Below are 72,089 nucleotides of genomic sequence, written 5' to 3'. Positions count from 1 at the left end.
GTCCAGAGAGAGAAACTTTTTTGTTGTTGTAGACATTAGCTCAGCCCTCATCCCTGACATCTCCGGCCATTTGGCAGGAGGCACCCAAAGGTAACATGAGGCAGCCCAGGGCAGGCCAGGACACAGCTGTGATTCCACCTGAGCAGCCCCATACCCCATGCCTCTCATAATGTGTGTGTGTGTTTGTTGAGGGGGAAGGGCAGGGGGTGAGGGACATGGCCTTCTTGGGCAGAAGCAGGTTGTTATGTGTTGAAAGCCTGATGGGTCTGTCATGTTTGTACCCCAGGTCATGGCTGGCAGCATGAGAAGGTGAGCTCTTCTACTCATATGTTACCTGAGCCCTAATGGTTTCATCTCCTTCACTCCCTGACTAGAGTTCTTTGCAGATGCCCCTCTGTGCCTGAACTGAGGAGCAGACTTTCTCTTGGGAGAATTCCCGATGGCAATGTCCAGACAGGCCCCTGATGCCTTCTGGCCTGGCTCCTGGGCTCTCACTTTGCAGAACTCCACTGAGGAGATCATCAGGGAGCTGGTCAATGGGTTCAAAATTTAATTCTGTTGTTGTTTCAGTAGTGCTGCAGGGAACATCTTAAGTGTGTCCTCATGGACTGTGTTAGTTTGCTGGGTCTGCCATAACATAGGACTACAGATTGGGTGGAAATCCTCTAATGCCTCCTGGCTCTGTCTTTGTAGTGCTCCACCCAGGACATCATTGAGGAGTTGGTTGATGGGTTCAACTACTCCATCTCCCTAGACAAGGGGCAGATGCATCTGGCTACTAACAATGGCCAATATTGGTCTGGGGTAAGTGTGGGCACATAGTGGTCTCCCCACCCAGGACACTGAGATGACTGGAGTGATCCCAGAACCCAGACTTGAATCTAATGACTCCCCTGGGGTCTTTCCAGGAATGTGGTTTCCCCAGAGTCTTCCCCTTCCTGTCAGGTGCCGACGATGCCTCAGGTAGTTGAAAATGAATGTCATGCAGCCCATGGTAGGGACAGTTCTCAGTTCTGACCTGTGTGATCTTGAACAGTCACTTGAAACCCTAACCCTCTGTTTCCCATTCTCTACAGTGGAGATGTTTGTTGATGACTCACTGGAATAATGCTCTTAATACAGGGAGGTGCTATTGTTTCTCAGTTAAAGATATGCCTTGAAGGTACTGTTGTTTATCATTCCCCCCAAAATCAAATTACACTTTCAAAGCCTAGAACCTTTCTCTGTGTGGGCACACATGTCCCTTATCTTGCCCAAGTTCCTGAGGTGATGGGAGTTTCTGGTCTGAGCTCCAGACCCTGATCCTCCTGGTGGCTCATGGTGATGCCACTATTTGTTCCTCCTTGTCCACTGGGTGTGAAAAGGAGTCAGCCCTCTCCTGGGATGAGGCCAGAACAATGCCGACCCCCAAGGCAGGTACAATGGAGAAGTTGGTAGAGTCCTTGGTACCAGCTTTCCCAGGTAGAAGAATCTTCTTTATCACCAACTTTATCTCCAACGTCACCAACTTTCTGTACACCTTCCAGGCCTTCAATACCACTGAACAGGTTTGGGACCAGCTGTTCCATAGGGGAGTGCCACCCCCTCCACAGCACAGAGGTGAGTCTCTTGGCTACTAGCTGTGTGTCTAGGGAATGTCAATTCATCTCTTTGAGCTTCACTTTGCTCTCCTGAGAAGTAGGGTGGTAAGAGGATGAACATCCTAGGGCTATTGCAGGAAATCATGGGATCAGCCACAGCAAGTGCTTGTCTGGTGCCTGGCTCTGTGGAAAGGGCTGCTGGACATACTGTATGTCTTCATGTTTATTAATTCACTCTTTCCCATGAAGAAGCTCTGTCTCACCTCAAACTGGCCTGTGGCCTTTCTGAGTTTGAAAAAGCACATGGAAAGCAACCTGGTTTTCCATTTGAAAAGGAGTTTCAAGATTTTTTTCATCTAGTCCTGGTCCTTGTCCTTGGTTTAGCCAAATTAGGGATCTCTGGGGGCACAATAGGAGCCCCAGGCACATTCGGATATCTTGGAAGGATCTGGTTGGGGTTCATTCACTCAACAATATATATTAAGCACCTACTACATGCAGGCATTTTTCTAGACACTAAGATAATTCAATGAATGAAGCAGACTCAATCCTTGGGCCTCAATTCTTGTCTGAGAGCTGGACAGTCACACTAGACATCATAAGCAGTCATGTCCCAAGTACATTAGATGTGACACCCCATGGCCTCTTCTAGATATGGATGCATCTTCCCATATTCTGACTGGGATGATGAACCATAGGACCAACTAAGAACATGAATGGTCTTTGGGTCCAGAAAGAGGGCCTATTGTCTCCATAGAAGAGTCTGGGATATTCTGGGGGCTGTGGCTAGGGAGGGACTGACTGGAAAAACCCTGGATCTCACACAGGTTTTGATTCCTATGGGAGGGATGAGGTCTGGGGACTTCTCCTTCATGAGGAAATGAGTCAAAGAGAGCTGTGGATGGGGCCTCAGCTCATCCAAGCAGAGAGGAGGCTGGGCTGAGTCAAGACCTAAGGGACTCATCACCTCCACAGAACCATGACACTCTGCCTCCCCCTCTCCACATCCACCTCTCCTGACCACCACAACTGGGGCCCAGAATAGTGGGTTTGGTGAGCAGCCTGCTCACATATCTGCCTCAAACCTCAGTCCTGATGCTCATGTGCATGGAGGATGGAGTAGGCTCTGCCCAGGCCCTTTAGGAGAAGGGTGTCAGTGGGCAGATGAGACTCACAAAGACTCCCTGTCAGACCTGCTTGATGATCAGGCCTTCCACAGCAAGGACAGCTACAGAAGGATTGGGAGTTGGCTGGGGCTGTCCTCTGGGTCCTCAACTGGGAGCACGGTATGGAATGAAAGCCAAGCCTCTGACTCTGCTCCACACACCACTCTCCCCAGTGCCCTCTCCCCCATCTTGAGCACCTGGCCTGAGTAGTACTTGCCGAATTCCTGGAAGCCCCTGCACTGTCCCTGTTCCAAGCTAAAGGTGGCTTATGTGCAGGTTAACTTGTCTGGCATGGACCTGAAGTGCCATGGCCTTCTTATCCTGGTCCAGTTGGAACATCTAGAGCCTACTGAGGCATGGCAAGAGGGTAAGGGGGACTGCAGGCTGGGAAGACTATCTAGGATGGGGTTCATGGGATGGGTATTCTTTTAAAGGCAGTGAGATATTGTTTGTTTTTGGAAAGACACATGAAAAGTCAGTTATGTGGGTGAACTTTTCCCTTTATCCTGCTCCAGTGCCAGCTCCAGGGCTCCAGCCAGAGGCAGAGCCAGAAAAATGGCCAATTCTGGAGATAGAGCTGGCTCCAGCTCCATTTATACCACCATCTCTAGTGCTGGAGACAACATCACCCCCATCAACAATTCTGGAGCAAGGGTCAACATCAGCTCCATCAGGAGTGTCAAGTCCTGAGCTGGAGTTACCTGAACCATCAGCTCTCATGGGAATTCCATCTCCATCTCCAAAAAATAGAGACAGAGCCAGCTCCAGCCCCAGAGGCTTCCTGCCCCAGACCTGTGGTTAGTAAGAACCAGTGAGGGGAAACTTAACCTCATGGCCTTCCCTCCTAAGCTGGTGGCAGAGCAGTTGACTCTGATGGATGTGATGAGAAGCTGGCCTCTCAAGGTAGAGTGGGGCAGGCCTTCCTTGTGCCATCAGCTACCCTGGACCTGAGCCAGACTCCTATGACTGGGTCCAAATCCCACCTCTACCACTTACCACCTGTATGACCTCAGCAACTTTCTTAACTCCAAGTCTTTGCTGTCCACCTGCAGACCGTAGAGGTGGACACTAACAGGACCTGTTGCACAGAGTGGTTGTGCTGACTCAATGAGATAGAAGAGAAGGAAAGCTCGGCGGGGCCTGACCCATCAGCGGTAACTCAGTGTGTGCAGCCAGGACCCTGGTGGCCCAACCATCTGCCCAGGAAGCGCAACATCCTTAGCCCTTATTAGGTACATGATGTGTACGTAACTACAAGGGAAACCAACAAAGCCCGTGGTTGTAGCTGCCATGGGGGAATGTCCATCAGAATGGGGAGTGGGACCAGAGGGTTTATGAGGATGGTGGAAGATGCCCCCTTCAGATGAGCTGAGTTGAGCTGCCAGCTGGAGCTTGGAGTTAGTGAGGATGGGCTGGGTGTAAATGCCCCTCTCCCTTCCCTGCCAGTATTGAGTTCTGGGTCATCCTATGCTGGGTGCCCTCAATGGACAGAGAAAAAAGCCCAGGACTCCCACAAGGCTCAGGTCACATCCTGACCTTCCTGAGCTCCAGCTCTGAACAGTGACCCCTACCTGAGATTTTAAGGGCTGCAGACACAGAGCTGGGGTGTGGCAGGACTGAGTGACACTCCCCTTGTTCCCCAAGAGCTGTTCAAGAGGGCAGTGCCCTGTCAGTGTCTAGGTTCCACCCTAGAGCAAGAGGAGAAAGCCTGGCAATAAGCACCTGGCACCCACCATCCGTGCCACCATCACCACTTCAAATGTGTGGTCACCTGCATCATCACCATCTGCCTCGAGAACCCAAGTATGACAGCCTAGGACAGAGCGAGGGTGGTGGAGCACTGGATCCAGGTGGCCCAGGTGTGCTGCAGGAGGCCCAGTGGAGCCCCTCTCTGGAGCCTTGGGAACTGCCTCTCCACATTTATCAGCTCCCAGGATTGAAGTGTGTGGTCTAAGCCCTTGCACAGTCCCTTGGCCCTTCCTGCCATGGGCACGCTGACCTTGACTCCAGATCCCAGTGGTAGGATGCTCACTTCCTACCTGGCTCCTTCCCTGGGTTGAGCTAAAATCCTCCTCATGTGATTCTTACTCTTTGAGTCCTACATGTGCCCTTCTAGGGTGCCCTGAGCATCTGTCCCACACAGGAGGGGAGATTTAAATTGAGGGGACAGAAGCCAGAGGCAGCAGGGCTCCAGCTCCTCACCTCATAGCTCATCCTCTTCCCTTGCCCAGGAGCGCCAAATCCTCAAGAACTTCTCCTCACTGCACGCAATCCTTACTGCTCTACAGAGAACCTTGATAAACCACCTAAAGAAAACATAGGGGAACCTTCTCTGGTGGGTAAGCCTCTCTCCATAGGAGAACCAGAGTGGATGAGGGACCTCCTATATGTCTTCCATTGCCCCCTAGTCAGCTGGGAACTCCTGGAGGGAGGGTCTGGACTGAAGGGTGGGGTCTTTAAGCTTCATGGTGTCTTGAGTGCACCAGTTCTGCCTCAGGAATCACTTTCCTTAAATGTCAGATACTGGGTTGAGCCAAATTGGAGATTTCCAAGTGTTTACTATATAGCAATAGAACTCTATGCCCAGTTGAAATACAAATTGGTCAAAACAGAGCTGCTGAATAGAAATGGGAATGGAGACCCCAGGTGACCAATTTGAGAGATGCCTCCCCAGTCCCATGGAGAACTTAGCGCTCAGAGGCACCCAGTGAAAACCCTGATTCAGGGAGTTTCAGTCTTTTGGGCCCTCAAATAAAAGGAATTTGCACTCCAACCCATCATATTTTTCCTAAATTTATCTTCCTTCTTTCCCCTCCCCTCAAGGAGACCTCTGGAAAAATGAGCTGTGTAGCAAAGACAACTCACTGAGCAAGAAAGTGATGATCCAGGTAAAGTGGAGGCTGGAGTCTGGAAAGAGAGGAGGGGTGAGGGGGAAGGGGGAATGGGCAGGCTGTGGTTTTGATGGCTTCTCACTTAAAGTTTCTATGAAACATTCCCGTCTATCTTGTCCAGATTAACAAGCGGAGCGATCTGTTTGGCCCATGGGCAGGCAGGGTGCCATTTGTGGGCAGGAGGCCCTAATCATAGGACACTGTGGTCTGGGCTGGGCTGTACCAGGAGGAGTTGCCAAGCTGGCGCCATCAGCAGGTCTCTAGCTTCCATGCATGTCCATCCTGCTGGATGTAGCTTCTTCCAGGTGGTTGGGTGGTTGGGGTGGGTGGAGGTTCCTTTTTTCCCTAAAGCAGCCCCGTTTGCCCTCAGGAAGCCAGGCCCTTGCTGCTCCTTTTGTCTTCACCACATCTCCAAGGGGAGGGCACCCTGCCTGACCCAGGGATGGACACAGCAGGGGATTCCCATGGCCCAGTAGACAAACAGTGCTGCTTAGACTTGGGCCCAAGTGGTTGGACAAGAGACAGATGTGTGTGCATTCTTGGACTCTCCACTAGACCCCTAGAGCAGTCACTGCTAGTTTATCACAAGATTCTCACCTAAGTGCCTAGTTGGGAATGACATATGCCCCAGGTGGTTTATGAGAAGTATCTGGGCAGCTGATGGATTCTTAGAGGATCCTTCCTGAATGGAAGTCAGAAGCTCCATGTAAACTCTGCTGATGAGAGGTGCCACCTTAAGGTCTGCTTCGTGAGTGCATAAAGAGTATGTGCAGGGGAATGTCCTGAGGAGTTCCATAGGGAGGTGAAGGCCTTGGCATGGCCTCTGTTTCAGCCTGGGGCCTGACACTCCAAGGGGGCAGAGGCAGGCAGGAGATACTCAACAAGACTCCCAAGACACCCCATCCTCTCCATCCACGGCTCAGCCCAGGACCACACTTTGAGACCTCAGGGAACAGGCCTCTTGTCAGTGGTGGGGCTGGGGTTTAGGTGAGGACATTGGAACAGGTCCTTTGGTTAGGAGGGGCAAGTAGCCTCTCTGTGGTCCCCTGAGCAACTCTCTGCCACTGTTTAGGCCTCTGTCTCCTCATCAGGGAAATGGAGGGATGGTGATTGTGTGGTGATTGTGTGGTGCAGGCCTCACAGGGTGGTGAGGAGGTAAGAGGGAGGAGAGGAATGCGGGAGCTTTCTGCCTGCTCCACATGGAGGGGTGATGGCGAAAACAACCATGACAGTCATGTGACACTGAGTCCTCAGGGGAACCTGTGAGGTAGCTGGAGTTCTCACACCTTTCAGATGAGGAAACAGGCTCAGGGAGGCCAGACCACAAGCCCAAGCTCACATCCAGAGTGAGAGTTGGAGCTGGGCTTGTTCTGGAATCACAACACTTTGGAGGATGGAGTGGCATTGGTACCAGTTGACTCGAGTCAGATGTCCAGGGTCAGAGGCCAGTAGTGCTGGAGAGAAATGGGGTGAAGGGAGTATGGCCCACTGACACTGTCCTCGACCCTGGCAGGAGGGTCCCCCCACATTTGGTCTGTGGTCTTGGACATTCCTCCAGTTTACACACTCAGTGTTGGTGTTGCCAACTCGTCCAAAAGGGGAAGTTCGGCCTGAGCCCTTAAAGTGTGTCGCCCCTGGGTGGATGTGTTTTTTCCCCCAGTCTTGTGCTGTGATTACATCACAACCACCTGCTGGGGTGTGAACGCTGTTGGGACCTTTGGAAGATGAGGCATGAGAGGGGTGTGGGGGAGGTCCATCAGGGAAAGCCACGGAACTGATTATCCATGAATGTGCATGAACATAGCCTTACCAATTAAAATATTGCAATGCTTCCCAAATTGAAATACTACAATGCTTCCCATCTGGTGGTGAACAGACACTGCTCTGAGCTCACCCTGAGAACCCACCCCATGACTAGCAGCTTTCAAAGGGTTACCACATGGCATTTTGAACCTCATCCCTTGGGAACACCCTGTAATACAAGGGTCAGATGAATCACTTGGCACTTGTGAGTTATCCCCTCCTTTCTGATGGTTGCAAGTGTCACCCAGACACACAGCAGGCTGGACTCTGCCAGGGAAACCTTCTCAGGACAGCCAGAAGCTGAGGATGAATCCTGGTTCCCGGCATCCCAGGCCCTTCCTGACATGGCACAGCCATCCGGGAAAGTGATTTGGTAATGGAAAGACTGGGAAGGCCGTACTTTGCCTCCAAAGAGAAAGAGAAGTGCCAACAGCGAAAGCTTGATCCCTCAAATAGACAATTAAATCCCAACAAGCAGTGAGTTCTTGTCAGATTACTGATGCTGAAAAGGCCTCTTTTGATAATAGCACGATCCCCCAGCTGCCATGTCCATCTTCATGAATCAAATTTCCAACATATATGGATCCAAAAAACTGAGGGAAATCTGGTATTTCCTTAGATGCAGCTCTGAATTAGCATGCAACAAAGAACAGAAAAATAGAGACATAGAAGTAGATACCTAATTTGAGAACATAGACATAAAAGCGCTTTTGAAATAATATTTTGGAATCTATTGGAACATTACACAAAAAGAATAATCCACTTTAAGTAGGTTTGACTGTGACTGTGAGGGGAAAAACTGAATCATCCTGTGACATTGATAACTCGCTGCTGACTTTAAAGTACAATAAATAATGTACATAGTAAAGGAAAATGAGAGAACAGCATGAAAAAGGAAGAGCTCCCTGCTCCCCTCACCTGAAACCCAATCTCTCACCTCAGAAAGAAACCGCTGTCTATATCTTCTATGTCACACAGTGGAGTTTAATAAAAGAAAAGTATTGGTATGTTTTAAAGTTTCAAGAGCTCAAAGCAAGGAAACATTAGGGACGCTGCCAAGACACCTCACTGAGGTGCCTGCTCCGTTTCTTTTGCTGTCAGGACGTCCTCCTTGGCCTCTCACTTTCCCTGCCTCACTAGCAAGTCTGTCCACATCAGTGCTATCACCAGTCTCTCTCCTGTGCTCTTCATTGCCATTTCCTCCTTCCTGTTACCTTCCTCAGTCACCAGAAATTGTTGGCAGTGGAGCTGTGGAATGCCCAGATCAGCTCCTGGAGTCATCTCTGCCAAATCTGAAGACCGGCAAGAGTGGGCATGGGACCTGGAGTGCAGACCACCTGTGAGCACACCTGGCAGGGATTCACCTGTGTGACTAGGTGCAAGTTTTTGCAACACTTTGGCAAGACTGAAAGGACTTACCAGTTGTGCTTCACTGCTGCAGGCCTGGAGTCCTTGCGGTCTCTCGGGCCTGCAGACCTGGTGGGGCTGGTCCAAGGTGTCCTCCCAGAGACCCGCCATTGCCAGGATGGGATGGGATTCTAGTAACCGGCCTCTTGAATATGTCACTGGACATCCTCAAGGGGATGGAGACACTTAAACCAGGCTTTGGTTTGGACTGGTTCCCACAGTCACACTGCTTCCTCTGTGAAGACGTTACTATCATCCTTCTTTTCCTCTTACCCTATAAATATAAATCATGAAGTTGGGTCAAATGATAAAGGAAGCCTGCCTTTTCAGGACAATTATCCTGGCTGTTTTGTACTTCCACCCTCCCTCTATCCTCTGGGGATAGATCTGACTTGTGTCCTGGGATGTCATCAGGCAGATTTGCATCAAGAACAGAAATCTCAATGTCAAAACTCAAGGCTACTCCAGATCATTTCTCCTCCCCCATCCGCTAACACCCCTTCCTTGTTTGAGTGTGTTTCTATTCTCTTCTTGTCCTTGTCACTCTCAACTGCACAAGTCTTGGCACTCCCTCTCGGGACAGTCAGTCCCCAGTCTTTTACTAAATCCCAAATCTTACCATTTCTGTGTTTTCTCACTACTCATTTGCTTAATCCATTGACCACTTGGTGTTCATGGCTCCTTTAGAAGTTAAATCAATAGTGACATTATCAACCACTGCTGTTAGCAACTTATTCCGATATCCCAGATGTTCATATAATCCAAATGGTTATGTTCAAAAGTAAATAATTCAGAAAACATATTTACCCACCACAAATTCCTAATCTCTAATATTTTTATTCAAACACTCATACAGTAGATACCTGTCCCTCAAGATCAGTAGTAATGCCAGATCACTGTTCCTCAAGTTAATTTCCTCCTACACCTATCAATCCTGGATTCCATGGACTATGATCTCAATAATTTCCTTGGAATAATAAAAAATTCCTTACCACTCATTTATGTTGTAAACCTCCAAACCAAGAAGATCCCGATTATCTGCCATGCCATAGCTACTGCTGGCCTTATAATAAGCTGAAGAAAAAGCACGAAACATGATCTTGTGGTACCACTGTAAATACAAAACCATCTGCATCAACTGGGAAGCACCTATAATGCCTGGAAATTTTGTTCTCTTTTTTTGTGTTGGCCCAATAGCAAAAAGACAAATCAATTAAAAAACTGGGAAAAGAATAGACTTTTTCCAGTGAAGACATACAAGTGGCCAACAGGTGTATGAAAAGGTGTTCGCCATCATTAGTCATCAGGGAATACAAATCAATACCACAATGAGCTGTCACTTCACACCTGTTAAGATGGCGATTATCAAATAACTAAACATGACACATGTTGGTGAGGATGTGGAGAAAAAGAAAGGAATGTAAACTAGTACAGCCATTATGGAAAACAGTATGGAGGTACCTCCAAAAATTAAAACTAGCATATGACCAAGCAATCCCACCTCTGGTATATACCTACAGGAATTGAAATCAGGGTCTCGAAGAGATACCTGCACTCTAATGTTCATTGCAGCTAATTCACAATAGCCAAGATACGGAAATAACCTAAATGTCACCGATGGCTGAATGGATGAAGAAATGGAATATTAGTCAACCTTGAAAAAAGAAGGAATTCCTGCCATTTTTGACAACATGGATGGACCTAGAAGACATTATGCTAAGTGAAATAAGGCAGACAGGGAAAGGCAAATACTCGCTTATATGTGGAATCCAAAATAGTCAAACTCATACAAGCAGAGGTTAGAATGGTGGTTGCCAGGGGCTGGGGGGATGGAGAAATGGGGAGCTGATGGTCAAAAGATACAAAGTTTAAGTTATCAAGATAAATAAGTTCTGGAGGTCAGGGATATGGCATAGTGTCTACAGCTAACAAGACTGTATTGCATACATCACATTTGCTAATAGTGTAGATATTAAGAGTCCTTACCACAGAATAATAGTAATAAAGGAAGTGAGAGAAAACTTTGGGAGGTGATGGATACGTTTGTGGCCTTGATGGTGGTGACAGTCTCAAGAGTGTATACTTATGTCCAAATTCATCAAGCTGTATATGGAAAAGTATGGCATCATCGTTGATTCTTTTGCACCTTGAGACATGCCATGTCCTCATCACAAGAGAAAAAATTCGTAACAATGTATGGGGACTGATGTTAACTGGACTTATTGTGGTGACCATTTCAACGTACATACAAACATTGAATCATGTTGTACCCCTGAAACCAATATAATGTTATATGTCAACTTTACCTCAATTAAAAAAACACAACAGATGAAACCATTTGAATATTGTAAATGAGTTCAGTGAATCCCTGAAACTGCCCCATGCCCATATGAGAGGTAGGGGAAGCAGAAAGGATGAAGTAAGATGGAAGAAAGTTGTACAAAGCAGTAATCAAATTAAAATCATTTAAGTTGCTATCAGCTCCTTGTGGCAAAGTTCTGTGAGCCCTGATCTTCTTTCACATTTTTCCTGGAAAAGCATACTTTCAGATCCAACCCATAATAGTTTCATCATTTGCTCTAATAAGACAATTTCAACTTAATAAATAAAACCAAAAGCATCCCTTATGTATGAATAAAATTAGTGAACATTACAGAGAAAAGATCATATTTGCACAATCTCAATAAAGGAAAGAGAAGAACTGAATGATGATCGATTCTCATTCAAGCTTATCTTTGAAAGCCAGTAAAACCAGGTTATCTTTGGCCAGCATCTATAAGACCATGGTAGGCTGACTTATTGGTTTGCAGGTAAGGTAAAATATCAGGTCTTTTACAGTTCCTGACAAGCTCTTAAAGTAACTAGTAGTCTTAGGAACAGAGAACTATCCAGAACATTATGCATGGATGGTCTTCATAGAAGACGTCATAAGTCTCCGAAACTTCAAAAAGTCTCTCTGACCTCTTTTATTTCTACCCCAAGTAGAAGGAAAGGCACCAAGCTATTATAGACCTAGGGTTTGTGCAAGCCACCTGGAGACCTAGGGACCAGAAACTTCCCATGGGGAGCAAAGACAAATAGGCATATTTCCAAAATGGACCCATTTGCCTCCCGATCACCCAAAAGACAGTACATTATCTTAAATTATGAAGATATGATTCATTAAAATCCTGTGATGGGCCAAAGATACACTTCTAAGAGGAGTGAGGCACATGGCAGTTGTAAGCAGATTAAGATTAACACATTTGGTGAATATCAAAGTCTGAACTAAATTTAATGTTCTAATCAATTGTAAGGTACAACAAATTTAATTAGGTAGATTAAATGATATTTAATGATATGCCTGATTATTACTCTGCAATATTGAACAACCAGCTCATGTAAATAACTATAATTAGTCTTATTTTAAAATATGATAGTCAAGACTGTTTGAGATAAGCTGGAGAGAAGGAAGGGGAGAAATAGATAAAAGTTAGCTGCTCTGAAGCCACTCTCAGGACCCCTGGATCTACATGTAACCCAGGAGATCGAGGCAGATGGCTGTGTGCCTAGATCCTCCTGCACTGTGGTTCTCAGGGATGTCACGGGGCTGAAGCAGCTTCCTGAATCGTGTTTACACGTCCATGTGTACAATACCCCTGACCATGGGGATGAACCACCATTCAATCATCCCTTACACCCCTCTAATTAAGAACTCCATTTCAAATTCGTTGTATCATTATATGATAATTTATTCCTCAAACCTGGAGGTTGCCGAGCTAGAAGAAAATCAAATTTCAGTGGCTTCTTCTCTTTGAAGGACCAAGATATTCTTTCACACTTGGAATCCGGATTAGAGGATAAATCCATCAAATCAACGGAAACAACTTAAGAAATGGACAGAGGATTATTTCATTCATATATACACAGTTTGCACTGTGGCAAAAATAGTTATATTTTAAAAAATTAGAATTTTTTGAAGTTTCATAGATATTAAAGACTTTGTTCTGCTTATACTCCCTTTGGTTTACCGAATCAAACTCACTCTTTAATTGGCATTTCTGGCATTGAGTGCTAATAACAGCAGCTTTTTAAAATTCTTATTATTCCCAGGTCAAAGACCAAGGGCAGAGGTCATCGAGATGTCAAGTCTAATCTACCTACGGATGTGGCAGCATTAACTATGGATGTTCAAGCCAGACATTGCCAGCAGAACCACATCTCTTCACTCATAGGTGAGTTTTTACTAGTAATCACAGAGACTTGATATCAAAGAAAATTCTTTATTAAGAACCAAAGTTATAGATTCCTATCTTGGATTCATTACTTAGAATTTTTGACCCAAATCAAATATGTCAATTGGACCATGTTCAATTCTATGATCTTTAGAAGATGCAGCCTACAGCTGAAGAGAAACAGATACAACACCAATATTTTATCCTCTCTGAAGCCCAACTTAGAGCCCCTGGAGTCAGAAGTTTTCAAGACAAGAAAAAGTCATCCTTCTTCGGAACTGAGAGAGTAGAGGCTATTCAAACATTCAATTTTAAATTGTTAACATGACTTGTTAGAATGTGATGGAGCAAGTATAATACCTTCTAAGTTTCATTTTTCTCCAGAATACTGAGATGGATGACCTTGAAGTCCAGTTTCCCCATAAGTGTCTTTATTCAGTGATAAAATTAATTTCCCTACAAAATAATTCCCTTAAAAATGTTAAAAATATATCATAGTCTCTGACTAAAAGGAAACAAAACAAATTGAGAAGTTGAATAGCAGTGTAATAAATTCCATACAAGGATCTTACTGCAGCATTATGTATAATAGTAAAACTGGATATAATCCCATCTCTATCAAAGAAGAAATAAACAGATCATGGTATTCCTGTTCTTTGGAATACCTCTAAACTTCTAAAAAGCTAAGTTAGAGTGACTTGTTCTGATAAGGAGAGATCTATGATATATGGTTTGGGAAACAGCAAGTTGCAAAGCGATGTAGTTATGTAATTTATGTTAAAAAAAACTTTATGTGTATTTATACATTCATAGGAAATTTCCAGAAGACTAAACCCCACCCTGTTAACAATAGTTCCTTCTGAGTAGGGGAGTAAGTTTGCAGGGAAGGGGATGAAAGGGGAAGGTTTCACTTTACTCTACATAGATCTGTGTAATTTGACTTTTTTTACAGTATGTATTTCTTTCATAATTAGAAAAATGAGTGATGTGACCGTCTGGTGCAGGGCAACAATATTATATTCACCAGTCTCTGTACTGTATGTTACTGCACAGCACGGACTGTAGGAGAACGCCCAGAGGAGTAATGAGGACAAAGAAGACATGACACCTGCAAAAAGTCAGTGGAGTATTTCTACATAACAATCCTTCCAGGTGAGTTATGGTCAGAATCTTCCACTGCTCCAGCTCTCGCAATAAACCTAGAACCTGCCCAGGGTAAGCCAGAAGATGACGCCCCCCTAGTCCACTCCCCTCCTGGGTCCTGTTTATGCAGGGTGACTGCCATCAAGCAGACAATGGACTCAGGATGGGGCGTGTGCCTTTAGGGAGGCTGGCAGAGAGGTGCAAAGTGGAACACCAGTTAAGTGCACACACCTAAGAGGCAGAGTTCCAGGTGCAGACTCAAAATGTATCAAGAAAGTGTGTGAAGAAAAGGAAGCTACTCAACCTCTCTGAGCCTCAGTGTCTTCCCCCTGTAAAATGGGGATCACAGGCCTACTTCACAGAGCCATTGGGGAAGATACATAAAAGTGCCTGTGACAGCCAGTGTCCACATTATTAACAAAGTCGTATCTGACTTCAGAATAATCGATGAAAAGAATAATGTCGATGAGACCAAAGACAAGATGCCCAGCTTCGTAACAGCCCCAGCAGCATGAGAATGAGAGGAGCTCCGAGTAAGCAGGGTTCTTCACAGCTCCACTGGAGAGGACGAACAGGGGCTACAACAGGATAAGTGGCTGTTGTACAGTGACTCGTGTAGTGAGGGTGGGTCCCTAAAGACACTGCGAAATACAGTTACACACAGTGGCTCCTAGGAAACAAGCACAAAGCAATCAACACAGCAGATAGGAATGGAAAAGGGGCGAGCAGAGGAGAGTCAGAGCCACAAAATCTGACAGAAGACACTGAACAATGAGGAGCGCCCAGCTCTGTCAACAGCTGTTGTGGTTGCGCCAGGAGATCAAACATCTGAGGCAGCCATTGTGGGGACTGCTGGGAGCACAGTGGTCACTGCAGCCACACCCCAACAGCAGTGCATCACAGCACACGACCCCGAGACTTTCCTCTCCATTAATCATTGTTTCAAGATGATGAATATCCTCATGTTACAATGTCTCTTTCCAACCCTTGTGGACAAGTGTCATCAGAACCCCCTGAAGAGGGCACAGGCCAGAGTAGGAGGGAACACTGGAGGCTGGGGGAGTGGCACTGCACCTGACCACACGGACTATCACCTGGGCCTATTGAACACTAGAGAAGAACTCAAGGATGTCATCCAACGAGAATTCCCCATCTTGCCACATTCAGAGACACTACAGAGTTTCTCGTCCGTTCTTTACAAAAATGTTAACGAATTCATGTGTCATTAATTCATAAAGAGGAAAATTCTTGATAAAGTGACAGGGTCCAGTTTCCATGACCAGGTTTTTCAGTTGTTTTGATAATATCCCACATTCAGAAATCGGAAATGTAACCTATTGGGATGTGTAATATAAACAAGGTCTTTTTTTCATGTAGATCAACGCCCAGATTTTTAGGGACGACATAAATCATGAAAGCTGCTAACCATTCCTCCACCGGTTTCAATCAGACTTTTAAGTTAATTTACCAATCTCAGGAAAAGAGAATTTGGCAATTCAAGTTTTTTGTTTCTGCATTCATGGATACAGTACAGCCAAGAGAATGAGCAGAACAAAATTAACAAGAAGGTCTTGCTTGCATTTTATCTTTTGCAAATAAGCAGGATATTTTATGCTCTATTCCTTTCACCACTCTAATCAATTTTTAAAGAAATACAGTACAACTATCTCTAAGTGTGTTTATCCTGGAACCTTGCCAGAATCCAAAGCAGAGATGTTAAAGCTGACGGGTTTCAAATGATCCCCAAGTGCTGTCTACCTTGAACATCCCTCTCCCAAAGCTGGACCACCGGTCTCTTCCTGAGGGATCAGAGTCATCACCTGTGTCCCTGAGAAACTGGTCACTCAGGCCTGAACTGAGATTAGGTGATCAATCTAAAGAGAAAAATGCTTAGGCTATTCTCATCTTAAGGATGCTGTTACAGAGGCCTCTGCACTGCAATGTGTTGGTGAAAATGTCCTACTAGATACTTGCCTGGGAATTGGCTTGTTCTCCTCTGTTCTTACCGGATCCTGGGGAAACCAATGATTAACTTCAAGGATGCCTCAACTTCCATATCTGCAAAAAAGGCAAGGAACAGCCAATGTTACCACCCTGCACAGTTCTTAAATTGTGCTTGCAAGAGGGGCCACAAGGGCGAATCTCTCCCAAAAGCTGATGAAATGATGGCACTTTGGCTGGAGAAGGCAGAGGGCAGCAGGCAAAATGGAAAGTTTCTGAGATGTCAAACCAGTCTCCATAAGCAGTTTAGAGAAGCACCTGGCCCTGGACTAGGTAGGAGGCTGTGGAAAGATGCACAGGCACACAGGTGGGAGGAGGAATCAAGCAACGGAGGGAGGCGGTGTGGCAGAGGCGCGAGTCCAGCTTCAATTTTGGACAAAAGCACTTGCACGATGCAGGCCCGCGGCTGCCCATGCAGCCGCCTTACTCTCCTAACTCCCGGGTGGCCCTCGTCCCATCACATCCCTCCGGGAATCAGTCCACGTGGAGCTAGTGCAGGACCAGAGTTCTGAGTCAGGGCGGTTTGGCCCTCGGCCAAGCGCACACCGCCCTGCTCCTCCCAACAAGGCTAGGCACCGCCCCCATGCCCAGAGCATCCTGGGAGTTGTAGTCCTGCAGCCCTACAGGCTGCTGGCTGGGAGTGGTTAAGAGACCAAAGCTTCCAGCATGCACAGCTAAGGGCCCCAACTCCCGCCTTGTCCCTTCGCCCCAGGGCCCCGCCCCTCTGCTTGTCCACCCCACCCTCTACACCCCACCTCATCTCTATACCACACCCACCTTCCATGCCCTTCACACCCCCCAACCCCAGTGTGGTTGGGCTGCATCCCTTGTGGCCGGTACTCAGGTACGGGTGGGGCTCACCAGCCTAGCTATTGCTGAGGATGCTTGCGGCCCTCGTGGACGCTCCCTGGCCAGTATTTGAAACATAAATTCAATATCTAAAATGGAAATACCGGGTGCCTGGGATCCTGGAATTTGCCTTTTCAAGGCCACCTGTCCTACCATCCCCTCCATCTCTCCAGGCTGCCATGATCCTCCCTCTGGACCCCGTGGTCAGGGTCGCTGCAGAGATCTTCCCTTTTGACCCCGCCCCCCTGAAGGGCCCATACCTTGGTCAGGCGTCTTAGAAGGACTGCCATGAGCCATGTCATAAAAAGGAGAAAACATCAGAGTGGACAGCCCCAATTCCTGCATATACAGACGGGAAACTCACGTGCACAGGTAAGTGACCCCTAAGCCACTTCAGGGGACCACACGCATGCCCCTTCTCTGACGCTGCACACAGGCTTGTTCACTGGACTTCCTTATCCCAGTGTGGACCTCTTGGCCTCGTTAACAGAGGCAACAGCACTGCAACTTCCTGTTCGTCCTTCCCACAATGTTAGGCAAGTTTGTGTAGGAAAATAATATGCAATTTCTGCTCTACTATAGGGCTGGCTCCTTGGGAACCAGTTTTAATATCCCTTTTTAAATATACCCTCAGAATCACAAAATAATTAAGCAAAATAATTTGTTGCTGTGGGGAGTTATGGTGATAACTCTCTGAAGTCATTTTTGCATTTAGCTTCTCTGATTGACTCCAAATACTACAGCACCACACGCTTCTCAGACTGGTGGATGCACAGCTCCACTTCTTTGCATGGAGGACGCACAACAGCAGAATATCCATGGCCCGACTTTCTGGAGCATCAGTATTACTACAAGATTTGGAAGAAGCAAAGTTAGGTCATTTCCAAGGTAAGGAATTAAAAACTTAAAACTAAGATGAGGTGGGAAAGTCATATACCATTAATAATTGTCAGTAATCTGTGCCTGAAATGTCAGACTTTCTCTGAGAAAGAACTCTGAGACCCTATTTCCCATTGTTTTAAATAGGAAAAATTAGAAGACATAGAAAATCTATCAAAAAACCCTACCAATTTCCTAAGTCCCGGTATGGCACCTAGACATAAGTTATGAACATCATGTTAGGATGTAAAATGCTTAAAACACAGCTGCTTAGTCACTTCCCATTTAATATGGTTGTTAACACAGTTGCTTTGTGCAGCAGCAGTGGCCTCTCTTAGACCAGCTACTGTACATCTTGTCCACACTCCAAAGCTTTGAAAAGAGGAGACTAGCATGATTGATGGTTAACTAATTGTATTTGGAAGCCACATGAGGCTTTTCCAGCAAATCATTTAGTTTAAAATGTAGTTTTTGAATAAGCAATGTAAACTTTATGTAAATATCAGCTGAAAACTGTGTTGAGAAATAAATAGCTGCTATGCAGTTTGGGTATTAAAAACTAACATTCTTCCAAGAATACATTAATTAGGGATATGTTCTGTGGTGTCATCTGCATTATGAAATAGATGGCAAAAGCCCATTTATTTTAAAGATTTAAGCTGTAATTTCAAGTCAACTTGGAGCAGAGAAGTCCTTTCAGACTAAGTCCCAGATTTCTGGGGCCCTGTGTCCAGGATGACCGCTTGTGAACATCCACATAGAAACCTGCCCTAAGGTTGTGCATTAAACAAACAGACCCCGTTTACCCCCAGACCCCTCTCCTTTTGCCATTGTGCTTCTCTGCTCCATTCAAGCTGCCTCTCCTCACCTTCTATTTTGAACCCAATCCATTCCAGCTTTCTCCGTACTGCTTCACTGAAATGGCTTTTATCCAGGTCACTAATGATTTCCATTTTGCTAAGTTCAAGGTTAAGTTTTAGTCCTTATCTGACTCTTTCAGCGGCATTGGACACAGATGATACAATTGAGCACTTTCTCCTTGAAACACTTTCCCCTGGATTTCCTAGACTCCCATCTCCTGGATTCCCTCCCTCTTCACTCTATCTTCCTCCTGCTCCCCCTCCTCCACCAGATCTCTAGTAATCCTCAGCCTCCTTCTCTTTGCTGTGTGCCCTCTCTTCTCAGAGATCCCACCCAGTCTCCCAGCTCTGAATACCATCTGCTGGTCACCCCCAGGCCTGGGTCCTCTTCCCTAAGGGGAGCACGCAGGAGTGGTCCTGGACTCTTTCCTTCTCCACCACATTCAATCTCACAGCACGTTGCGGTGGCTCTGCTTGCAACACGCATCCTGATGGCAGCTTCTTCTCACTGTTTCCATTTCTACAGCCAGGTTCAGCCGCCTTCTTCTCTTACTGCTCTACTGCCAAAGACAGCCTCCTAACCTGGCCCCTGCTTCCTCTCTTGCCCTCCTACAGTCCATTCTTCACTCAGCATCCAGAAGGGTCTATTAAAAATGTGAAAAATATGTTCTATGCCACCTCCCCAAGCCCCCCACATGAAATCGTCCCACTGTCTTCTCATTGCAGTAGAATAAGAGCTTAAATAACCAGATAACCTGGCCCCTGCCTACCTCTTTGGCTTCATCCCCTATCCTTGCTTGTTCAGACTCTTGTGTGTCAGATTTTCTGGTATCTAGAGCTGAAAGCAATCTTAACTCATGTAGTTTAGATCATAGAATCTAGAGATAGGGCATAGAAGGAAAAGTTCAAGAGAGAATGAATGGCCACAAGTGGTTCAAAAAGAAAAGAAAGAAAAATCACATGAAACCATGAAAACATAAATGATCTTGATGTGTATATGGTAGTCCCCCCTTAGCCACGGTTTCACATCCAGCAGTTTCAGTTACCCGTAGTCATGTATCTGAAATCATGGATAAGGGGGGACTACTGTGCCCAAAAGAAGGTAGTAATAAAATGAATTTAATAAAAATGAAGCCAACAGACTTGCAAAAAAATAGAAATACCTTCAATCATATTCTGAAATCAAAAAACTTTACTTAGTAAATATTAAAGGACAAAAATTTCACACATTTTTGTGCCATAATGCAATAAAATTAGAAATCGAGAATTTAGATGCTCAACTCCTTGAAAATGTTAAAATATTCTTTTAAATAAATTTTAAAGCCTTGGTCAGGGTGAAAATCCAAAACACAATTACAGTGCCAATAAATATACTATCTATCGGATCCAGTGGTCGTGAAAGGAGAGTGCTCTCTGACCCAGAAGCTCCTAGAATGAGTCTTATGTTCCTCAGAACTCTAGCACCACTTGGACTCGTGTAACCTCATCTCATGACAAGTGGGAGCAGCAGTGTAGGTTGTGCTGGGAACTGTAACTGTTGCAGAGGCCAGTAATAAATCGGAGGACTCCCTCCTGCTGAGCCAGAACTTGCCCTGATCTGATCTTGACTTGATCTGTGTTGCATATAAGCTCAAAACTGCCCTCTGACAGCAGGCAGCCTGGATACTTACACCAGCAGCTGCCATGGAAAAGGTTGATGACTCCAAAAGAATGTATGATCCACCTCATGTCAGGAGTCAGGCCCCAGAAGTTCTCTGGATCAGGGCTCAGAGCCAGACTGCTGCATTCCCTCTGCTCTCCCCGTGACTGGTCTGGAATCAGGGAAGCACACAAACGTTTGTGAAGCACAAAATGGCCACTCTGTGGGCTCAGTCAACATGTAGAAGTGTACAAATGAAGGAATATTTTAAAAGCCTAACAAAACAATTTGCACAGTTTGATTCAAGCTCTGTCACGTGTTCATAAACAAGTCTGGAAGAGAATTTGGAAATGTTTGACATTTTAAAATTCTTTTAGTTTGTTTAAATTTTAAAACATATGATTACAAATAAATTGGTACATAAAAAATTTAAACCTTAGCTATCTAGAAATTTCAAATATCTACCATGAGGCATTTCTCAAAGGTCAATGTAACTCTAATTTTACTACAATAATGCCATCGATGAAATAATACATATTCATATTCACAGAGAAATGAGCAATTGCTATAATATAATGTTACAGTATTATATATTGTTATAGGCAATATACTATAATGTTATTTATAATACTATAAAGTAGCAATTGCTATGATATAATATTAATAAATATATATATCAAACACTTATAATCAGTCAGACATTGCTCTAAACACTTCATATTCATCATCTCACAAGAATTCTCTCTGAGCGAGAGTCTAATACTTTTTATTAGTAAACAGTACATATAATTGAATAAGAAACTATTTAAAACATGGATGGCTCTTGAAAATATAATGTTGAATAAAAACACAAGTTACAAAAGTATATGTAAAATGTACATTTATAGAAAGTTTAAAACTTACAAAGTTAAACTATATTATTTACAGATACATATATATGGTAAAACTATAGTGAAAATCAAAGGAAAAGTGATTTTTTTAAACTTCAGATGAATGATTCTCCTAGTGGGTAGGCAAAGGGTAATATTTGGGAAGGGCCAAGCAGACAGCTTCAAAGGTAGTGGTAAAATTTTATTTATTATGAAGTGATAGGTACAGGGTGTTTATTTTTCTATATATGTTATATATTATTTTGTATGTATAAAATAGTTCATAATTTTTTATTTTTAAACAGCTTTATTGAGCTGTAATTCACATGTTACCAGCCACTCATTTAAAGTGTACAATTTAGTATTTTTAGTATTCTCACATGTATGTGCAACCAACACCACAGTCAATTTTAGAACATTTTTGTCACCTCAGAAAACCCCAAGTCCCCTTTAGCTACACCCTCCCATCGTCCCTTCCTTCCCCCAGCCCTAAGCAACTGCTAATGGACTTTCTTTCTCTGTATTGACATTTTATATAAAGAGAATCATATAATACGTGGGCTTTTGTGACTGGCTTCTTTCACTCAGCATAAAGTCTTCAAGATCCATCCAAGTTATAACATGTCAGTACTCCATTCTTTTTTATGGCCACCATAATAATTTTTAAAAAAATTTATCTTGAATGCTGGTACTTGAGGAAAAATAGTTTGATTAGAAGAAAACAGGAAAGATTTCTCTGGAGATCCTAAAGGACCTTCTACTTCTGAGATCTCTGGGGGTGGATGGCATGGTTCTCACCCTGGAATGGGATGTGCTTTTTCCAATACTAGGAGTACTAAGCTCTGGGGGGAAATTGTGGTTCCCAAGTGAATGAGAAAGAGAGATGAAGAAGAGTTATTTTTATTGGGGGAAGGAGACAAAAACTGATGAAAGAGAGAGACACAGCAGGAGAGAGAGATGGGTAGAGAGGGAGCAGGGAGAGCTGCCCCCTTAACAGAGCTCTGCCCAGAGAAGGAGGCCGGAGAGCTGGATGCAGACTCTGAGGGGAAGAGAGAAGGGTATGAAGTAAGAACATCAGGTCATAAACCCTGATTTCTCCAACAGTGGGAGTCATTGGCCCTGAGGGCCTGGCTATCACCCTCCAGGTGGGCCCTTGGGGCCCAGGAGGGGGGAAGACTAATGCTCAGGACGGAAGTACATGCACAGGTGGCATCATGGTGTGCATGGGAGTCCCCATTGCGAGGTATGGGACTTTAGGGAAAACCTGCATTTGGTCTCCATGCCCTTGGATGGATTCATGTATTCAATCAACAACCTCTTTAAGTGCCTGCTATGTGACAGACACTGTGTGAAGCACCAGAGATACAATAGCACCCTGTCCCTGCCTTTGAATGACTTACCATCTCATAGGAACAGTCTTTGTTTGTTCCATCTCCCCAAGTTCTTGGAAGTGTATTCTACGTAGAATGGGCAAATTGAAATTATAGTTGATTAATAATTGAAGAAATGAAGATTTTTACATTTAATTCTTTTACAAAAATACAATATCTGAAATGTAGAATTGTATAACTTTGTTTTCCTTTAAGTTAACGATACAGGCAAAATAGAAAATGAAAAAACTCTAACTTTCCAGTATTAAATGTTCACATTGATGTCAACGGGAACTTTTTTCTCTCATAAAGCATACGTACATAGAAACTTTACATGTTTAAAAAAGGAGGAGAGGAGAAAAAGAAATACATAAGTGACACATCCTTTACCGTTTCATTGCATTTCAAACTACTGTGATGATTCATGTCCATGGATTTAAGGGTCTGACATTTTTTCAGTGACCCATTGGTTCACAGAAGGATTCACCTCCTTTATTGCTCTTGGACTCAGTCACACTTCTGAGCGGCCAGTGAAGCATTCTTACGCTGACGCTGGGCTTCTCTCCCTGCAAATGGTGTTTACTGGCAAAGAAGAAAGTTGCCTTGAGTCAACTAACGTGGGCCATCACCCTTGCTTTCACTGAAGAGTGGGAGTTTTCTCCCTTCACAGTGTCTCAGCCCCATCTGCCTTGGACTTGGCACACACAGCCCATTGTAACACTGGTTGTGGCACAGAGCACTGTCATAGTCTGTCCCTTGGTGTGGACGAAGTCTTGGTCACTTGTTGGAAGTTGTGTCCCCTCTTAGTAATGCACATGCCTGTGAAAATCAGGTGCATTGTGACTCCAGACTCAATTTTTATTCCCTTTCCCAGTTGGGGTCTGCAATTGGTATTTCTGATATTAGAAACTGAAAACGCTGGTAAGCCACTGAAAGAAAAATCCTATGGTTTCTGGGAGCTTCAAACTTAATCTTGTCCTTGTTTCTTAGTCACACTGGAGGAAGAGAATCTATGAAAAATGACAATATAGAGACCTGTGGAGAAGCTTTCCAAACAGGAAAGGTCTCGAGCACAAGGATAGAATCTTCACGTGGCTTCTGCAGCCCCCATGCAAAACGACGTTAAATCTCAACATGATGCTGAAGTGAATGTATTTTATCTTGCTATTAAACTTTCAACTTAAGGTTATGTTAGGGTGAAATGCTTTATTAAATCCTTTATTCACAAACAGAAATAATAAAATAACTATTTTAAAATTTCAGATTTCATAACCTTCCTGGCCTCTGGTCTTTGGAGGAGGCAGCCTGAGCTTTGCAAAAGGAGGCTGTCCTCTAAGGCAGCAAGGTCCAGTAGAAATAGAATGTGAGCCATGTGTGTAATTTTAGATGTCCCAGTAGCCACGTTAAGGAAAACAAAAAAACAGAAATTGATTACAATAATACAACTTATCTAACCCAATATATCCAAAACACTATTCTAGTATGATCAATATAAAACTATCAGTGAAATGGCCTACACTGTTTGTACTAAATCTTTGAGATTCACTCTGTTGACACGTCCAGCACATCTCTGTCCAGACCAGCCCCATCCCAGTGCTCAGTGCCCACAACTCGGAGTGGCTGCCACATGGGAAGTGCAGCTCTAAGGGCTTTGACTCCTCTGACCTCAGGGAGGTGAAACCTGGGAACCACCCCCACATCTCTGCCAGGGGCAAGGAAATGCCCGCTCCCTACCAACATCTCTCCTCAGGCCCACAGTGGGGAGAGATGGTGCCCCCCTGAGAGAGGGGAAGGGTACAAGCAGGAAGTTTCAACTGCTTGTTGGTGTGGGCCCATTCTCCCTTCCTGGAGATCAGACAGTGACTAACGGAAGATGGGACCCCAGGAGGAGGGAACCCCATGTCTTCAGATCTGTCCACAGCCTTGACCTACAGAGTTTAGATTAGACGGAATAGTTTAAGGAAGGCTGACTATTTAGTTTACAGTTTGGCCTTGGACACTAGTGATCAGGCTGTGGTTATCTGTTTCCTCCTATGGTGTGGGGCCCTGTGTGAGTTTAAGCACCAATTACTTGTCTGCATGTATTTCTGTGTAACTCAAGAGATCCAACTTTCAATAAGGCCTATAGAGTTCCTACTGTTTATCAGGTAACTTGTAATCAAGTTGTCATTGAATCCTGGCATCCATGTGCAATGGGTGTGTGTATTAGTTAGCTATTGCTGCTTCGCAAATGACCCCAAAACTTATTTAGCTCTTGACTGAGCTGGTCAGCAGTTTACACTGGGCTCAGCTGGGCTGCTTCATGCATGTGGTCAGCTGCTGGTTCACTAGGAGCTCTGCTTGTGGGGGTGAGCTGGAGCACCTTGGTTTTCCTCCCTGTGGTATCTCATCCTCTACCAGGCTAACATGGGCTTGTTCTCATGGAGATGCCAGGGTTCTGAAAGAAATTGGAAATATTCAAGTCCTTTTGAGCCTGGGCCTCAAACTGGCACACTGCATTCTATTGGCCAGAGCAAATAAGTCTGGCCCAGATGCAAGGTTTGGGGAAAGAGAGTCTGCCTCTGAATTGTAGCAGGTGTAAAACCACATTGCAAAGGGCAGGAAAAAAGAGAGGGATGGAGAATCACTGCCATTTGTGTAATCAGTGTCATGATACCTTTGCTTGCAGACAAGGTTTATATAACTGTTCCAAGGCAAGTCACTTGTCCAAAGCCCCACAGCTACAAAGCGGCTGGGCTGGACCACAGTGTCAACTCTGCCTGACTCCAGAGCCCACCCACTCCCACCGGACAACACTCCTCCTGCAGCTGCCCTAGTCACCCCAGGTTCTGGAGAGGGATGCTTCTGCAACAGGAGCAGGATTCCTTTGACATCCGTGTCCACCTAGTACTCTTCACTGTTGGGAATTGTCCCCTAGTGAGAATGTTGAAGCATTTTGGAAAGAGTTTGGATAATTTAAGAAAGTGGCAGAGGGCTCAATTTAGGAAATCAAATCCCAATATTATATTTTTTGAATTTATAATCATAGGAGAAGTTTGAAAACACACAGAATATACTCCAAACGTTTGCAAATTCTTTTTGTAAAATTTTCTAAAAATTGTTTTATTAAAGTCACATTGGTTTATAACATTGTGTAAATTTCAGGTGTACAGCATTATATTTTAGCATCTGATAGACTGAATCACGTTCACAACCAGAAGTCCAGTTTCCTTCTGTCACCATACATATGTGCCCCTTTGCCCCTTTTACCTGGTCCCCATCCCTTCCCTTCTGGTAACCACCAATCTATTCTCCATATCTATGTGTTTATCTTCCATATATGAGTGAAAGCATACAGCATTTGTCTTTCTCTGACACATTTGTCACAAATGTCTGACACATTTCACTTAGCATAATACCCTCAAGGTCCATCCATGTTGTCACAATTTCATCTTTTTAATGGCTGAGTAGTATTCCATTGTGTGTGTGTATATATATATATATACACCATATCTTTATCCATTGATACTACAATGAGATATCACCTCACATCTGTCAGAATGGCTATTATTATAAAGACAAGAAATAACAAGTGCTGGAGAGGATGTGGAGAAAAGGGAACCCTCATACACTGCTGGTGGGAATACAAAATGGTGCAGCCACTGTGGAAAACAGTATCGAGATTTCTCAAAAAGTTGAAAATAGAAATACCATACGTGGGCCGGCCCCGTGGCTTGGTGGTTAAGTGCTTGCGCTCTGCTGCTGGCAGCCCAGGTTCGGATCCCGGGCTCGCACCGATGCATCGCTTCTCCGGCCATGCTGAGGCCGCATCCCACATACAGCAACTAGAAGAATGTGCAGCTATGACATACAACTAACTACTGTGGCTTTGGGGGGAAAAAATAAAATAAATAAAATCTTTAGAAATACCATACGTTCCAGGTATTCCACTCCTGGGTATTTATCCAAAGAACATGAAAACACTAATTCAAAAAGATATATGCACCGCTAAGTACATTGCAGCATTATTCACAGTAGCCAAGACTTGGATTGAAGTTCTCTTCATCCCTTCTGGTAATTGTAGGCTAGCCATGATTTTTAACACAGACTAAATCAAACTACTGTGCCTGTAACAGCCTCTTACTCTGAAAGCAAGAGCCATAAAGATAGATCTGCTGAGGAGTTGTTTCCTTCTGCTGCAGTTTAGCCAGACAGCTGAGCAATTCTTGAAGAAGTCCTTTGATTTCAACAAGACAAAGCTGGTGTCTAAGACCCCAAACTGAGGCGCTGCAATGGGGGCAAGTCCCATAGCACACGTGGAACTCACTTACAGCTGATACATCTCTAACCCCAAGTCTGAGGGTCTTGCCCTGGCCGCACATTAGAATCCCCTGGGGGGCTTTTAAAGTTTCCCCAAACCCAAGTTGCAAGAGACCAATTAAGTCAGAATTCCTGTGGTGGGACTTGAACCTCTGCACTTTTAGAGCTCTCCAGGTGACTACAGTCTGCGGCTGTGGCTTCAGACTCACATCTTTTGGTGAAATCGTTGCAAGTGGTTTCTCAAGAAAATGTGAAAACGTTTGCCACTGAGCTGTAACCTTCAGTCTCACCTGCATTACCTATTTACTACCCTTTGCACGAACCAACCCCTGCTCCTCGTCTTTTTCCTCATTCAACACCGTCCCACAGGTATTGAGTGTATGCTATGAGAACAGCACTGTGCTAGGTGTCAAGGCTTTGGTGAGCATTGTCGTGGGGGTGGACTTTGCTGGAAAAAGATTGCATCATAAAAACTCAAAGCCATGCCACTTACCAAATTGAGGCAAAAATGGAAAGACCCAGGGGGTCACGCAAGGGTGAGGGCATTAATAGATATTTGGGATTATTAAAATCCATCTGATGATGTTATGAGTGAATGTGTTCCACTTTAAAACAAAACCCTGCTGTTATTCTGAGATATTGAGTTAGGATCTTTGTGCAAATATGCAGGATTTAAAATGTTTATTGATGTATAACATGCGTACAGAAATATATGCAGAAGTCATCCATGTAAACCTCAAAGAATTATTACAAAGTGAACACACTTGTGTGACCAAGAACTAGCAGCAGATTCACTCAGGCCCCGACAATCCCTTTCTCCCTCTTTCCTCCACACAGGTAACCAATATCTTACCAGTGAACACTGTATATCGAGTTTGTCTTCTTATACGAGTGTTTTATTACAGAACAATTTAAACAATATACAAAATAAACAAAATAGCATAGTAGGCCCGTCACCCAGCTTCAACAACTACTAATCATTTGCCATTTTTGTTTCATCCACACTCCATCCCATTCCCACGGCACTTTATTATTCTTCTAGTCCTTTGTGTGTCTGGGGGGGGGTAAGATGTACGCACACTGAAAGGCACAAATCTCAACTGTAAAATTTTGGCAAATAAACATGCCCATATAGCCTTCACCCCTTTAAGAATAGAATATTTCCATCACCCCCAGAAAACTCCTTCCTGTTCCTTCCCAGGCAATTTTTTCCTTCCCCCGAGGCAACCACTGTTCTGGTTTGTTCACCATAGGTTCATTTTGGCTGAAATCATCCCACGTATATTGTTTTCTATCCAGCTTGCCTCCCTCAGCATGAGGTTGCTGAGACTCGCTCAGCATGTGTGTGTCAGCGTTTGCTCCTTGGCACGGCTGAGTGCGTTCTGCTCTGTGGATGCCCCGCAGTGCGCTCAACTTCCGCCTGGGGAATTGCAGGTCATCTCCTGTGAACATTCTTGTACAAACGTTTACTTCCTTTATTAGCATTTAAGTGACACACCTTTGCAGTTTTTAGTGGTTGGTCCAGATTACAATATGCATCTTTAACATATCACAGCCTACCTAGACTTAATAGTGCACCAGTTTAATCAATGTAAAATATGGAAGACTTGCTACAGAACAGTTCCATTTACCTCTGTCTGTCCTTTGTGCTATTGTTGTCATAAATTTTACATCCACTCATGCTATAAATCCCACAATACGGTGTATAATTTTTGCTTTAAATAGTCATAAGTCTTTTAAAGAACTTAAGAGAAAAAAGTTAAGTATTTGGAGGGAGATGCTTTGAGGCTCTGCAAATGTACTGTTTCTTCTTTAAGTTTCACCCAAACTTTTTGCATTCATCAGTCAGTCTTGCCCACAGTAATTATTACTGTGGTGTTCTAGTGGCGATTTTCTATTTCATGCTACCCAGGCGCATGTATTATTTGGAATTCTGTGAGGAAGATTCCCCTCTCCCTCTCACTTCCTTCTTCCTTTCTTTCTCTCTTTCTCTCATTCCCACCCTCTTTTTTTCTTTCTTTCTTCCTTTCCTTCCTTTCTTATTTAATCTTTTTTGTATCAGTATAGACTCATGGATGTTTATGTTATTCTCTGAGTAATAATCCAATGCTATAATTATTTATTTTGTTGCTCACAGTTTTCAAGTTTGAGCCATTGGGAGGTCTTTCAGATTGATTCCTTTTGACACGTCATCATTTTCTGTGTTTTTTTTTTAAAGAACTTTCCTACTTTCTGGCACTACAAGATGCTCCAGGCTCATCTTGTATTTTCCATCCCTAGCCCTAGAAGTAGCCATTTCTCCAAGAAAACCTGGTTCTTTTTATTGGAGAATGATATTTAGAAACCAAGATCTGGGAGCTAGGTGTGCTCATTGATACTAGGGTGTCACTGTTTCTAGACCCTCTCAGCAGAGCTTGGAAATGTATGTATGAATATAAACTCAGGTATACACATCTATCTATCTATCTATCTATGTGGATAGATATATTAAAAGAGACATGGATTCATACTGATACTTCCAAGTCCAATCCAGCACCACAGAGTTTATTCCAGCATTCTCCTTTTGTTTATTTGTAACTTCTTTCACCAACAGTGAGAAACTTAACTCCAGTTATCTACAATATATTTACTAATGTGTCAACTAGTTTCAGAATCCCTAATCCATACCCTTATGAAAAACAAATTTACCACCTAGAGTACAGTGTTTGTGTCCAGTACGTGAGTTTTACAGTATCCCATCAAAACATTGTCTCCCAAAGTTACATAGGTCAGGACCTTTCATCCCCACCCCTTCTGTGTGGTTATGTCACGTGCTTGTAATACAGTGAGATTCATTTGTCACTGCATTCCATCTGAGTTCCCCAGCATCCTGATTGATTTTTAAAATTTGCAGAGTAAAATTCACTCTTTGCGGTGTACAGTTCTATGGGTTTTGACAACTTTATGGTCATGTATCCACGTCCACAGTACCATACAGAGCTATTTTTATCACCCCCAAAATTCTCTCATACTGTGTCTTTGTAGTCAACCCCTTCCCCCACTCCATCCCTTGGCAACCACTGATCATTTTCTATCCCTGTAATTCTGCCTTTTCTAGAAAGTCATATAAATGGAGTCATATACTATATAGCCTTTTGAATCTGGCTTCCTTCACTTAGAGAAATGCATCCAAGATTCATCCATGTTTTTGTGTGAATCAAAAGTTTATCCTTTTTATTGCCAAGTAGTATTCTAATGTACTGATACCACAGTTTCTTTCTCCATTCACCTGATGAAGGACACTTAGTTTATTTCCAGCTTTTGGCAGTTATGACTAAAATGGCTATAAAGATTCACACAAATATTTTTGTTTAAACATTAGTTTTCAATTTGCTTCAGTAAGTACATAGGAGTGGGATATCTGAGTCATATAATAAGTGTATGTTTAACTTTATAAGAACCTGCTATAAACTGTTTTCCGAATGCAACTATCATGTTGCATTCCCAGTTCTAGTTGCTCCTTGTCCTCACCAGCACTTGGTATTTGCAATTTTATGTTTTATTTTAGCCACCTAATAGGTGTGTGGTATCTTATTGTGGCTTCTGCTTCCTTTTTGAAAGTGAGTTCTGCTAAATATAGAATCCTGTGTTGACTTTTGGGTTTTCTTTCTACACTTGAAAGATGTCATTTTGTTGTTTATTTGTCTCTTTTGTTTTTGATAATATATCATCCATCATTCACATTATTTCTCCCTGTATGTAAGGTCTTCCCCTGCATATATGTATTTCCCACACTGCTTTCAAGATTTTCTTTTTATCTTTGGATTTTAGCAGCTTGACTATCATGTGCCAAGGTATGGTTCTATTTTGTATTTTATTTTGTGGGTTTGTTGACTTTCTTGGATCTAAAATTTTAGATTTTCCACCAAATTTTGGAAGTTTTATGCTATTATTTATTGATTTGACTTTCTGCCTCATTTAATTTTTCTGTCTCTCCCCTCTCTGCTGGGGACTCAATCATCTCACAGGTTATAAAGCTCTCTTCATTTTTCTTCAAAATTTTTTCATTCTTCTCTTCAGACTGTATAATTTCTATTGCTCTGTCTTCAGATTTCTTCTACTATTTCTAATCTATCAGTAAACTCAAAAGTATTTTTTTAATTTCATCTTCCTATTTGGTTCTTTTTTATAATTTCCATTTCTGTGCTGAGTTTCCACATCTGTTCATTCATTATGAGAATATTTTTCTTTACCACCATGATCATCTTTATAATAGCTGCTTTCTTATCCTTGTCTGCTAATTGCAACACCTTGGGGATAGTTTCTACTGCCTACTTTTCATCACATATGGATTACATTTTCCTATTTCTTCAAATATCATGATTTTTTAAATTGTGTACTGGAGACCATGAATAATATTTATAGACACTCTGGATTCTATTGTATTCCTTTGAAGAGTGTTGTGATTTTTCTAGCAGGGAGTTAACTAGGCTGGACTAAAACTCCAATCTTATCTCCTTTACAGTGAGCATCGCTGAAATCCTCATTCAGTTCTTTCATCTTCCAACTGATGTTTTTACTCTAGGCCCTCTGGGGTCTACCCTGCATGTGTGTTGTTCAAAGATCTGCCAATTTGGTGTGTCTGCGGGGGAGACTTACATACACATTTTGAGATTTTCCTCTTTGTGCTTCCTTCCTTCCATTATTTCTCCCCTAACTTTCAAGCTACTCTGCCAGCCCTAAAATACATCCTCTAAGATTACAAATAAGACTGTAGTTTCTCCCCTGTCTGGGCCACGTACAGATTTTGGAATGCTTTGAGGCAAAAGACTCAAGCTTGCAAATATCTCCTGGTGTAATTCCCATCATTTAAGGGAAGACTCCTTCTCAGTTCTGCTTGCTTTTGGAAAAGATTTATACATACACACATATATACATTTATTATATGTGTATTACATATACACATATGCACGATTCTATATAAATACATGTAATATTTTATGCAGATTTTTTCATTGTTATCTGTGAGAGTGTTAGTTCAACAAGCTACTCCACCGTTACTGGAAGCCAGACTTCAGTTTTGTTTCTTTTTTGGATTTTATATAAATGGAATTATAAAATATATCCTTTTGAATATAATTTCTTTTATGCAGCATTATGGTTGCGATATTCATCCATGCTATTGCATGTAGCTAGTGTTTGTTCATTTGTTGAAAATAATTAATTTTTTTAATGGTCATAAAATATGCATAACATAAAATTGACCATTTTAACCATTTTTAAGTGTACAGTTCAATGACATTCAGTACATTCACATTATTGTGTAGCCATAACCTCCAACCATCCACAGAACTATTTTCACCTTGCACTGAAACTCTGTGCCCATTAAACAACAACTCCCTGTTATCCCTCCCTCTTGCCCCTGGGAACCACCATTCTCTTTTCTATTCCTATGAATTTGACTGCTCTAAGTACCTTATATGAGGGGAATCATGCAGTATTTTTCCTTTTGTGTCTGGCTTTATTTCACTTAGCATAAAGTCCTCAAGGTTCATCCATGTCATAGCATGTGTCAGAATTCCTTCCTTTTTAAGGGTGAATAGTATTTCACTGTGTGTATACACCACATTTTTTTGTGAATTCATCCATTGATGGACACCTGGCTTGCTTCCAGCTTCTGGCTATTTTGAATAACGCTGTTAAGAACATGGGGCTACATATGTCTTTATACCTCTACGTTCAGTACTTTTGGGTGTGTACCCATAAATGGTGTTCTGAGATTCATTTATTCACATGTGGGAGGGATCCCCACAACTCCAACAAGCAATTCTTGGAATGCCAGCTGGTCATCAGGTAATTCAACTCAATTTGACACTGTCAACCCAGAGATACATCAGATTCCACCGTTTGAGGGCTCCGTCCTATAAGACTGCACACCCACCCAACCTCACCTCAACTTCAGTTGCCAGTTACAAGCCCAGGCTGTTACGTGTACTTCTGACTGACTGGCTATAAACCAGAGGTTCCCACAACCTCCTCCTTGGGTTTGATTAATTTGCTAGAGTGGCTCACAAAACTCAGAGAAACATTTACTAGATCACCAGTTTATTATACAAGGATATAACTCAAGAACAGCCTGATGGAAGTGGTGCATAGGGAAAGGTATGTGAGAAGGGGCACAGAGCTTGCATGCCATCTCCAGCTGCACCACTCTCCAAGCACTCCTTGTCATCGCCAACCTGGAAGCTCTCTGAACCTCCTTCTATTGGGATTTTTATGGAGGTTCCCTCACGTAGGCATGATCAATTATTAACTCAGTGTCCAGCCCCTCTCCCCTCTCTGGAGGGTAGGGGTAGGGCTAAAAATTCAAAGCTTCTAATCAGGGCTTGGTCTTTCTGGTGACCAGCCCCCATCCAGAAGCCATCCAGGAACCCACCCAGAGTTGCCTCAATAGAACAAATGGTTCTCCTAGCATTCTTATCACGTAGGAAATTACAAGGGTTTTAGGAGCTCTGTGTCAGGGATGGGGTCAAAGACAAATATTGGAACAAGAGATGATCCTACTGTTCTTTTTTTTTTTTTATGTGAGGAATATCAGCCCTGAGCTAACATCCATGCGAATCCTCCTATTTTTGCTGAGGAAGACTGGCCCTGGGGTAACATCCGTGCCCACCTTCCTGCACTTTATATGTGACGCCGCCACAGCATGGCCTGACAAGCAGTGCGTCAGTGCGCGCCTGGGATCTGAGCCTGGGCCGCCAGCAGTGGACTGTGCACACTTAACCGCCACGCCATGGGGGCCGGCCCCCACTCCTAATGTTCTTATCATTTAGGAAATTACAAGGGTTTTAGGAGCTCTGTGCCAGGAACTGGAGACAGAGACTGATAAATATATTTTCTATTATTTCAGAACCCGTAAGAGAATTTCTAGATCATATGGTAATTCTATTTTTAATTTTTGAAGGAACTGCCATACTGTTTTCCACAATTTTATGTTCTCACCATCAGAGCAGAAGGTTTCCAATTTCTCAACATCCTTGCCAACACTTGTTATTTTCTGATTTTGTGATAGTAACTATCCTAATGGGTGTGAAGAGGTATGTCATTGTGGTTTTATTTTGCATTTTCCTGATACTTAGTGATGTTGAGCATCTTTTCATACGTTTACTGGCCATTTTATGTCTTTTTTGGAGAAATGTCTATTCAAGTCCTCTGTGCATTTTTAAATTGTGTTGTTTTTTTATTGTTGAGTTGCAAGAGATTTTTATATATTCTAGTTATTAATCCCTTATCAGATATGTGATTTGCAAATATTTTCAACCATTCTATGGTTTGCCTTTTTACTCTGTTGATAGTATCTTGTGATACAAAAAACCTTAGCATTTTTTTTTTTTCTGTGAGGAAGATCAGCCCTGAGCTAACATCCATGCTAATCCTCCTCTTTTTGCTGAGGAAGACCGGCTCTGAGCTAACATCTATTGCCAATCCTCCTCCTTTTTTTCCCCAAAGCCCCAGTAGATAGTTGCACTTCATAGTTGCACATCCTTCTTCTAGTTGCTGTATGTGGGATGCGGCCTCAGCATGGCCAGAGAAGCGGTGCGTCAGTGCCCGCCCGGGATCCGAACCCGGCTCGCCAGTAGCGGAGTGCGAGCACTTAACCACTAAGCCACGGGGCCGGCCCAAACATTTGCATTTTGATGAAGTCCAATTTGTTATTTTTTTTGTTGCTTATGTCTTTGGTGTCATATTACAGAAATCATTGTTGGCAATGGCATTTGGCCCAATGACATGCAGCTTTTATTCTGTGTTTTCTTCTAAGGATTTTATAGCTTCAACTCTAACATGTAGATCTTGGATCCATTTTGAGTTAATTTTTGTATATGGTGTAAGGTAAGGGTCCAACCTCATTCTTTTGCATGTGGTCATCCTGTTTTCCAAGCACCATTTGTTGAAAAAATTATCCTTTCTCCAATGAATGGTCTTTGCACCTGTGTCAAAAATCATTTGACCATATATGTAAAAGTTTATTTCTGGGCTGTCTATACTATTTCATTAGTATATTGTGTGTATTTATGCCAGTACCACACTGTTTTGATTACTTAGTAGTAAGTTTTGAAATCAGGAATTGTGAATTCTCTAAATTTGTTCTTCTTTTTCTGGATTGTTTTGGCTACTCAGGGTCCCTTGAGAGTCCATATGAATTTTAGGATATATTTTTCTGTTTGTTTTTTTTTTTGTGAGGAAGATCAGCCCTGAGCTAACATCCATGCTAATCTTCCTCTTTTTGCTGAGGAAGATCGGCTCTGACCTAACATCTATTGCCAGTCCTCCTCCTTTTTTTTCCCCCAAAGCCCCAGTAAATAGTTGTATGTCATAGTTGCACATCCTTCTAGTTGCTGTATGTGGGACGCGGCCTCAGCATGGCCAGAGAAGCGGTGCATCGGTGCACGCCCAGGATCCAAACCCGGATTTCCAGCAGTGGAGCGTGCGCATTTAAATGCTAAGCCATGGGGCCAGCCCTAGATTTTTCTATTTTTGCAAAAAACATAATTGGCATTTTTACCTCTTTGAGTAAGCTGATTCTTAAGTATTTTACTCTTTTTGATGATATTGTAAATAAAAATGTAAAGTGTGTAAATTTCTTTTTCAGATTACTTATTATTAGTGTATAGAAGAACAACTAATTTTCGCATGTTGATTTTGTGTCCCACTACTCTGCAGAATTTATCAGTTCTAACAAGTTTTCTGTGGAATTTTTAGGGGTTTCAACATATAAGATATTATTTGTGAACAAATATATTACTTCTTCCTTTCCAATTTGAATGTTATTTCTTTCTTTTTCTGGCCTGATTGCTGTGGCTAGAAATTCTAATACCATGTTGAATAGAAGTGGTGACAGTGGGCCTTCTTGCCTTGTTCCTGATCTTAGAGGAAAAGCTTTCAGTGCTTCACCCTTGAATACGATGTTCTCTGTGGATTTTCATTCTGTTAATGTGGTTTATTACATTGATTCATTTTCATATATTGAAAGATTCTTGTATTCCAGGAAAAAAATCCCACTTAAAAATGATATATATTGGGGCCGGCCCCGTGGCTTAGCTGTTAAGTGTGCGTGCTGTGCTACTGTTGGCCCGGGTTCAGATCCCGGGTGGGCACCGACGCACCGCTTGTCCGGCCATGCTGAGGCTATGTTCCACATACAGCAACTAGAAGGATGTGCAACTGTGACATACAACTATCTACTGGGGCTTTGGGGAAAAAAAAGGAGGAGGATTGGCAATAGATGTTAGCTCAGAGCCGGTCTTCCTCAGCAAAAAGAGGAGGATTAGCATGCATGTTGGCTCAGGGCTGATTTTCCTCACAGAAAAAAAATATATATATATATAATCCTTTTAATATTAGTTGCTGAATTTGGTTTGTTACTATTTTATTGAGGATTTTTGTATCAACATTCATCAAAGATATTGACCTGTAGTTTTCTTTTCTCTTAGTGTCTTTGGCTTTCATATCAGGGTAGTTCTTACCCCATAGAATGACTTTAGAAGTATTCTCTCCTCTTCAACTTTTTGAAAGAGTTTGAAAAGAATTGGTGTTAGTTAATTTAAAAAAGGCTTTGGGCCCAGGAATAAATTCAGCAAAAAATAGGGGCCGGCCCCGTGGCTTAGCGGTTAAGTGCGCGCGCTTCGCTGCTGGCGGCCCAGGGTTCAGATCCTGGGCGCACACCGACGCACCACTTCTCCGGCCATGCTGGGCCCGTGTCCCACATACAGCAACTAGAAGGCTGTGCAACTATGACATACAACTATCTACTGGGGCTTTGGGGAAAAAAATAAACAAAAAAAAAATTTAAAAAAAATTCAGCATAAAATAAATACAAATAAATATTTTTTAAAAATGTGAAAAAGTTATTTTCTAAAAAAAATTAAAAATTAAGCAAGTCATTTATCACTTCATTTCTAAAAAGTTTTTTTAACCTAATAGTACACATGAACAAATTGTTAGAATTAAAATGACTCATCTTAATTTTCTTCATTTCAAATTTTCTGACAGAAGTATATGATACCATCATATATGATATCTTTTATGAAAAAATGGTCATTTTTTGTAGTATTTGAGAATATTATGAATTTTCCCAGTGGCCTCTGACAATACTATGATATGCAAAGTTATCTTTTCAACATGTATGTCTTGTTATTGTCCTTACCAAATTAACAAACTCTGTCAGGTGTTAATTAATCAACTACTTTTCATATGATTCAGGTTCTCCGCCATAAACTTTGCTCACCATCAGGAAATTCTACAACTTCTGCAAGATTAACAATTTTACCTTACACTGTATTGATCTCATGTGGTTTAAAACATCCAGAAATCATTGATAAACTGACCCTGCCCAAACTAAAGCATGGTGAATTATAAAAGAAGGTCTCTGTTAAGTGGGGAGGGATTTCAGGTTGAACTTGATTTTACAAGTGGTCAATTTATTACAGTGTATTTTTCTGTTATGTATTTCAATTATTTTTCTAAAAGTGATAATTGAAGGCACTTAGATAATAAAAACTTGAGAAAATAAGGAACTGATATATGCTGTAAACTTCAAATGTTTTCAAGCATAAGATACAATAAGAGCTAAAGCTAAGAAATGGCAGAGGAAATAGAGATAAGAGGATGAAATTGCAAAACTGAATCTATAATAATATCTCAATGGCTAGCGTGGTGGTGCCAAGAAGGTGATGAAGTCAAAGAATTCATAAAGATGATAATAGGGCCGGCCCCGTGGCTTAGCGGTTAAGTGCGTGTGCTCCGATGCTGGTGGCCCGGGTTCGGATCCCGGGCGCGCACCGACGCACTGCTTCTCCGGCCATGCTGAGGCCGCGTCCCACATACAGCAACTAGAAGAATGTGCAACTATGACATACAACTATCTACTGGGGCTTTGGGGGAAAAAATAAATTAAAAAAAAATAATTATATAAAAAAAAAGATGATAATAAACAGACTGCAAGGAAAAAAGACTGAAATTTTTATAGAGAGAATTTTTACAGCCATACTACAGAGAGAGAACAAGGAAAAGCAGTTGGATTGAGAGACAATCTGCTTCTTAAATTACTTCCACTGTAGAGAACAAAAAAGCAGTTTGCTGAAATTTTTATTCCCCTCTATGACCCCATCTTTACCTACAAAATCGCAGCCCTGAATCAATGTCACAATCCTCCTTTTCCATAATTGGGGAACAGAACAATTAAGCTCATCTGAAACCTCAACTGCCCAGCCTGTGAAATAAGGCTGGCCATCCATTCTCACAGAGTAGCCAGCTGGAGGTACGATTTTTGGTTCTGAATTCAGCTAAACATCTTCAAAGAATTGTATCTGGCCTTCCTTATCCAGGGCTATCAGTGAAGGGCTGGCTGGATTTCAGAGAAGATCAATTCACAGTCAGCTGAGACATTTTCTGTTGGGCTCTCCAGAGAAGGCTGTGGGGCTTGTCAGTAAGAGTTGATTTCTATATTTTTTATTTTATTCAGAGACTTATAAAGATATTTACATGGTAAGTATTACTTGTTATCAAGAAACATCGTTGTCTATTCTCTGGTCATTTAAGCAAAATCCTCCTCTCAGGGTCCACCCATGGAAAAAGCCCAGATTTAATCTCCAAGAGTCTGCCAGGCACACTGTGGTCAGTGGGAAGCTCTCAAGTTGGGAGCCTGTTCCCTTGTGTCCTGTGCTGGTACTTAATCTTCCATCTCTTCAAGGTACAACTAGACAGAGGCTCAAAGGACTTGACATTGGAAAAATGTACTTTGCATTATCCTTAGACTTCTGCACTTTTCAAAAAGACTCTCAGCATTTCCAGTAATTGTGCAGCAGTTTACCCAACACCAAGATTCTCACTATAAAAATTAAAATAAATACATTTTGAAAAGGAAAAAAGTGATCTTTGCAATTTTGTACAGAATCCATATAATGGGTGCATCCTCATAAATGGAGGAAAGATAAATTTAACTATTTTGGTTAGTTAACACAGTAAGTAATATACTTTATATATTACTAATTTTGAGATTATTTGTATTTAAAAATACTACTTAAAACCCCTAAATCATTGTAAGTGGTAGAGTCTGCCATCTGCTTTGGCTGAACTATTATATACAATAAGTCAGCCAAAATTCCTCCATTCCTGTATAATCTTATATGTGGGTAGTAATGGTTGGTTCTTATAGATTGTTTGAACACATGCATATCACAAAATACAAGTGGCCATTAAAAATTAAAATGTTCACCAAATACAAGATTATCTGATTCCCAGAAAAAGAAAACATTACTGTAACATTAAGGCTAAAACTGTCAAAAAGGAAGCCAAGATACACTCAAGTAAAGCTTTTGCTGAAAAGTTAATTGGCTCATCTTTGAAACTTTGTCATGTTTATTATGTAAGCAAGATACTTTCAGAGCCTAGAATATAGAAAGTGCTTATTGGTAAGTTAACATTGTGATCATTTATTTTGTAAATGTTAATATGAGAGATGTAATTCATTTTCTACTATATTCAGATTTTCAAGTTCTGCTAAATCTAAGGCCACATTACTGGCAAGTTGGGATACCTCTAGACATCTGAAAAATATGAGTCCTACACAGAAGCATATAAATTCTCTATTCATCAGGTTCTAAATTCTAAAACATTCTAAGGTTTTGGAACAAACCAATGGCATTCCACGTTTACAGTAAGGCTGCATGTGCAATACATGATCCTATAGGAAGAGAAATCCAGATTTTAAATAAAAGAGATTGTGAACAAAAAATAAAGTATATTTTCACGTCTGAAAGGGGATTTCAAGAAAGAAGGGACTCTCAGAACATGTGGTAAGTGGTAAATAAGTTACCAAAGGGTCTCTAAAGAGAACATATCGTGGAAAAAAGAGCCTAAACGCAGAGAGCTCAAATGGCATCTCTGGAATCCTTATGATGAAACAGACGCTGAACTACTATTTCCTAAAATTTAAAATGCATCTTATCCTCTAAACAAATACCACCACTCTGCCAGGCAGCTTACCGGGGCATGGTGATGTGTTGGAATCATTTTTCTAATTCATTGGCTCTTAAAAGTGATGGGCACCAGAAGCACCTGGAGGCCTTGTTGAAACCCAGATTGCTGGGCCGCACCGCAGAGTTTCCAGTTCAGCAGGTCTGTGGCAGCACCTGGGAATTTGCATTTCTACCCAGTTCCCAGGTGATGCTGATGCTGCTGGTCCAGGGACCCCACTTTGAGAACCACAGCCTAACTTACACCCTATATATGGTTACCAAATCCATTATTTCATCCTTTGGCTGCTACTTTTCCTTTATCACATCAGCACCTTAGATCCGAATCTCCTCACCTAACAATGGGAATACTTGGAGAGTTTAACAGCCAGTCCTCCTTTCCAGCTCAGTTCTCCCTCTTCCTCTCAAAACTACATTCTCTTGCCAGATAATTGTTCCTTAAACATCAGTTCATCATAGATCTTCCTTGCTCAAAAACTCATGGATCTTATGCTGAGCACAAGACATTTTAAATTCTCTACTTGGCTCATAAGGTTTGTAATAGCCTGTAGAATGTGGACACCCTGTTCCCTACCCTGCCTACTATAAAGGAGTATGTGAGGATTACATAAGATACAGTCAGTTCTCGTTATGCACAGTGTGACATTCTATAAAGTCGCTGTGAACACTGAGTTGGTGAATATGACCCACTGCTCCTATGGGAAATGCAGGGTTAGGTTGCTGCAAGCCTTAGTCACAATTTCTTCAACTGATCAATACATAACCTTGTTCTCTGTGTGTTTCTCTTTAAAGTCACCTTATTTATTATATACTGTTGCTATATTAACATTGAACTCACACCAACAGCACTGTACCTCGTCTGAAAGATGCTTGTCCAACACACATACTTTCTCCATAAAAGTATGTTACAGCCTCCTGCCCTGAGGAACACCAGGCAGCATTGCAGCACTACACATGGGGGACATATTAAACAGCAAAGTCACCAACACAAAGCACAAAAAGATAAGAAATGAGGCACTAAATAGACTGCAAGAAGGACACTTGTTTACAGTATGAGCTGAAACGAGGGCAGAGCGTCACCTGGTTCCCCCTCAGCTGGGAACGTGCACGTCCAGTGAATCAAATTTTTCACCACTTTGTGCATATCTGCAAATGGACATGAAAGCCCTGTGGGTGTTTATTCGGAGGCTGCCAGTACATTTTAGCTAGTGGGCAAGTGTGCAAACACGGAATCCACAAATAATGAGGATCAACTATATTATGAAAGCATCTTTTCAAAACCAGAGTATTGCTCAGATATAAGAGCAATAATGATAACTTAAGGTAGCTAACATTTTAGTGCCTACTATGTGCCAGGAGCTCTTCTAAGTACTTTACATAAGTTAATGCATTTAAATCTCACTAAAACCCTATGAGACAGGAATTATCAGTAGCCCCATTTTATAGATGAGGAAACTAAGGCTCAGAGAGTAAATACTTTGCACATGTTCCCCAGTTAAAAGTGGAATAACTGGGATTGGTGCCCAGACAAACTGGTCCAAAGCCCACAGCCTGAACCACTATGGTAGGAATGTGAGCGGATTTTCTACCACTCCCTGAAAAAACCCTTCTGCTCCAGTCAGTGTTGTAGCCCACATACTTATTCACTCATCAAACATTTTCTGAGTGCCCCAAAGGTGTCAGGTACTGTGTTTAGATACTGGAAGGACTAACAGAATGTCAACACAAATAATCCATGACCAATCTATAAATCAAAATTGGGTTGAGTTTATGATGAGCCAACCTTTGAGGGTCATATAGCCCAGGAGAGTCCTTTCACAAAGAAATGGAACCCCAAAGAAATGGGGTGTACAGAGTGGTTATATACCACCAAAGAGCATGTATCACATGTGATTGCAATGTCCCTTTTACAGTAGTCATGACGTTGACCTATCAGCACATCGATTGATGGACACAGTGGGTATCAGGTCTGCTGTCTCCATGGGCGTGGCTGTTGTCTCGAGTTGGGTCATCACAGGATGAGCACAGCAATCAAATCCTAGCCTAGGGAGAAATGCTTATCCTTAAGGAAATGCCAATGTGGGGGAAGTTGCATTTACATCTTAAGGGCATTGTTCTTGTCTTTGGGACATGTTAATTGCTTAAAGCGGATATACAATGGATGAACAGAGGCTACAGGCCCCTTTTGGAAAAAAAAAAACAAGGTCAGGCCCAATTAGTTTTACACCAAATGGCTTCCTCATATGCTCCAATATATCCTATTGCTTGCCATTTATTTATCAAGAAGAAGGATAGTCTCAGCTTTAAGGAGCTCACTGTCTATGAGACATGAATAAAACAACAGTTATGGAAAAGTAGATAAGTACAGGGGCCCAGAGTGGGGACATCAAAAGGGTCTCTAGATGCAGACCTCTCAGGAAAAGTGTCCAAGAGGAAGGAACATTTGACATGAGCTTAAGAAATAGGAATTAAGTTGATCAAAAAAGGAGGTAGGAGGACAGAAGAAACACATATAAAAAGACAAATATGAAGGCTGCTAAATTTTCAGAAAATGGAGGGATTTTTAAGGCTGGAACAAAGCGAATATATAGGACACAGTGGGTGATGAGGCTAAAGATGAGGACAGCAAGGCAAAGCCTGCGTGTCCAGCTCAGGAGTCTGAATGATCTCACGGATGCTCTGAGCAGTCATTGAAGGAGTCTAAGCAGATGTCAGATTTAAGCAAATTTGGATTCTAGAAGGTAACTCTGGAGGCATTGGGGAGGAAAGATTAGAAGAAATTAAGACTGGAAGTAAAGGGACCTGTTGGGAGACTAGGCAGCGATCCAGATAAGATAGGCCTTGGCTCAGGCGTGGGGTCTGCAGGTGGAGGAGGCCAGGAGGTGGGAAGCAGTGCTGGGCTCCTGGAGGAGGAAACTGAGCTGCCTCTCAGTCACGGGAAGACTGTGCCTGTCATGGCCTCCCCACCCCCATGCCCAAATGCCATGTTCCTTTCTACTTCTGTACCTTTCCCCTCTTCCCCCATCTGAAATCCTCACTCTTTCTTCCCTCCACCTGCCCAAAAGTGGTCCCTTTGAGGACTTGATCTAGTCCACCTCTCCTAAGAAGCTGTCCTTAATTACAATTTCTCAATAACATTCCCATTTTTTTAAGTTCTCTAATACAACATACACTAAATACCTTGGCAGAATCTAATTACATCTTTCAAACTATTTCATGTATGTGGAGGAGCTTGGAACCTTATAATTCTTTGTATTTCCTTCAATACCTACCACAAATACCTTGCACATATAGGTCAATGGATGTCCAGTAAAGTTCAATAAAGAAGAAGCACCATTTATAAGCTAAGAACTTTTATGAGCTCAGTTATTCCTTTAGATCAGCTGCTTGAACCATTTGTCTTTCTCCACAGGTCAACAGTGTTGCCCAGAACAAATGAATTTTACACCTTCTCAAACTCAATAGAGCAAAGATGGAACTTCATTCCCCCTGCAAGCCTTACTGCCCTAGAGAAAAGCAAAAACAACGTGTGACATCTAATTCTTTCTCCACATTCTCATCTCAAATTGCAACTGTTTTCCAGATGCTAACTGGTTTTCATTCTTAAAACTGACAGAAAAGTTTCTCATTATTTCCTTTTCTTTTTTTGTGTGTGTGAGGAAGATCAGCCATGAGCTAACTTCTGCTGCCAATCTTCCTCTTTTTGCTGAGGAAGATTGGCCCTGGGTTAACATCTGTGCCTATCTTCCTCTACTTTATATGGGATGCTTCCACAACATGGCTTGACAGGCGGTGCTTAGGTGTGCGCCAGGATACGAACCTGTGAACCATGGGCCGTTGCAGCGGAGCACGTGCACTTAACTGCTGTGCCAAAGCTCTGGCCCCTCTCTTTATTTCTAAAGCTGAAATGTCTAAATCTTTCTCTGGTCTAGGTGGAGTTTCCATAAAATGAAAATGTACATTCCAGAAAAATCCTTAACTTTCCAGAATAATCCTTAATATATTATGGTAAACACCTTGGCAAAATGTCACTGATTTTCAATGTCAGTGCCTCCACAAGGGTATCCTCGCATTGTCTCCCCTCCCAACCACCTCTCACTTTGCCCCTCCCCAGGCTCATGGGCTCAAAGTGTTTACTGAGCACTAAGAATGATCAGAGTCTGAGGGAGACTTCAAGGATGACTAAGCCATGTTTTCTGACCCCAACCATCTCTCTCCATCTCTCCTTTAACCTCTATTTTTCTTATTCTGGTTTCTACTTTAGTTGTTTACTTGTCTTGTGAATTGATGTTTTGTGGTTTATAATTACCATGTAAATTCATATTACTTTTTGCCTTAGAGTTTAGAAAGAACTTACATTAAACAATGTTTTTTCCCAGCCCTTTGATGTGTCTAATACCTTCCAATGCAATTCAAGTGGCTTCTTGTTTTTACGTCTCCATCATTATTCCTTCAGAATTATGTTCACCCCACACTTTTGATCTGACCAATGCTGCTTTACTCTTTAAACTTTTCTATGCCAAGACTCACGTGAGGAATCCCTCAAGCACCATCAGCTAGGCGACCCCACATTCCTCACATCTGTTTCCTTGATTTGTTCCTAAATAAAGTTGTTTCATTTTTTGTTTTGTTTTGTGAGGAAGATCAGCCTTGAGCCTACATCCATGCTAATCCTCCTCTTTTTGCTGAGAAAGACCAGCTCTGAGCTAACATCCTATTGCCAATCCTCCTCCATTTTTTTTTCCCAAAGCCCCATTAGATAGTTGTATGTCATAGTTGCACATCCTTCTAGGTGCTGTATGTGGGACATGGCCGCAGCATGGCCAGAGAAGTGGTGCATCAGTGCACACCCGGGATCCAAACCTAGGCTGCCAGTAGCAGAGCACACACACTTAACTGCTAAGCCATGAGGCCGGCCCAAGATGTTTCTGAAACTAATAATAAATTGTACCAAGTGGTCATTGTATAAAAAGCACTATCACAGATACCTTCAAGAGAACAAATGGAAAAGACTATTCAATTCCTCAGATAGGTTTGCAATCAAATGAGGCATTGAGGGGACCTGGGGGCACTGATAAGAGCAGGATCCTAAGAGAAGAGTTTTAAGTCAATTTCAAATGAGGTTAAAACTGGAATGAGATAGTATTTTACCAGTTATCTGAAATCATAAGCATTTTTCTGACCTTTGAGAGTTTATTTGCATATAAACTGTACATGTGGGGTAAGAGAGTGCTGATATTGTTTAATTTCTTTTTATTATTCAGCACTTTGTAATAGATGTGGCTATTCACAATTAATAAATATCATAATGTGGAGAGACCCAACTTTCAACTGCCTGATATTATCAATTCTTACACAAAGCTAGAGTTTTAAAGATCAAATTTCATTCTAGTTACCTTTCAACTAGTCCATTTATATCAGAAAGATGCTGAGTTTTAGGAAAATACTTCAAAACACAAATTTTATATGTAATTTCAAAAGCAAAAAATTAGTTAAAAACTGGGTGGTAACCAGTTTTGCTACCATATATTAATCTTTAACATGGGAGCAAACATTTTTAGAGAATATAATTGATATTTGCCTATTTGTATATTGTAGAATGTTAAAGGATTTACAGTTTTAATAGTATTTCAAATACCAGAGAATAAAAAACAGAATTGTTTCAGTTTTATGAAATAGTTTTTTAGACATAGCAGATTTTCACAGCATATTACTTGAAAATAAAATAATCAGTTAGTGAGGTTTAAGCAATGTGGTTTTATTTTAAACTTGCTCATTCCATAGGAGCATCAATAAAAGCCCTCCAGGAGTAGCTGATGCTCTTTCCCTCCACATGAGCACCAGCTGCGTTTGCTTTAAGCATCAGACTCTCGGGCAACACCATAGCCCTCAACTCCGTTTAGTTGAGAAAAGGCTTTATGAGTCGTGTGTTTTTTCTAGGGGTATGGAGCTCCCAGACTTATTAACTACAGGGAGAGAGTAAGAGTCAGAACACATTCAATAAACTCCAGTGTGCTCAGGTGAGAGGACAGGTGCCTGAACTCACATCTGAAGAAGAACTTAGAGGATGCTTTCTGACTCTGCTTCGTGCCTCTGACTAAGCAGTCCTGGACATCCCCGTTACAGCCACAGAATAACACAGGCAGCCTTGATGGACCAGAAATCCTCCTATGTCCATCATTTGTACAGAGCAAACTGGCTTAAGACCTCTCGTTTCCTGCTGCAGTGGTAATTTACAGACATACAGAACTGCCATCTAGTGACTAAGAAGAAAACAGCAAGGTGCTTTACATGGAAAATGAAATTGTGAGTTTTTTAAAAAAGAACAGTGAAGCACTAAAGTTGGTAAAGTTGACACAAAGTTGACACAATGTGACACACGAAAGTTATAGTAAAACTGAAAAATGTGTAGGTGAAGTAATCAGTTGTTCTCTCTGCCTCTAAAACATGTCTTGACATCTGACTCATAAATAGTATAGTTTAAATATAATAGAATAACTTTGGAAATAAACTTCTCATCTCATCTCATCCAATGATGCTGGCAGGAACTGGTATTAAATAGCCAGATGGTGAGTACCCATGTTGAAGTACCATTTTTATCACAGTGGAGAGAATAGAGGCATAAACCCAACAGACTGATGTTCAGATCTTCCCTCTTACCCTTGATCAATTTTGTAAACATGGTCTTATTTTGTTTGTGAGGAAGATCAGCCCTGTGCTAACATCTGCCAATCCTCATCTTTTTTTGCTGAGGAAGACTGGCCCTGGGCTAACATCCATGCCCATCTTCCTCCACTTTATACGGGATGCCACCACAGCATGCCTTGCCAAGCGGTGCGTCGGCGCGCGCCCAGGATCCGAACCGGTCAACCCCGGGCCAGCGCAGCGGAGCGCGCACACTTAACCGCTTGTGCCACCGAGCAGACCCCTAAACATGGTTTTCTTTATCAGTTAAATATGAATTATAATAGTTACTTTAAAGGATTACTGTAAGAATTGCATGAGGTAATACAGTAAAGGAACCAGTGTAGAGTGATAGTTAATTCTCCTGCCCTGTCTCTCTTCTATGAAACATACACAAATCATCTAAGAAGAGAACTTGTCTATACAATAAACTTATGACAAAGAGTCAATGGCTCCAGAAGTAAGGGCCACCATTGTTGAGGGCTTAACCTCAACTGCTTCCAAATACTGTTAACTCTCAATTAATTTTATGTATTTTATGTCTTCCAGACACTTCACTGGCTAGAAGGAAAGGAGAAGGTGTGAAATTTAAATTGATGTATTTCACCCTTGAATGGCCAAGCTGTAACATCAGGTGTTTTAAATCACCTAGTTCATCAGGTTTTCTGCTTATTATTATATATTTTACCATGGTTCACAGCCCGAGAAAAATAGAAAATCATTATAATATTACACACATGAATATATTTCTTGACTATTACAGCTGGAATCTTAATATATAGAGCAATGTTGTACGTTTTGTCCTTGTTGATTGTACAGAATACTTTTGTCCAGGTTTTCTTTGGCATGATCACATATAATGAAAAACTCAGTAACATATGCCCTGGAGATAGGATTTTGAAAAATCTAACAGGGCCGGCCCCGTGGCTTAGGGGTTAGGTGCGTGTGCTCCGCTGCTGGCGGCCGGGGTTCGGATCCCAGGTGCGCACTGATGCACCACTTCTCTGGCCATGCTGCGGCCGTGTTCCACATACAGCACCTAGAAGGATGTGCAGCTATGACATACAACTATCTACTGGGGCTTTGGGGGGAAAAAATAAATAAATAAAAATCTTTAAAAAAAAAGAAAAATCTAACATACTATCCTAGTCATGCCTCAAAAAAAAAATGCTATAAAAATAATGAAAGGATATTTTGAAGGCATTATTTTTCTTAATTATTTCCAACTTTATGTCCCTTTACCTGTTTTTAATCATTCTGCATCTTATTCGCTATTGGCTAATCATCTCACAGTAATTAAATAACCCTCAGCTGAGTCCACCATGCCTCTTCAAGTGCCCCAGCCTGATGTCGGTCTCAGCTCTGACAAAAGAAGCTGGGAAAACCTGTTTTGTGGCACTATTCTTAAGGATATCTTTACTCTTACAATAATAGCTATATTTTTGAAAGGCACCAGTGGATTATAAAATCAAGTACTCGACCAATGTCGTATCCTCATTTTCCCTCCAGGGGGAGCACAACTTTCATGTGTAATGCAGGGCTGCTGCTTTATTGTTTTTTCCTTTCAAGATATTTTATTACTTGTAAAACATGTCGATGTAAATAATCCATAATCAATCTATAAATCAAAATTGGGGTGAGTTTATTATGAACCAACTTTTGAGGACCATGGCCCTGGGCCTTCCTTCCCTAAGGAAGGAAGGGCACCAAAGAAATGGCGTGTACAGAGCGGTTATATACTGTGAAAGAGCATGTATCACATGAGATTGTAATGTCCCTTTCACAATAGCCACAAGATCGCCCTGCCAGATTGCCCTGCCAGAATAGCTATTGATGGACACAGTGGGGAGGAGGTCCGCTGTCTCGATGGGCATGGCTGGTGTCAGGTCTGTTGTCTGGAGCTGGGTCATAACAGGATGACTGCAGCAGTCAAATCCCAGCCTAGGGAGAAATGCTTATCCTTAAGGAAATGCCAAGGAGGGGGAAGTTGTATCCTTATCTTAAGGGCATTTACTCTTCTCTTTGGGACATGGCAAAGCAGATACACAATGCAGGCGACAGGCCCTTCTGGAAAAACAAACCCAGGCCGAATTAGTTTTACCCCAAACGGCTTCCTCATATGCTCCAATATATCCTATTGCTTGCCATTTATTTATCATTTTCCCCTTTTTGATCTATAATATTTTGATAGAAAGCATTGATGATCAAAATATTGTCCCTCGGCCCCAGGGTGGTTGCTGCCTGCCCTGGGTCCCTCATGTCCCTCGGTGCCAGGCTTTTATCTCATTTATTTGCCCAGTTGTCCCCGTTGGGGGGAATTAATTGGATATAGTGGACAAGCAAAGAGGTATACATATATTAATAGAGGAAGCATTTCATGGGTTTTGGATTAATTTTAGGTTGTTGCACAAACATTGTGTATGTGCTTTTTATGACTCCTTGTATTTACGCTATTCACAATTATAGAACAAGTACAGTAACAATGATAATAATTTAACATCTTTGAAAAGATTATTTTAAAATGAGTTCTTAGGCGTAGTCCTTATCAAAAAAGGAAGTTTGTCCTAGGTTATAAGATCAATCGACCACCTCAAGTTTCATTACTCCAGCTTACATGACAGTCTTACAGCACTGAGTAAAGAAAACAGCAATTAGTTTAAATATTATGGCTAGTACAAGAATTCCAAGAAGTAATAGAAATAGGAATTGCAATCCAGATGGAAAAGGGAACCAATACCAGAAGGGAGCCAACCAAACAACTCAAGACTGAACGCAGGATCGCTTAAGGCATTCACCTGCTTTTTCATGGGCTTTAGCAGAGAGGACACATTGGAAGACTCGTCAGGTATGAAAACACAGCATTCAGTTTGAATGATTGTACATGTACCACCTTGGGATGTAGTTAAAATATCTAAGGCCATTCTATTTTGAAGGACAGTCTTTTTATTAAAGACATTTTAGTATTTAATAAGGCAATTCCTGCTTGACTGTCATTAAGGGCTTCTGTATGTGATGTGACATCCTTTAGCCCTAAAAAAGGAACAAATATAGCTAGCTGCTCGGTGGTCATACCAGGGGAACACTGAATGAGCCCGTCTGGCCTTAAGCAGAGGAAGGTTGGCAGCAGTTGTCACTGTGAATCCTTCCCTGCATTTAAGGGAAGATCGGGTGCAGTGTTTTAGCCATCAGGCCAGTAGTCAAGGCCAGAGATTTGTTCTATATAACCATTAAGTTATATTAGGAGCCACCCGATAAATGCCTGGACATTAAGACCAGTCTGTTCCAAATCAAGCACCTTCCTTAAGTATGATAGTATTCTGAAAATCTTAAATGTAACAATTATAAAATAGGTATACAGTTTAAGCATAACAAAGGTTTAAATGAGTGGATTTAAGGTTGGGAATACAAGCCTGGTCCGGAGTCTTGGGACAGCTGTCTACAACTGATGTTGTCTTCTTCTCATCCTGGTTTGGAGATATTCGTATTGGCCAGTTGAAGTCAGGTTTCAGAAATAGGAACTGTAACGCACTCAGATGCAAAAGCCTCTTTTTAAAACAAGAAATGTGAATCCATGAGTCTATGTCTTTTGATTCTGCAGCGCACGAACTGGTTAAAAGTACCTGGTATGGTCTATTCCAATAGGGCTGTAGAGTCTTTTATTTGATGTCTTCTCTGATAAATAAATTTTCTAGGTTATCATCCTTACGGTCTGGGAGGGCTCTGTAAAAAGAATCGGCTACCAACTTCTCATATATATATATTTTTAAGTGTCTCAATGAGACCTTGGCAGTAATTAAGATATTTTCTTTAAGCAAAGTTGATTCATACATTTCTTTATCTAATTGCATAGGCTGTCCAGTTATTATCTCAAAAGGAGACAGCCGATGTTTAGCAAAGGGCGTGGATCTAAGATTGAGGAGCAGTAGTGGAAGAGCTTTCAGCCATGAGATGAAATGTTCCTGAAAGCTTTGCCAATTGAGTTTTGATTGTGCCGTTAGTTCTTTCCACCAATCCTGAGGATTGGGAATGTTAAGCGCAGTGGAAATGCTGTCTCATTGGCCCAATATTACAAATAGACTAATTATTTGTCCAGTGAAATGAGTTCCCTGGCCACTATGTAACTCAGCAGGAATTCCCCAAACAGGAATTATTCTCTCTAATAGTAATTTACCTACTATTAGAGCCATTGCTCTTCTGCAAGGAAAGGCCTCCACCCAATGTGAGAACACGCAGTCATTACAAGATGTATTTATCCTTGAGATGGTGGCATTTGGACAAAGTCTGATTGCTATACCTCAAAGGGTCCCTTAGTAAAGGGAAAGTGGCCTTGTGATTCATGTAGTAGTGTCCCTAGATGATATTTTGGGCATATAACACAATCAGTATAGCTTTATGAGCCGCTGTGGGAGAAGGTTTTTAAAAGCATTGCTCTTCCCACAAAATTATCTTTTCAGGTGCCCAATGGGTTAATTGGTGTATATGCTGGAGCAGTGGCAATTGTGCTCCAATAGGTACTATGGGTTTTTTTACTGGGTGCAAACCACATCTGTGAGGGGGTGTCAAAAACTCCCCCTTTTGACTGCTATATCTGTTTCTCTTCTTCGGTGGCGATTTCTTTCAAGCCTGTGGAAAGAAGTCTTTTATTGGGTTAGCAGAGTTAATAGGAATTAGCAGGTGTGGGAGATCAAGATTTGGCCACCCTGAAATATATCTCTTTACCTCGATTGTTTTCTCTGATGGACATTTGACCTCCCCCACTAACTGCCTAAAGAATTTGACATAGTAACTCTTTCCTGCAACAGATCTTCTATCTGATGGCTGTAATATAATGTAAAATAGATGTTACAATAGGAAAGACACCAACAAGCCCATCTTATCAGAAGTTCTGTCTCTCTGGCCACATTCTCTGGATGGCCCTGCTGAGGAGTTGCCAGACAAACATTTACATTTATAAGGGAAATCTCCATTTGTAAAGGTATCTCTCTCTCTGTATTGGGAAGAGGGGGTATGACCTCATTTCTAGAAACTTGGAAGGTGGAAGGTGGAACATGGAAGGTGAGGCCTTAAATCTGCATAATAGCCTTACTCTTGTTTACAGTGCTTTAGTGGTGATCTCCTGTAACTGACACCCCCCACCCCCAACATCCTCCTCTGTCTTTATGTAAAGATTTAAGATCAGAATTTCTGCTATTTTGTTGAGAATCGCAGTGTCCCTGGTTTCTCCCATGTATACATGTTATTATACTTGGTATAAATTTCTCCTGCTAACCTGTCTTGTTAATTATTTGGCCAGCCATAAGAACCTTAAGGGAAAGGGCAGAGGGGGATTCTCCCTCTTCCCCCACACAGGCATTCTCGAGGCTGGACAGCATATCCAGCTTGGTAATATCTTGCTTATCACTTAAGTAAGACCCATCTGTAAACCAAATTAAATAGAATGCAGTCGTGGTCCTTCCTCTTGTAATGTTGGAAGCAAGATAGCAGGGTTACAATAGTGAGTAATATTTACCTACACAGTATAACATAAGAAGTTTTATCATTTACTTGACAAATCCTCCCGTGCAATTTAGCATAACAAACTAGCCTAATTAGTTTAGTATCTCCCTCTTTATAGGAAGAGATAAAATTTTCTTGAGAATTGCCAGGGTCCTTTGAAAATTCTCAAAGAAAAAAGTTATAAGACAGACTTTATTTAGGATATGAATTTTGGGGAGATTGTCAAAAATATAGAAGGGTTTCAAACACTTGGTCAGACAAGATCAAGGAGTTGCTGCTCTTGTCGCAGTGAAACCATGCTTAGTTAACAAACAGCAGTTAAACAGTCAAAAAGACCTTAATAGAGAGACCTCAGTCTTTTGAACATAGGAAATTACCTTAACAAAACAGATCTCTGTTCTTTAGATAAACTTAACTCAAAGGTAAAGAAAAATCTTTTTAAGTAATAACCTCTATCAAGAGTAGATTAAGAGTAGAATAGGGCCGGCCCTGTGGCTTAGCGGTTGAGTGCGCACGCTCCACTGCTGGCGGCCCTGGTTCGGATCCCAGGCGTGCACCGACGCACTGCTTCTCCAGCCATGCTGAGGCCACGTCCCACATACAGCAACTAGAAGGATGTGCAACTATGACGTACAAGTATCTACTGGGGCTTTGGGGGAAGAAAAAAAAGAGTAGAATAAAATTATCCTTTTAAAAGGAAGAAGACCAAATTTGAATTTTGTACCAGCTTACTTTTGATATTAAAAATCATTTACTTAATCGGATTTAGTTTAATCTTAGCCAACTTGACCGTGTATAAAACTCCTCAGGGTTTCTCTTCAACAAACCTTCTATAACTTTTTGTTTACATTCAGAATTTGTGCCATGCGCTCCTTTTTTTTCCTTCTAGTACTTTTCAGGGCAAATTTATCTTTCCTAACCAAACAAAAATATTTCCATTTTTCATATCTTCTTAATGAAAACACACATCTTACTCTCCTTGAATACAAACATATTTTTCTTAATTTTCTAGTAGCTTAATCACATATTAGAAATTTTTAACCCTTAGAAACCTTAATTTTTAAGTAAAAACTAAGTAAGCAATTATAAAGTTTCTTTTACAATAGCATTTCGTGGCTTGACAAATTTATATGGACACTTTTTATAATTTTTGGAAACATGTTACTTTATAGTACAATCTTTTAAATAAAACACAAGACATGTTTACCAATAGACCCAAAACACCTTTTAGTTTTTCTGTAATAAGCCAAAAGTAGATAAACCTATATTTAGCAATCAATGTCTAATATCTTATCTTATTTGGAAATGATCTAGATACTCAATGAATTTTTTTTTTTCCTGAGGAAGATCAGCCCTGAGCTAACATCCATGCTAATCCTCCTCTTTTTGCTGAGGAAGACTGGCCCTGGGCTAACATCTGTGCCTATCTTCCTCTACTTTATATGGGACGCCGCCACACCATGGCCTGACGAGCAGTGCATCGGTGCGCTCCCGGGATCCGAACCCAGGCCGCAAGCAGCGGAGCGTGCACACTTAACTGCTACGCCATGGGGCTGGCCCCTCAATGAATTTTTATCATAAAATTTGGCAAAACCCTAAAGTTTTAAGTCACCAAAAAGACTTTAGAAGCTATATACACTATAACATATGATTATTGTTTAAAGTTCACTTAATACTCATTTTTTTCACATCTATTTAGTTATCTGTTCTCAATAATTATTTAGATTGCCTACAAGACTTTATGAGACATTAGATAATATTAGTCATTGATGGTGCTCAGGTCAAGCTACCCCAGGAGGCACCACTCTGGTATGCAGATTGTTTCGAGTTGAGGACAATAAGGACTCAGAGAACTCAGGAAGAATATTTGAGTTTCCCCTCCCAAACTGCCTAAAGAATTTAAAACAAAAGATCTGTTTCAGGAAGGAGTTATTATCATGATGGCTGTAAAGATAATGTAGGATAGAGGTTACAATAGGAAAGGCACCAAGCCCCTTTTATCAAAAACTCTATCTCTCCCTGACCACATTATCTATAGATGACCCTGAGAAGAGTTGTCAGGCGAACATTTGCATTTCTATCTCCATGTGAGTTGTCTTCTTGCCCTCTGAGGTCCCAGACCACTACCCAACCCCAACACCTTCCTCGCCTTTAGCTACAATACTTAAGCAAGCAGCTTAGACAGAGGGACGAGTTGCTCATTTCTGAGTTTCTCCCATGTATACATGTTATTAAACTTGGTATTATTTTCTCCTGCTAACCTGTCTTGTTAATTATTTGGCCAGCCATAAGAACCTTAAGGAAAAGGGCAGAGGGAGATTCTCCCTCTCTCCCGACACCATCATTTATTATTTTTGAGACCAGTTTTGTAATAGAAATAACATCAGTTTATTTGATGAATAAAGGCTGCATATCTGCATTATATCCAATGCTGAAAACTAACAAGCTTAAATAAGCTTTTATTTACCAAAGATTATTTCATATCACGTTAACTGGAAAAACATTTGGATTTAGAAACAACTTTTGTAAGTGCTTACTTCAAGTTAATTGAATAGACCTCTTGATTTTGACCAAACCCTCCAGAGCTAAAATATCAGACACATATAACATACATGTAGAGACACACACATAAAGAACAGACAGATGCAACAAAGAATTTATAGCCGTTGTTTTAGAAAACTTAGCAGTTTCTATCTGCAGAAAGCTTCTTAACCATTTTTTTTTCTTTCAGTCTTAGGCCCCCTGCTGTCTTAGCACTTGCGCAAGTCTCCTGGGTTCAGAGGCCAGGCGGCCCAGCCGGGAATGGTCCAGCAAACTCAATTTCCTGCTTTTCTTTTATTTTATTTTGCTACAAAGTCTGAACAATTTCTAGGGACTGTGTAGCGGGTCAGGAGTGTACTGCTTGTGAGTGTTACTCACTAAAGAAAGGTCATAATCACTCTCTCACGTGCCTCGGTTTCTCCCACCCGCAGTCTAGGTACTGCCGTGGGGGTTTGGAGCTCTGGTGACCAACCCTCCTGTGTGCGTCCCTGGATGAACCTGTGATTAATTAACATGAATGATAGTGGAGCTCCCTATAGGAAGGACCGTTACACGTCGTGGGGTTCCCCTCTGACACCCCCGATGAGATTCTCAGTTGCCTGAGAATGCCCGAAAGGCCGGGAGGAGCAATGTCCCTTTTCTACGGAGCTGAACAGATTCAGTCTCTCATTTCTCTATCAAGCAGTTTTGTTCATACTTTATAAACATAATTCTTCCCAATTTTAAGCCATATTAATAAGTCACCCTGCCCCATTCACTCCAAAAGTTCCCCCTAGGCTCCCCAGGCCTATGAAATTCCCTTTACATTTCTCTTTCCTAGGAATTCCTCCCTAGGTTCCTCTGACCTAGAGAATGTACCAGTACCCCCTTAAGACACCTAGCCTTAAGCCTTGAAAACAGCTCAAATAAACTCTGGACCGTCGACTTAAAATAAAGAGGTCTAGGTTTCAGGAGAACTCACTGGGGTCACCTGAAGAATGCAGTGATCTGGAGGGCACAATGGGCCCCTATTGGTACCCAATGCCAGTTCAGTGTAGATTCCAGGTGGTCTCTGGTGGGTTTCTCTGAAATCCTGCCATGACTACACCAACAAATGTCTACGTAAATAATCCATAACCAATGTATAAATCAAACTTGGGGTGAATTTATTATGAGCCAACTTTTGAGGACCATGGCCCTGGGCCTTCCTTCCATAAGGAAGGAAGGGCACTGAAGAAGTGGGATGTACAGAGCGGTTATATACCATCAAAGAGCATGTATCACATAGGATTGTAATGTACCTTTTACAATAGCCACAAGATCGCCCTGCCAGGTTGCCCTGCCAGAATAGCTATTGATGGACACAGCAGGGAGCAGGTCTGCTGTCTCGATGGGCGTGGCTGGTGTCAGGTCTGTTGTCTGGAGCTGGGGGGTCACAGGATGACTGCAGCAGTAAAATCCCAGCCTAGGGAGAAATGCTTATCCTTAAGGCAATGCCAATGAGGGGGAAGCTGCATTCTTATCTTAAGGGCATTTACTCTTCTCTTTGAGACATGGCAAAGCAGATACACAATGCAGGCGACAAGACCTTTTGGAAAAACAAACTCAGGCCGAATTAGATTTACCCCAAATGGCTTCCTCATATGCTCCAATATATCTTATTGCTTGCCATTTATTTATCAAGCTCAGGGCGTGTCTTTCAAACAGAAATCATCGAGAATAGCATGAAGTAGTCACTTACCTACAGATGTCACTGTGGCAACAGAATATTAACAAGTAGCCTTCAAATATAACCATTTTCCCAAATATTGTATTTCACTGAGTTAATCAAAAAGGGATTCTTCTTTCTTATACTGACAAATCTCAACTCTGAACTTAACACTAGAGGTAGCCAATTTTGAATAAAGACCTTTAACATCAAAGCCAGCCAATAGATCTTGTTAAAGCAAATCCAAACTCGGGAACACTTTTGTTTTCAGTCACATGCAAATCCTCTCAAACTCAAGATAAGGTCCCGGCTTTGTGCAGATGGAGAAAAGCTTCTCTTCCTCTTTTTCTATTCAGATAGTGCAGGGAAGCGCCCAAAAGGTCTCCTGGTGGAACACGAACAGTTCTTTACATTAGAAACGTAGGCAGTGTTTCCTAGCTTCTTTTCTATAGGCTGAGACCTGCTGACCTGCCCAGAGGAGCAAACTTCTGGGCTCCAACAGTAAATAAGACTGTGTGCAGTTTACCACAACAATGAACTACAAAGATGTATCAGGAAATATTTTGAACACCCACACCTAAGCTCTCAGTTTCCCTCTGTCTAATTCCATGGCTACCTGAACTGAATTCATTCTCCATCCCCATCCCTTTCATGATAGTTTTTATCTCCTTGAATCAGCATGTTATAACATCTAAGAGAAATTTATCAAAACACTTTCTTCAAAATAGCTAGCTGAAGTATAAGAGTTGTAGAGGGTCAAGATTTTAAGATGAACGTGATGTACAGAGTAACTGTACTACAAAATAAAAAGAAAATAAATGAGAACAATAAGAGAAGGAAGAAAAAAATGATAAGGAGAAGGAATATAATAGAGAGTAAAAGTAAGAAAGAGAGAAAAAAGAAGAAAGAAGGTGTAGGAAAGAGAAAGAGTCAGGAGAAGCATGAGAAATGGCAAAAAGGGGCACGAGCAGAGGGAAGACACCATGTTCAGAGGGAATGACAAGTCAACTGGCTTCTGAGCCGGGCTCAGGTCTAGAGTCACTGGGCTGCATTTGAGCACTCCACTCAGTTCTAACATCCACAGAATGACAATGCCTTATCCAAAGTCTGATGACACTGATTACCAGCGCTGTCTTCTCCCGGGACCTGCTGGAGCTTTGGGAACTGCCTCTGTCAGCAGCTCTGGGACTGACAGAGTCCCCATTAAATACTCATAAACTAGGATGGTGGTTTTTTTTTTGAATTACTTTTTTTAAAAATTTTATTTATTTATTTTTTCCCCCAAAGCCCCAGTAGATAGTTGTATGTCATAGCTGCACATCCTTCTAGTTGCTGTATGTGGGACGCGGCCTCAGCATGGCCGGAGAAGCAGTGGGTCAGTTCACGCCTGGGATCCGAACCAGGGCCGCCAGCAGACGAGCGCATGCACCTAACTGTTACGCCATGGGGTCAGCCCACGATGGTTGTTTTGAAAGAGTAACCCAGAAAGAGCTCTCTCAAGGGTACATTTAATCCTGCCAACTCCTTCACTCACCCATCTGAAGAATTAAGAAACTAAACTTTTTTTTTTTAATTACTGTGAAGAAAAGTAGGAGAAAACTTTTCTGGCAAAATTTTAAATGTTCCATCTTCTTTGAAGTTACCTCACAAAATTCTGAGCATAATCTAAAATTCTGGGCTCCCTACAGTTCCAAACATGTTTCAGAAATGATCTCTTTATCATCACAACGTAAGCCTATGCCTTATAAAACAAAATAAACTTGGATGAGTTTTATCTTGTAGAGAGAAGGCAGCAAGAAAAAGAGTAGGATGTGCCTTTCTACTATGAAGGAAAATAAATAAAATCATCAAAATATACAAAATATGCCTCTAAAACTGAATGAAGCAGTCTCTAAAGAGTTTTACATTTTAAGTAAAAATGCACCTATATAAAATTATACATCAGTTTGTCTAAAATCTAGTCAACTTAATAGAAGAAGAATTCATTCAGTTTCATTTAAATAGCATGACTTATGATTAGCTGCATAATAAATGGTAGATATTTTAATTCTGGTATACCATGTCCTTCCACCAATGAAGGTGGGCTTAAACCTGTAATTTTCCTAAAAGGGGCCAACCAGATGTTCTGCTTATTTGATTATTTAATAGTATGGATCTGCTCCTCATTGCCAACGAAGGATGTCTACACACAGGCTTTAGCTTGCATATGTAATGGGAAATGCAGACTGAGTTTACAAAAAGAAAAATTGAAAATGGAGCATTGTCTTTAGGAGATGTGGTCAATCTGTTCAAGAACATTTTCTCCCTTGGTCAAGTGAGAAGCTGAGAGAGAATGCTGTCAGCCTCTTCCTTGGCCCCTTATAGAATTCTGCATTACCTCAATTGAACGTGTCCTAAAGTGTTTGAACTAAACTTGGAAATGAGTTGATGATACTGTATTTGCATTATGTCACACAGAATCTCTTTCATTAGGCACCATTCAAAACACTTTTTGGGACATTAGAGGCCAGAAAAGTTTTGCTTCTCTGAGAGACTGTTGCTTTTAATCTCATGGACATGAGATGATAGAGAATTGTTCCCATTTCCCTTTCTACTTTAAACCTGAGGGATACATTTCCAACTACCTTTAAAAACTGCAGGTCCTTCTGAAACACATTTCAGTGCACTGGCTTACTTCAGCTTCATTTCATTGTTCCATCCTAAATTCCTTTCAGTTTGATCTATTTTCCTTTGTAATCCTTTTGTATACCTAGATATTTAAAAGCTGCTCAAATCTATATTGGAGAAAAGTTGGGTTACAGTTCTTTCAGACAGCATGTAAACCCAATTTTTAGGGTTTCTACACAAAAAGTTTCTGCCATGTTTCTACCAGCTCTCCTTCCATATATTTTCCTCCAGGATTTCCTGTGACAAAATTGCCTTTCTAAAAGCCAGTCCTCTGTTCATTCTCTTGGCCAGTCACATTTTCATAGAAAGATAAAGGACTGGATTTTCCAAAGATGCAACAAGAATGATCAAGTCCTGATCCACACCTAGATATGCTGTTCCTGTTCTCCAAGAATTTTAAAACTAAAGTTAATTATCTCTTTCATTTTATCTAAATCTATTAAGTAACCTTGGCACTGAGCCCCTAAACTGGTCCACAGGCTGCTTCAGGAGACACAAAACTCTCTCTCAAATGCTTGCATTCATGTGCTTAGTAGGTATTTTATTTATTTAGATCTTATTCCACAAAAGAGCTTCATTTATTCACTCAAATACTTAAGTATACACTATGTGCCCAAAGGTCTTGAAATGTTGGCAGTCTGCAAGGAAAACAGATATATATGAACAGATAAATTACACTACAGAAATAATTTGAATGAAAGAGATATGAATAAACTGCCGTGGGACTCCAGGAAAAGAACCACCATGGGGGGTGGACATGGTTTGTACCATCTAAGTAAAGGAAAATGAAGATAGAGAACATAAAGAGAAAACAAGATAAACGGAAAGGTTTTCTTCTTATTAATGTTTCTGCCACCAACTTTTGGAGCACACTGCTTGCTGATGTCCTTTCTAGCCAATCTTATCCTTCAGCAGGCTTCTATAGACTTCAAAAATTCGATTGTACCAAGCTGGGCTCCTCTGTGGAGTCAATGCCAAATATGTAGGGAGTCAGGAGGGGAGCAAAAGATTCACAGGAATCTGCAGGCCTTCTGCAGCTCACTGGTGGGGAGGGGCACCGAGGCTTCACCTTGGCCTCTGTCTCCAAGTTCACATAAAGGATGGTCCGTTCCTTCCTCGATATATGAAGGTGGAGATAAACATCTTTCTCAGACAGGATTATAGAAAAATTAAAGTGAGAACCATGAAAAAGGCAGAAGAGGTAGCACCATGAATCTGAAGAAACTGGACATGTGAATTAGTAACCAGTAGGAAGAAGAGCTGAAGACAAAAAAAAGGCAAAAAGCAAGTTCTCAATTTTCTAAGATGGAAATGCAAGTCTTTCTTCTTCAGAAAGAAAGAAGTCATTGAACCCTTTCCTTTAAAATAAAATTGAAAGGGGTCACATGTTGCAAATAATGGTTTTAACCATGATGTCACTACACAATAATGTGTAGCAATCAGTTGTTAAGTGCACTGCAAATAGTTCATTACTTAATAATTATGTTATCAAAGTTTGCAATTGATATATATATTTTAGTAAATAGTAGACTGTGTGCAAAGTTGTCACTATATTATTGACAGTGTCACTCTTACAAGTGAAAACATGACTAGGAGGGAAAAGATGGTGTGACCTCAGATTGCTAGAGTCACAGCAAGAAAAGTGAAGAAAGTGCCATCAGGTCATTTGGACAAAAGGATGCTATATGGCTGTTGGGTTTATAACAGATCAACTGGAGAAAAACAAGTCACTACATTAAATTACTCTCTACTTACCTCCATCACCCTCTCCAAGAACACATATTTTAAAATGAGACAATATATTACATGAAAAATTACTTGCTCTGTCATTTTGAAAACTACATCAAATAATGAAGAAGAAACTAGGTTACAAACATCCTGTTATCAATTCCAACTACCATCTTTTACCAAACTAAAACTCTAATTATCACTAATTAACTTTCAATCTAGAGCTCCTCCAGTATACAAAATCAATAACTTAAAATGTTTGATAACTTTTTTTAAATTGCCCTAAAATTTTAGAGGATAATATAAATATATCTCTTGGAAAAGTTGAGAAAGATAAAGACACTAGGAAAGGAAATGATGAAAATATTACCCTAATCAATGATGTAAAACACAAGATATGAACAACTGTTAAAAAGAATTCTCTATGAAATTGATCAATTCTACTATCTCTACACCTGGCTATTTCCTATCAGTAATTTGATGCATAAACAAATAGAATAGTGTATTTAATGGGATCAATTCTTTTAGTTGTGTGCTTTTCCTTTTAAAACTTCATATGCTTTTATGTGCTTGCTTTATTTTCAGGTGGTGTCACATTAGAACACCCTCATCTCTGAATATCTTTGCATTATGGAACTCTACCTTGGCCCTTGATCAACTGTACTCAGAGTTATGATAAACTCAGAGACCTACATGGAACAATGTTTCCTACGTCTTATCTCCCATGAGTTGTTCATGTCAGGGAGTATAGTCCACCAAGTAAACACTAAGCAGTGTCTGAAAAGCATCGGATACTAAAAGGAGGACATGCATGGTTGGGTGTGGGCCCCCATTCAGTGCCTCAGTGCAAAGAAGAAAGAGGTAAATGCATCCCTCCAGAGACTGGGATAAAAACAGGAGGTTATGAGCACGAGGCTCCCTCTGAAGGCCTTTAAGCAGGGACCTGGAATAAAACTGTTTACACTGTGGAATATTGTTGGTTTTACAGGGAACTCATGAGGAAGATAGGACATGAAATAATGATAATTATAATAACAGCAGCAAACACTTCTACTGAACCAGGCACTGCACTCTGAATGTTAATTCTGTGCTTGAACATACATTAACTCCCATAACCCTCAAAATATCCCGACGTAGTAGATGTTGTTCTTCTCATCATTTTATAGATGAAGAGACTGGGTACAGTGGCTAGAAAACTCACCCAGGTTACAAAGCTGATACATGGCAGAGCCCAAGCTCAGTGCTCTTATGTTATGCTCTTTGACTACAACTCCAAGTTAAGTCTCTAATGACTATCTTTCTCTCTATAATCCAATGGGGGAAAAATCAAAATTCTTAACTCTAACACCCATGCTATCATTTAGGAAAAGTTAGTGAGGAAGAGATTTGTGAATAGTAACAATGCCCTTCTATTTACTCTTCACTTATAGATCAGACATCAATATTCCTGATCAGTCCACCAAGAAGAAACTGGGACTTTATTATGCCAAAAAGAAGAAAAAATAAGGAATAAAACAACGAAATTCCTTTAAACATCATTACACAAATGTGATTCTTAATTCCATATGACAAATATAAAGTGCTTTCCTGGTTTGGGGCTCAATATAAAGCTGATGTTAATCTCATGCTATCTTCCCAGCCAATAACACAAAATACTTTAAGACAACAAAAGGGAGAAAGACAAAAAACAACCCAACAGAAAAATAAATATTACATCTGAACGCTGTACAATTTTTTAAAGATTACTTAAATGTTAGATTTAGTAAAATTTGTATCTCTATCTTGCCTCTCCCAGTTATCTCTGAAGGTAAAGAAAAGGACTAAGAAAGGCACAAGGAAGCCAGTTAGGGAAGCGAGTCAGCGGGAAGAGGTGAGGTGGCCGCCCCTCTGCAGACGACAGACAGAAATCTCCCCTGCGAGCCGTCTCAGGCCTCACAAGATGTGGAGCTTTGACCTCGGGCAGTGGCTACAGCTGGACGCCAGCAGCAGTGCTTCTCAGACTTCAGTCTACACGATAATAACTGGACAAGTCCAGTGTCCCTTCCCCGGAATTCTAACTCAGCAGCTTTGAAGTTGGGACATGAGAATTTTCCATTTAACAAGCCTACCAGTGATTTTCCTTGAGTTATCTGCAGATTATGACCAAAGGCATACCTTGAAGAGAAGCACAAACTCACTACCCAGTATGCACTGCACAGATACTTTGTGTCACACACTCTCAGAACATTCCCTGCTCCAGGGGTCCCACCTGCTTCAGCATCCTAGGGCCTGTGTTCTTCATCAGGAGGTTCCGAGGGTGGCAAAACAGACAGGACTCACCTGGGAAACTGCCCTTCTGTGTAATTCAGTGAGTGCGTGGGCTGCCTGCAGCCCAGGTGTAAAGTGGGTCTTGCTATATTTAAAAATAAATTTCTTTTTAATTTTATTGAGGTCATATGGCTTATAACTGTGTAAATTTCAGGTGTACATTACTATATTTCAGTTCTGTATAGACTGGATCATGTTCACCACCAATAGTCTTGTTTTCATCTGTCACCATACATATGTGCCCCTTTACACCTTTCCCTCTTTCCCTCTGGTAACCACAATCTGTACTCCTTATCTATGTGTTTGTTTATTTTCCAAATATGAGTGAAATCAATCAGTATTTTTCTTTCTCTATCTGACTTGTTTCACTTAGTATAATACCGTCAATGTCCATCCATACTGTCACAAATGGCATGAGGTTGTCTTCTTTATGGCTGAGTAGTATTCCATGGTATATATGTATATATATCACATCTTTATTCATTCATCCATTGATAAGTACTTGAGTTGCTTCCCAGTGTTGGCTATTGTGAATAATGCTGTGAAGAACATAGGGGCGCATACATTTTTTTGAATTACTGACTTCATATTCTTTGGATAAATATCCAGAGGTAGAATAGCTGGATCTTATGGTATTTTTATTTTTAATTTTTTGAGTAATCTCCATCCTTTTTTCCATTGTGGCTGCAGCAGTTTGCATTCCCACCAGCAATGTATGAGGGTTCCCTTTTCTCCACATCCTTTCCAACACTTATTATTTCTTGCCTTTTTAATAATAGCCATTCTGATGGGTGTGAGGTGATATCTCATTGTAGTTTTGATTTGCATTTCCCTAATAATTAGTGATGTTGAACATCTTTCATGTGCCTGTTGGCCATCTGTATAACTTCTTTGGAAAAATGTCTTTTCATATCCTCTGCTCATGTTTTGATCAGGTCGTTCATTTTTTTGTTGTGGAGTTGCATGTGTTCTTTATATATTTTGGAAATTAACCCCTTGTCAGATATATGATTTGCAAATATTTTCTCCCAGTTGGTAGGTTGTCTTTTCATTTTGTTGACAGTTTCCTTTGCTGTGCAGAAACTTTTTAGTCTGATGTAGTCCCACTTCCTTATTTTTTCTTTTGTTTCCCTTGCCTGACAAGAGACAAAGACAGACATTATATAAGGATAAAAGGGACATTCCACCAAGAAGACATAATACATTAATATACATGCACCTAACACAGGAGCAACAAACTATATAAAGCAACTATTATCAGACTTAAAGGGAGAAATTGACAGCAACACAATAATTGTAGGGGACTTCAACACCCCACCCACATCAATGGATTGATCATCCACACAGAAAGTCAACAAGGAAACAGTGGCCTTAAATGAAACATCAGACCAGATGGTCTTAATAGATATATAGAGAACATTTCATCCCAAAACAGCAGAATACACATTCTTCTCAAGTTCACATGGAACATTCTCAAAGATAGACATATGTTGGGAAACAAAGCAAGCCTCAATAATTCTAAGAAGACTGAAATCATATCATGCATTTTTCTGACCACAATTGTATGAAACTAGAAATCAACTACAAGAAAAAATTGGAAAAGTCACAAATATTTGGACAGTAAACAACATGCTACTGAACAACTATTGGATCAATGAATAAGTCAAAGGAGAAAGCAAAATATACCTAGAGACAAATGAAAATGAAAAATAACATATGAAAACTTATGGGATGCAGCAAAAGTAGTACTAAGAGTGAAATTATAGCAATACAAGCCTACCTCAAGGAATGAGAAAAAGCCCAAATAAACAATCTAACACTGTACCTAAAAGAACTAGAAAAAAAAGAATCAACAAAGCCTAAAGTCAGTAGAAGGACAGAAATAACAAAAATCAGAGCAGAAATAAATGAAAGAGAGGCTAGAAAAAGAACAGAAACGTTCAATGAAACTAAGAGCTGATTCTGTGAGAAGATAAGTCTCTTTCTTTAGAGGTAGAGATGGCATGTGGGCAGAGATTATAAGATCAGAAAATCCCGACACTCAATCAGAGAACTCCCTGAACTTTAAGCATCTTTTAAGCAATTTCTTAACATCTTTAATACATTCAAATATGCTGTCCCTTTAACATCTGTTTGAATACGTGTGGCAAAGTCAAAGGACAGGCTGTATTAGGCACAACAGGATGATAATAGCTTCCCTGCCTTCAACAACAAAAGGTCCAGGAAACTGAATTATCTTGGGTCCAAGTTGGGAACTGTTTTGGGGAAATATAGTGAAAAAGTAAATAAACCAGACAAGAATAAAAGAATTGGACAGGGATCTGCTGGCAAAGAAAACTTTTCCCAGCTACAGACCAATAGAATCTGGACAGAATGAGAAGGCTCATAACTACACCTGGCACCAGGGAATAAAGTGGAAATCTCACAAAGGAGGCCACTTTGAGGCCTATAAACACCTTGCAAAACTACTCATTAGGATTTCAGAACAACAACATGTTTAGGATGTGTGTGTTCAATATATGCATGTCCTGGGTTCTCCTCATGATATTTTCCTTACTTATATGTATATTTCACTAAACCTTTGTTGATTATAAAGCAAAGCGAAGAGAATAAGAGTGTGGCAGAGGTAAAGAGCAAATTAAAAACAAAAAACATACTGTAGTCATCATGTTGAGACTATAAAGTAAACTGAATTAACTGATGGACAGGAGATGCTCTTTCTGTAATTTTTTTAACAAATTAAGAAATTCATAAAATATTCTTCAGCATTGACGGTAATATACAACGCATAGATGAGTTAGTTCAAGCTTTACCTTCAGGGACAGTCATTGACCCTAATAGAGAATTCAGATTCCAGGGGTCAGCTAGTCTTGTATCAGAAAGTGTCACATTTCAGACCTGGCTGTGCGTTTCAGCTATTCACGTCTCTTTAAGCTAGTCATATCTTGATAAGCACCACAGGCTTTGCTACTTAGCTTACTGAATATCAGAAATAGCTTTTCATTGGTGAAATGAGTGGTTCGTTTAATTAGCATGAATTTAGAAATGAGCTCTCATTGGTGAAACTGAAGGGATTCTGTATATGTGGATTGGCCAAAACATCAGAGAATATCCTCATACTTAGAGGAAGAAGGTAAGACTCGGGCAAGGGAGGATGTCAGGCGTGATGTCCTGACAGTGCTGCACCAGCTGCTGGTTTAGGAAAATGTCTCCCTGCCTGTTGCCAGCCATTAGGCACAGGATCCTGCCTCCTTCATATCTGTATCATGTGAACCTTTCATGGAAGGTGTAGCCGGGCATCTATCCGGGTAGCAAGCTGCACATCCCCTGATGAATGGACTCTTGCCTAGAGCGCTTCATCATCCTAATACAATGATTCCACTCAGTCTTGGACATCGCTGGCTCCATATAAAACAGGCGGCACCAACAGCCAAAGGGATAAATGGTTTCACTTAGGATTCCACGTTCACCCCAATACAATGTATGCTATAAGCACTCTATACAACCCCATATAAACTATATATATATGGAAAGTTCAGTTGGTCCTCCAGGCTTTCAGCCACACCCCAGGACTCTCACACATTACAGTGCTGTGATGTAATCTCAAAACCTCTCCTTCACCGCATGGCTCCAGTAGCAGAAAATAAGGAAAACACAATTTCTTTCATGGCTTTTTAGTGTCTACAGATGCCATCTCTTCAACCAGACTATCACTTATATTTTTCTACATGCCTCCCGTCCACCCCCCAAATTCGTCTCTCCCTGTTTCCTGAGTCAAGCTCCACTCCACTAGAAGGCCCTCCCTGGTCCTCCCCTCACAGAGTCTCATCAATCAGTAAAGTCAGGTTGAAGCCCCAGCTCACCTGGACCCCTCCGGAATCAGCACACAGACACGGCACACCTGCACCCCTCGTTTTGACAATAATGTTGTGCTGTCTGGAAGGGTGGCGGCTTAACACTTTCCTGAGTGTATCTCATCTTCCCTCAAATGCACTGAAAGTCTCTTCAGCACGAGAAGTGTGCACACTTGTCCTGTCAATCCCCCCACTTTTGACAATTTCATGATGACTGCATAACAGCCACTTAATGTCTATTGAATGAACACGCTTGTCAGGTAGAAAAATAAAGGAGATGGCTTGTCAATATGAGCAGCAGCTGTAGCTGGTAATCTCATTTTCCTCATTTGCTTAACAAGGTACCAAAAGATACCCACAAACTTTGTGGGTTTCATTTGAAAAACCAAGGTAGCAAGTTATCAATTATATCGAAATCTAATGGCAATTACAGAAGATAAAGAAAAATACTGAGTAGACAAAAATCCTAGGATATCATCAATACCGGCGCCCAGACAGATCTCCTAACTTTACAAGGCCTCAGCGTTCTCATCAGGAAATCAGGAATGATACCCGCCCTGGCCCTGTTCATAGGGCTGGTGTGAGGCAGGAGCAAACACTATGCGGAAAGAGCTAAGACAATGACAGCTGTTATTCAGAAATAACACACCAGGAGTACCACTCGTTTTGACATTTTAAAAACCTATGTTTAGGGCCAGCCCCATGGCTTAGCGGTTAGGTGTGCGGGCTCCACTGTTGGCGGCCTGGGTTCGGATCCCGGGCGCGCACCGACGCACTGCTTCTCCGGCCATGCTGAGGCCACGTCCCACATACAGCAACTAGAAGGATGTGCAACTATGACGTAAAACTATCTACTGGGGCTTTGGGGGAAAAATAAATAAATAAAACAAAAAAAAAATCTATGTTTAGTTAGAATAATCACACATTATTTCCTGTGTTTAAAAAATTCTCTTCAGAGGAATTCAAAGTCATCACCATATGTCCACATCAAGGTCTCTCCAGAACCAGTGCTGAATCTTTGCTTTATTGTGAGAAGCTAGTTGAGCAAACTTGAGTCTCCAGAGGTTTCTTGGCATTTGTGCTGATTGTTGCTGTTTTGCATTCAATTAATAAATTTACTGTGGCATTTCCTGGACCATTGAGGCATGTCTTTTTCTCTGCTGTGCTTCTGTTTAGCATTTCAGAAATGTAGTTATTGGGGCCGGCCCCGTGGCTTGGCGGTTGGGTGCGCGCTCTCTGTTGCTGGCAGCCCAGGTTCGGATCCTGGGTGCTCACGGGCGCACCGCTTCTCCGGCCATGCCAAGGCCGCGTCCCACATACAGTAACTAGAAGGATGTGCAACTATGATATACAACTATCTGTTGGGGTTTTGGGGGGGAAAAAAAGGAGGAGGATTGGCAATAGATGTTAGCTCAGAGCCAGTGTTCCTCAGCAAAAAGAGGAGGATTAGCATGGATGTTAGCTCAGGGCTGATCTTCCTCCCCCCCCCAAAAAAAAAAAGAAATGTAGTTATTTTCCAAGTAGGGTAATAAGCTCCTTGTCTGCAGACACTATATCCTATAACCCCTGTTTTCCCCAGGATATTACATATTCTGTATACATAACAGACACACAATGAGTACTAAGGAACTGATAAATAAATGGCAAGCAATAGGATATATTGGAGCACATGAGGAAGCCATTTGGGGTAAAACTAATTTGGCCAGAGTTTGTTTTTCCAAAAGGGCCTGTCGCCTGCATTGTGTATCTGCTTTCCCATGTCCCAAAGAGAAGAGAATATGCCCTTAAGATAAGGATGCCCTCATTGGCATTACCTTAAGCATGAGCATTTCTCCCTAAGCTAGGATTTGCTTGCTGCAGTCATCCTGTGACCACCTAGTTCGAGACAACAGACCTGACACCAGCCAAGCCCATCGAGACAGCAGACCTGCTCCCTGCTGTGTCCATCAATAGCTATTCTGGCAGGGCAGTCTGACAGGGCGATCTTGTCGCTATAGTAAAAGGGACATTACAATCCTATGTGATACATGCTCTTTGACAGCATATAACCACTCTGTAAACCCCACTCCTTTGGTGCCAGTCCTTCCTTAGGGAAGGAAGGCCCTGGGCCATGGTCCTCAAAAGGTGGCTCATAATAAACTCACTCCAATTTTGATTTATACATTGATTATGGATTATTTATGTAGACATTTGTTGGTGTAGTCATGGCAGGATTTCAGAGAAACCCACCAGAGACCACCTGGAATCTACACTGAACTGGCATTGGGTACCAATAGGGGCCCACTGTGCCCTCCAGATCACTGCATTCTTCAGGTGACCCCAGTGACTTCTCCTGAAACCTGGACCTCCTTATTGTAAGTCAACAGTTCAGAATTTATTTGAGCTGTTTTCAAGGCTTAAGGCTAGGTGTCTTAAGGGGGTACTGGTACATAATCTAGGTTAGAGGAACCTAAGGGGGAATTCCTAGGAACGAGAAACCCAGGGGGAATTTCCTAGACCAGGGGAGGCTAGGGGGCACTTTTGGAGTGAAGGGGCCAGGCTGACCTTTTTAATTTGGCTTAAAATTGGAAAGAATTGTGTTTATAAGGTCTGAACAAAACTGCTTGATAGAGAAATGAGAGACTGAATCTGTTCAGCTGTGAAAAAAAGGGACATTGCTCCTCCTGGCCTTTTGGGCATTCTCAGACCTGAAGCTGTAAAACTGCTAGAAGAAAACATAGGGAAGAGGCTCCTCGACATTGGTCTTGGCAATAGTTTTGTGGATATCCCACCAAAACTGCAAACAACAAAAGAAAAAATCAACAAATGGGACTACATCAAACTTAAAATCTTCTGCCTAGCAAAACAAACAACCAACAAAATCAAAAGGCTGGGAGAAAAGTTTTACAAACCATGTATCAGATAAGGGGTTAAATATCTAAAATTTATAAAAAATTTATACAACCCATAACAAAATTTATAATGAACTCATACAACCCAATAACAAAAAAGCAATCCAATTGAAAAATGGGCAAAGGACTAGGTAGACATTTGTCCCAAGAAGACATCCAAATGGCCAACATGTACATTAGAAGGAGATCAATGTCACTAATCATCAAGGAAATGCAAACCAAACCACAAAGATCCATCCCCTCACACCTGTAAGGATGGTCATCATCAAAGAGACAAGAGATAATAAGTGTTGGCAAGGATGTGAAGAAAAGGAAACCCTTGTGCGCTGTTCATGGGAGTTTAAATTGGTGCAGCCACTATGGAAAAGACAGTGGAGGTTCCTGAAAAAATTAAAAATAGATACACTTCAGTATATTTATCCAAAGAAAATGAAAACACTAACTTGAAAAGATATATGCCACCCTGTGATTATTACAGCATTATTTATAATAGCTAAGATATGGAAACAACCTAAATGTCCATCAATAGATGAGTGGATAAAGAAAACGTGGTATGGGCCGGCCTGGTGGCATAGTGGTTAAGTGTGTGTGCTCTGCTGTGGCAGCCCGGGGTTCAGATCCCGGGTGCGCACTGCCTCACCACTTGTCAGGCCATGTTGTGATGGAGTCCCATATAAAGTTGAGGAAGGTGGGCACGGATGTTTGTCCAGGGCCAGTCTTCCTCAGGAAAAAGCGGAGGGTTGGCACATGTTAGCTCAGGGCTCATCTTCCTCACAAAAAAAAAGTAAAGAAAATGGGGTATATATTTACAATGGAATATTATTCAGCCATAAAAATGAAAAAATCTTGCCATTTGCAATGTCATGGATGGACCTTGAGGTCATTATGCTAAGTGATATAACTGAGACAGAGAAAGATATATACCATTTGATCTCAGTTATACATACAATCTGGCTCTCCAGTTTCTCACCAAACTGCCACTGGCAGGCCGAGTCAAGTACCAGTTTTCTTTAGTGAATCCAAGGGAATGCCTCTCAGAAAAGGCTTTTAATTGCAGTGTGTCTTGGAATTTATGTGTGAGACAGTCTTAATTCCTAGAGCTGAGGGAGGTTCTGCACAGTTTCAGATCCAGAAATGGAAGACAGAGATAGTTTGACTCAGCTCTAGGGACAAGCCTCTAAGGGCTCTGCAGTTTCTTGCCAAACTGCCACTGGCAGGCCGAGTTGAGAACTGGCTTTCTTTAGTGAATCTGAGGGAATGACTCTCAGAAAAGGTTGGTAACTGCAGTGTGACTGGGAAGTTATGTGTGAGAGAGCCTTAATTCCTAGAGCTGAGGTAGGTTCTGCACAGACTCAGTTTCAACAATGGAAGACAGGGAGAGTTTGGCTCAGCTCTAGGAATAAGCCTGTAAGGGCTCTGCAGTCTTCTTGCCAAACTGCCACAGCCAGGCCGAGTGGAAAACAGGCATTCTTTAATGAATCCGAGGGCATGTCTCTTGGAAAAGGCTTGTAACTGCAGTATTAGTGGTGGCTGTGTGCCTTGGCAGTTCTGGTGAATGGCTGAAATTCAGTGTTCAGATTATTCAATGCCATGATTTGGGATGTTCAAACAGAAACGGAGGCCCCTGTTCTGTGCCCAGATGGGAATTTATAGAGATATCATGAAGAGAGTTTCAAATTCAGTATACAAAATTCAGTTGATTTTCTATATACCAACAAATAATTGGAATATGAAACAATACCGTTAACAATACACACACATACACAAAGAAATCCTCAAGTGTAAATCCAATAAAATATTTACAGATATCTGTGGAAAAAAAATATGAGACACTCTTAAAAGCAATAAAGGAAAAAATAAATCAATTGAGATATATTCCTTGCTCATGATCAAAAGTCACAATATTATTAAGATGTCAATTCTTCTTAAATTGATCTAAAGATCCAGTGCAATTCCAATAAAAATCTCACCAAGCTATTTTGTAGATATTGAAGAACTCATTTGAAACCTTGAGTGGTCTAGACAATCCTGATGAAGAACAAATTGATGAACTCACACTTCTCAATTTCAAGATTAATTACAAAGTCAAGAGACTGCGATATTTTACAATACTACAATAATCAAGAGACCGTGATTTTTTTTTATAATTTTATTTATTTATTTTTTTCCCCCAAAGAACCAGTAGATAGTTGAATGTCATAGCTGCACATCCTTCTATTTGCTGTATGTGGGATGCTGCCTCAGCATGGCC

General features: G+C 41.5%; 1 long non-coding RNA gene across 2 annotated transcripts; it reads left to right on the top strand.

Annotated features, from left to right (window-relative positions):
* Positions 1-17,884: 17,884 nt before the first annotated feature.
* On the top strand, positions 17,885-46,511 carry LOC147915756 (uncharacterized). 2 transcript variants are annotated; one of them, XR_015553764.1, is made up of 2 exons: positions 17,885-17,942; positions 45,924-46,511. It is a non-coding gene; the product is annotated as an uncharacterized LOC147915756 (long non-coding RNA). The 2 variants fall into 2 exon arrangements; XR_015553763.1 differs by lacking the exon at positions 17,885-17,942 and adding an exon at positions 37,292-37,354.
* Positions 46,512-72,089: the final 25,578 nt, after the last annotated feature.

The sequence above is a fragment of the Ceratotherium simum genome, chromosome 12 (genome assembly GCF_057802395.1).
Source record: "Ceratotherium simum simum isolate JZ-2026a chromosome 12, ASM5780239v1, whole genome shotgun sequence".
NCBI classification, from domain to species: domain Eukaryota; kingdom Metazoa; phylum Chordata; class Mammalia; order Perissodactyla; family Rhinocerotidae; genus Ceratotherium; species Ceratotherium simum.
Note: the sequence above shows the minus strand (reverse complement) of the source record. Positions and strands in the feature narration are given on the sequence as shown.